The 72,089-nt window shown below is 44.3% G+C and overlaps 2 protein-coding genes across 4 annotated transcripts; one reads left to right on the top strand and one right to left on the bottom strand.

The window, feature by feature from the left end:
• The first annotated feature begins 36,665 nt into the window (after positions 1 to 36,665).
• On the top strand, positions 36,666 to 41,534 carry LOC123052544 (condensin-2 complex subunit H2). The gene is made up of 11 exons (XM_044475770.1): positions 36,666 to 37,088; positions 37,457 to 37,556; positions 37,988 to 38,091; positions 38,178 to 38,314; positions 38,399 to 38,849; positions 38,952 to 39,127; positions 39,219 to 39,383; positions 39,472 to 39,552; positions 40,436 to 40,537; positions 40,624 to 40,779; positions 40,852 to 41,534. Exons 1-11 carry the CDS (start codon positions 36,893 to 36,895, stop codon positions 41,179 to 41,181), a joined length of 1,998 nt encoding a protein of 665 aa, XP_044331705.1. The 5' UTR covers positions 36,666 to 36,892; the 3' UTR covers positions 41,182 to 41,534.
• Positions 41,535 to 42,174: 640 nt separating this feature from the next.
• LOC123052543 (abnormal spindle-like microcephaly-associated protein homolog) lies at positions 42,175 to 55,886 on the bottom strand. Of its 3 annotated transcripts, none has more exons than XM_044475768.1 (19): positions 55,046 to 55,886; positions 54,054 to 54,522; positions 53,870 to 53,952; positions 53,595 to 53,708; positions 53,329 to 53,517; positions 52,752 to 52,817; positions 52,198 to 52,254; positions 51,605 to 51,718; positions 51,378 to 51,494; positions 51,202 to 51,309; positions 50,981 to 51,128; positions 50,553 to 50,732; positions 49,655 to 50,467; positions 49,350 to 49,492; positions 49,144 to 49,272; positions 48,783 to 48,972; positions 48,367 to 48,592; positions 42,684 to 42,839; positions 42,175 to 42,561 (listed from the first exon to the last, which is right to left on the bottom strand). In XM_044475768.1, the coding sequence occupies exons 1-19, from the start codon at positions 55,742 to 55,744 to the stop codon at positions 42,474 to 42,476; spliced, it is 4,089 nt and encodes a 1,362-aa protein (XP_044331703.1). In that variant the 5' UTR covers positions 55,745 to 55,886; the 3' UTR covers positions 42,175 to 42,473. The 3 variants fall into 3 exon arrangements, with proteins under 3 accessions (XP_044331703.1, XP_044331702.1, XP_044331704.1); XM_044475767.1 differs by having other exon boundaries at positions 49,350 to 49,591; positions 55,046 to 55,884; XM_044475769.1 differs by lacking the exons at positions 42,175 to 42,561; positions 42,684 to 42,839 and having other exon boundaries at positions 48,363 to 48,592; positions 49,350 to 49,591.
• Between the last annotated feature and the right edge of the window lie 16,203 nt (positions 55,887 to 72,089).

The raw sequence follows: 72,089 nt of genomic DNA, 5'->3' as shown, positions 1-72,089 counted from the left end.
TGATGTGTGAGTAGTTTACCTCAAACCTTCGGGTCCATAGTTATTAGCTAGATGGCTTCTTCTCTCTTTTTGGATCTCAATACAATGTTCTCCCCCTCTCTTGTGGAGATCTATTCGATGTAATCTTCTTTTGCGGTGTGTTTTTTGAGACCGATGAATTGTGGGTTTATGATCAAGTTTATCTATGAACAATATTTGAATCTTCTCTGAATTCTTTTATGTATGATTGGTTATCTTTGCAAGTCTCTTCGAATTATCAGTTTGGTTTGGCCTACTAGATTGATCTTTCTTGCAATGGGAGAAGTGCTTAGCTTTGGGTTCAATCTTGCGGTGTCCTTTCCCAGTGACAGTAGGGGCAGCAAGGCACGTATTGTATTGTTGCCATCGAGGATAACAAGATGGGGTTTATATCATATTGCATGAGTTTATCCCTCTACATCATGTCATCTTACTTAAAGCGTTACTCTGTTCTTTTGAACTTAATACTCTAGATGCATGCTGGATAGCGGTCGATGTGTGGAGTAATAGTAGTAGATGCAGGCAGGAGTCGGTCTACTTGTCTCAGACGTGATGCCTATATACATGATCATACCTAGATATTCTCATAACTATGCTCAATTCTATCAATTGCTCAACAATAATTTGTTCACCCACCGTAATACTTATGCTCATGAGAGAAGCCACTAGTGAAACCTATGGCCCCCGGGTCTATTTTCCATCATATTAATCTTTCAGCACTTAGCTATTTCTGGCGCCGTCTTTATTTTGCTTTCTTTACTTTGCATCTTTATCATAAAAATTCCAAAAATATTATCTTATCATATCTATCAGATCTCACTCTCGTAAGTAACCGTGAAGGGATTGACAACCCCTTTATTGCGTTGGTTGCGAGGATTTATTTTTTTGTGTAGGTGCGAGGGACTTGTGCGTCGCATCCTACTGGATTGATACCTTGGTTCTCAAAAACTGAGGGAAATACTTACGCTACTTTGCTGCATCACCCTTTCCTCTTCAAGGGAAAACCAACGCAGTGCTCAAGAGGTAGCAAGAAGGATTTCTGGCGCCGTTGCTGGGGAGGCTTAAGCAAAGTCAAGTCAAGATTTGATGTCCCGTCAACAAGCCATTTCTGGCGCCATTGCCGGGGAGTCTACGCAAAAGTCAACATACCAAGTACCCATCACAAACCCTTATCTCCCGCATTACATTATTTGCCATTTGCCTCTCGTTTTCCTCTCCCTCACTTCACCCTTGCCGTTTTATTCGCCCTCTCTTTTCCGCTTGCTTCTTGTTTACTCGTGTGTTGGATCGCTTGCTTGTCACGATGACTCTACCTAGATTTGGTGATCTTCACCTTAAAAGGTTAGAAGAGATCGAAAGCAACGTCAGGAGTTTTATGGTCTTACAATTTGAGCATAATAATTTCTTTAGAAACGAGCTTAAGGAACAAAAAAGCTTTATGGGTTATATGAATAAAGAGCTCGATGATATGTCTAAAGAATTTGATGGTTTTAAATCTCAGATTGCTCATCTTGAGAAGTTAATAGCTGAAGTTTCGGATAAGCAGGCCACCTTAGTTAATAAGATGGCAGCTAAGCCGGAATTTTTTTGGGAAAATAAAGATGAAGATCTAAAAGTTATTGATGTGTCCCCTATTAAATCTTTGTTTAGCAATATGAATCTTGATAATGATGGGACAGAATATGATTCACCTCTACCTAGAAGGCGTTCCAAAAATTCGGAGTTTTTAGATCTTAATGCAAAAAGTGGGATTGAAGAGATCAAAACTCTAGATATTAATGAACTCACTATTTTGGATTTCAAGGAATTTAATTATGATAATTGCTCTTTGATAGATTGTATTTCCTTGTTGTAATCCGTGCTAAATTCTCCACATGCTTATAGTCAACATAAAGCTTTTACTAAACATATCGTTGATGCTTTGATGCAATCTTATGAAGAAAAACTTGAGTCGGAAGTTTCTATCCCTAGAAAACTTTATGATGAGTGGGAACCTACTATTAAAATTAAAATTAAAGATCATGAATGCTATGCTTTGTGTGATTTGGGTGCTAGTGTTTCCACGATCCCGAAAACTTTGTGCAATTTGCTAGGATTCCGTGAATTTGATGATTGTTCTTTAAACTTACACCTTGCGGATTCCACCATTAAGAAACCTATGGGAAGAATTAATGATGTTCTTATTGTTGCAAATAGGAACAATGTGCCCGTAGATTTTATTCTTCTTGATATAGATTGCAATCCTTCATGTCCTATTATTCTTGGTAGACCTTTCCTTAGAACGATTGGTGCAATTATTGATATGAAGGAAGGGAATATTAGATTCCAATTTCCGTGAAGGAAAGGAATGGAACACTTCCCTTGAAAGAAAATAAAATTACCTTATGAATCTATTATGAGAGCCACTTATGGATTGCCTACCAAAGATGGCAATACCTAGATCTATCCTTGCTATTATGCCTAGCTAGGGGCGTTAAACGATAGCGCTTGTTGGGAGGCAACCCAATTTTATTTTAGTTTTTTACTTTTTGCTTCTGTTTAGGAATAAATATTTGATCTAGCCTCTGGTTAGATGTGTTTTTAAGTTTTAATTAGTGTTTGTGCCAAGTTTAACCTATAGGATCTTCTTGGATGATAGTTATTCGATCTTCCTGGAAATTCCAGAAACTTTCTGTTCACGAAAACAATTGTTAAAAATCACCAGAACGTGATAAAATATTGATTCCAATTCCTGCTGATCAATAAACAAATTATCTAGGTCGTCCTTTTTTCTGAATTTTTGGAGTTCCAGAAGTTTGCGTTAGTTACATATTACTACAGACTGTTCTGTTTTTGACAGATTCTGTTTTTCGTGTGTTGTTTGCTTATTTTGATGAACCTATGGCTAATAAAATAGTTTATAAACCATAGAGAAGTTGGAATACAGTAGGTTTAACACCAATATAAATAAAGAATGAGTTCATTACAGTACCTTGAAGTGGTGTTTTGTTTTCTTTCGCTAACGGAGCTCACGAGATTTTTTGTTAAGTTTTGTGTTGTGAAGTTTTCAAGTTTTGGGTAAAAGATTTGATGGATTATGGAACAAGGAGTGGCAAGAGCCTAAGCTTGGGGATGCCCATGGCACCCCAAGATAATCTAAGGACACCTAAAAGCCAAAGCTTGGGGATGCCCCGGAAGGCATCCCCTCTTTCGTCTACTTCCATCGGTAACTTTACTTGGAGCTATATTTTTATTCACCACATGATATGTGTTTTGCTTGGAGCATCTTGTATTATTCGAGTATTTATTTGTTAGTTTGCCACAATCATCATTGCTGTACACACCTTTTGAGAGAGACACACATGATTCGGAATTTATTAGAATACTCTATGTGCTTCACTTATATCTTTTGAGCTATATAGTTTTTGCTCTAGTGCTTCACTTATATCTTTTAGAGCATGGTGGTGGATTTGTTTTATAGAAACTAATGTTCTCTCGTGCTTCACTTATATTATTTTGAGAGTTCTACAAAACAGCGTGATAATTTGCTTTAAATATAATAGGCATCCAATTAAAAAATAATAATTTTATGACTGTGTTGAATACTATGAGAAGTTTGATGCTTGATAATTGTTTTGAGATATGAAGATGGTGATATTAGAGTCATGCTAGTTGAGTAGTTGTGAATTTGAGGAATACTTGTGTTAAAGTTTGTGATTCCCGTAGCATGCACCTATGGTGAGCCGTTATGTGATGAAGTCAGAGCATAATTTATTTATTGATTGTCTTCCTTATGAGTGGTGGTCTGGGACGAGCGATGGTCTTTTCCTACCAATTTATCCCCCTAGGAGCATGCGCGTAATACTTTGCTTTGATAACTTTTAGATGTTTGCAATAAGTATATGAGTTCTTTATGACTAATGTTGAGTCCATGGATTATACGCACTCTCTTCCTTCCACCATTGCTAGCCTCTCTAATACCGCACACTTTTTGCCGGTATCATACACCCACCATATACTTTCCTCAAAACAGCCACCATACCTACCTATCATGGCATTTCCATAGCCATTCCGAGATATATTGCCATGCAACTTAGCACCGTTCCGTTTACTATGACACGCTCCATCATTGTCATATTGCTTTGCATGATCATGTAGTTGACATCATATTTGTGGCAAAGCCACCGTTCATAATTCTTCATACATATCACTCTTGATTCATTGCATATCCCGGTACACCGCCAGAGGCATTCACATAGAGTCATATTTTGTTCTAAGTATTGAATTGTAATTGTCGAGTTGTAAGTAAATAAAAGTGTGATGATCATCATTTTTAGAGCATTGTCCCAAGTGAGGAAAGGATGATGGAGACTATGATTCCCCCACAAGTCGGGATGAGACTCAAGATGAAAAAAAAGAGAAAGAAAGAGGCCATAAAAATAAAAATAAAAAGAGAAAAGGCCCAAATAAAAAAATGAGAGAAAAAGAGAGAAGGGACAATGTTACTATCCTTTTACCACACTTGTGCTTCAAAGTATCCCCATGATCTTCATGATAGAGAGTCTCCTATGATATCACTTTCATATACTAGTGGGAATTTTTCATTATAGAACTTGGCTTGTATATTCCAATGATGGGCTTCCTCAAAATGCCCTAGGTCTTCGTGAGCAAGCGAGTTGGATGCACACCCACTTAGTTTCTTTTGTTGAGCTTTCATATACCTATAGCTCTAGTGCATCCGTTGCATGGCAATCCCTACTCACTCACATTGATATCTATTGATGGGCATCTCCATAGCCCGTTGATACGGCTAGTTGATGTGAGACTATCTTCTCCCTTTTTGTCTTCTCCACAACCACCATTCTATTCCTCATATAGTGCTATATCCATGGCTCACGCTCATGTATTGCGTGAAGATTGAAAAAGTTTGAGAACACCAAAAGTATGAAACAATTGCTTGGCTTGTCATCGGGGTTGTGCATGATTTAAATATTTTATGTGGTGAAGATAGAGCATAGCCAGACTATATGATTTTGTAGGGATAACTTTCTTTGGCCATGTTATTTTGAGAAGACATAATTGCTTAGTTAGTATGCTTGAAGTATTATTACTTTTATGTCAATATTAAACCTTTATCTTGAATCTTTCAGATCTGAATATTCATACCACAATTAAGAGAATTACATTGAAATTATGCCAAGTAGCATTCCACATCAAAAATTCTGTTTTTATCATTTACCTACTTGAGGACGAGCAGGAATTAAGCTTGGGGATGCTTGATACGTCTCCAACGTATCTATAATTTTTGATTGCTCCATGCTATATTATATTCTGTTTTGGACATTATTGGGCTTTATTATACACTTCTATATTATTTTTGGGACTAACCTATTAACCGGAGGCCCAGCCCAGAATTGTTGTTTTTTGCCTATTTCGGAGTTTCGTAGAAAAAGAATATCAAACGAAGTCCAAACGGAATGAAACCTTCGGGAACGTGATTTTCGGAGCGAACGTGATCCAGAGGACTTGGACCCTACGTCAAGACATCAACCAGGAAGGCACGAGGCAGGGGGCGCGCCCTCCACCCTCGTGGGGCCCATGTTGCTCCACCGGCGTACTTCTTCCTCCTATATATACCTACGTACCCCCAAACTACCAGATACGGAGCCAAAAACCTAATTCCACCGCCGCAACCTTCTGTACCCGTGAGATCCCATCTTGGGGCCTTTTCCGGAGCTCCGCCGGAGAGGCATCGATCACGGAGGGCTTCTACATCAACACCATAGCCTCTCCAATGATGTGTGAGTAGTTTACCTCAGACCTTCGGGTCCATAGTTATTAGCTAGATGGCTTCTTCTCTCTTTTTGGATCTCAATACAATGTTCTCCCCCTCTCTTGTGGAGATCTATTCGATGTAATCTTCTTTTGCGGTGTGTTTGTTGAGACCGATGAATTGTGGGTTTATGATCAAGTTTATCTATGAACAATATTTGAATCTTCTCTGAATTCTTTTATGTATGATTGGTTATCTTTGCAAGTCTCTTCGAATTCTCAGTTTGGTTTGGCCTACTAGATTGATCTTTCTTGCAATGGGAGAAGTGCTTAGCTTTGGGTTCAATCTTGCGGTGTCCTTTCCCAGTGACAGTAGGGGCAGCAAGGCACGTATTGTATTGTTGCCATCGAGGATAACAAGATGGGGTTTATATCATATTGCATGAGTTTATCCCTCTACATCATGTCATCTTACTTAAAGCGTTACTCTGTTCTTTTGAACGTAATACTCTAGATGCATGCTGGATAGCGGTCGATGTGTGGAGTAATAGTAGTAGATCCAAGAAGGAGTCGGTCTACTTGTCTCGGACGTGATGCCTATATACATGATCATACCTAGATATTCTCATAACTATGCTCAATTCTATCAATTGCTCAACAGTAATTTGTTCACCCACCGTAATACTTATGCTCGTGAGAGAAGCCACTAGTGAAACCTATGGCCCCCGGGTCTATTTTCCATCATATTAATCTTTCAGCACTTAGCTATTTCTGGCGCCGTCTTTATTTTGCTTTCTTTACTTTGCATCTTTATCATAAAAATACCAAAAATATTATCTTATCATATCTATCAGATCTCACTCTCGTAAGTGACCATGAAGGGATTGACAACCCCTTTATTGTGTTGGTTGCGAGTATTTATTTGTTTGTGTAGGTGTGAGGGACTTGTGCGTGGCCTCCTACTGGATTGATACCTTGGTTCTCAAAAACTGAGGGAAATACTTACGCTACTTTGCTGCATCACCCTTTCCTCTTCAAGGGAAAACCAACGCAGTGCTCAAGAGGTAGCTGTTGTACATGCACGAGAACTAGCCCTACCACACATAACCCAGATTCTCGCAGATTGTACCCCTACTATGATGGACAGAGAACTAGCTTCACCCAATCTAACCCCAACCCCAGCAGATAGTAACCCAGTCCCTGTTGACATAGCACCATCTCCACCCACAAGCTCCCAAACAAGAGCAGTTAGTAAGGCAGCTTCAGTGCCCAAAGCACCAGTACTACCACGGCGAACCCCAACTCCACCAGTTAGTACACCTATTCCTATGGAGGAAGCACAACCAGCCATTCGTAGTTTAGCATCTATCGCATTTGATGTTGTTAAATCCTATGTGCGTATCTTCCCATCATCGAAATATTATACTGAAGATGAAGGAAAATGCCAGTTGCAGGTGTTTGTCCAGGAGTTATGTGTAAGTAATGTTATTCATGGCAATTACTTTGCTTTGTCCCATACATTCTACCTCCATGATGGTTATAATACAGCAAATTTTCCCATTTTCTCTATAGAGAAGGACCGATTTGGAAACTCGGGATGAGGTAACCTGTGCTAATACCTCTGCTATCTTCAAGAATGCTTGGTGGCAGTATCGAAATTACCTGAAGAAAACGTACTTCACTGGCAAAGAAACTCGTCAAATTCCCTTACATTCTCCTGAGACACATTTACTGGACGATGACTGGAAATGCCTTGTTCTGTACTGGTCCCGAACCAAGAATGTGGTAAGGTCTATGAGCTCATTTTTTATTTTTAAGTACTATATACTTGCGTCTTATTGTACTCTGTTCATGTAGAACATGTGCTTAAACCTGAAGAACAACTGTTCTCATTTAAGATTCCATTGCTATCGTGCATACTGCTTTGCTCTTGTATCACTGTATTTACTCATACAAACTTATTTATAAATTGAAGGGTCTAATCGAAAATCCAATGGCACAACATGTATGTTTACGCATGTTTCTTTAACAGGTTTGCTCTTACAAATAGCTCTGTTGATTTCAATTTCAATTGTATATACAATTGACTTCTCATATCATGCACATTACTAGCATCACAACAGAGCCAATAGTGTTGTTGTTGTGACGCCCCCGATTTGACCGTACACTAATCATGCACGCAAATGTGTACAATCAAGATCAGGGACTCACGGGAAGATATCACAACACAACTCTACAACATAAATAATTCATACAAGCATCATAATACAAGCCAGGGGCCTCGAGGGCTCGAATACAAGTGCTCGATCATAGACGAGTCAGCGGAAGCAACAATATCTGAGTATAGACATAAGTTAAACAAGTTTGCCTTAAGCAGGCTAGCACAAAAGTAGCAACGATCGAAAAGGCAAGGCCTCCTGCCTGGGACCTCCTAACTACTCCTCGAAGCCGAACTCCATGTAGAATCATCCTCGGGATCTCTAGCTCCTGGACTCCAGCATCTGGTTGCGACAATCAGGTATAGGAAGGGGAAAAGAGGGAGAAAAGCAACCGTGAGTACTCATCCAAAGTACTCGCAAGCAAGGAGCTACACTACATATGCATGGGTATATGTGTAAAGGGTCATATCGGTGGACTGAACTGCAGAATGCCAGAATAAGGGGGGATAGCTAGTCCTGTCGAAGACTACGCTTCTGGCAGCCTCCATCTTGCAGCATGTAGAAGAGAGTAGATTGAAGTCCTCCAAGTAGCATCGTATAGCATAATCCTACCCGGCGATCCCCTCCTCGTCGCCCTGTTAGAGAGCGATCACCGGGTTGTATCTGGCACTTGGAAGGGTGTGTTTTATTAAGTATCCAGTTCTAGTTGTCATAAGGTCAAGGTACAACTCCGGGTCGTCCTTTTACCGAGGGACACGGCTATTCGAATAGATAAACTTCCCTGCAGGGGTGCACCACATAACCCAACATGCTTGATCCCATTTGGCCGGACACACTTTTCTGGGTCATGCCCGGCCGCGGAAGATCAACACGTCGCAGCCCCACTTAGGCTCAACAGAGAGGTCAGCACGCCGGTCTAAACCCTATGCGCGCAGGGGTCTGGGCCCATCGCCCTATGCACACCTGCACGTTGCGTACGCGGCCGGAAGCAGACCTAGCCCCCTTAATACAAGCGCGAGCTTACGGTCCAATGCGGCGTGCGCCACTCAGTCGCTGACGTCAAGAAGAGCTTCGGCTGATACCACGACGTCGGGATACCCATAACTACTCCCGCGTAGATGGTTAGTGCGTATAGACCAAATGGCCAGACTCAGATCAAATACCAAGATCTCGTTAAGCGTGTTAAGTATCCGCGAACGCCGACCAGGGCCAGGCCCACCTCTCTCCTAGGTGGTCTCAACCTGCCCTGTCGCTCCGCCACAAAGTAACAGTCGGGGGCCGTCAGGAACCCAGGCCCACCTCTACCGGGATGGAGCCACCTGTCCTTTCAGCCCCCTCATCAGAATCACTTGCGGGTACTCCTCGAGCCGACCTGACTTTAGTCACCACATGTGTCATGTATATAATGTATATAGTATATACCCGTGATCACCTCCCAAATGATCACGGCCCAGTAGTATAGCATGGCAGACGGACAAGAGTGTAGGGCCACTGATGGAACACTAGCATCCTATACTAAGCAGTAGGATAGCAGGTAAGGGTAACAACTGTAGCAACAATGACAGGCTATGCATCAGGACAGGATTAACGGAAAGCAGCAACATGCTACACTACTCTAATGCAAGCAGTATAGAGAAGAATAGGCGATATCTGGTGATCAAGGGGGGGGCTTGCCTGGTTGCTCTGGCAAGAAGGAGGGGTCGTCAACTCCGTAGTCGAACTGGGTAGCAGCAGCGTCGGTCTCGTAGTCTACCGGAGAAGGAGAGGGGGAAGAAACAGTAAATACGGAGCAAACAAAGCATCACAAAACATAAGGAGGCAAAACGCGGTGCTAGGTATGCCCTAACGCGGTAGTAAGTGATACCGGCGAAGGGGGGGAAACATCCGGGAAAATATCCCCGGTGTTTCACGTTTTCGGACAGATGAACCGGAGGTGAAATGTTGCAGGTTCACTATGCTAGGGATGTGTGGCGGACGAACGGACTGCGTATTCGGATTCGTCTCGTCGTTCTGAGCAACTTTCATGTAGAAAGTATTTTCATCCAAGCTACGGTTTATTTTATATGAATTTTAAAAGATTTAAATTAATTTCTAGAATTTATTTAATTATTTAATATATACATTATCCGAAACAGTGTTGAGATGACATCAGCATGACATCATGCTGACGTCAGCAGTCATCTGACACGTGGGTCCCACATGTCATAGACTGATCAGGGTAATTAGGGTTAACTAATTAATTAACTATTAATTAAATTAACTAATTAATTAGATTAATCTAAACAGGGTTAATTAACTTAATTAATTAACTTAATTAATTAATTATTTTTATTTTTATTTTTATTTTTATTTTCTTTATTTATTTATTAATTTTTATTAATTAATTAATTATTTTTATTTTTATTATTTTTTTAATTCTTTTTTTATTAAATGTTCTGGGGCTGGGCCCCGTTGTCCAGTGGCCTAGGGCCTTAACGGGCACAGGGGAAGCGGGCGCTGCGGGCGCGGGCACCCGAACTGGACGTGGCCAGTCGGGGTCACGGCGAGGGGGAAAACGTCGGCGCGGCGCCGTCCTGGCAGCGGCGACGCCACGTCGGGGCAAAAGGGAGGGGCACGACGGGCGGAGGCGGGGCGAGCGGCGAGCCGTGGTGCAGGGTGGGCACGGTGGCAAGGCCGGGCGAGGACGGCGCCGGAGCAGGGGGCAGCCGCGCGGGGAGGCCGGAGCAGCGCAGTGGACGGAGAGGGGGGAGGTCGCCCATGGAGAGCGGGGCTTGAGGCGACGGCGGCCTCGCTTGGCAGCGAGAGGGGGCCGAGCCGTGGAAGTGCTGGGCGGAGCCGGTGCGGCTCGGCAGCAGGTCAAGGCGGAGGGGGCATCAGGGTGGCGATGCGGGCGGTGGCCGGAGCTACGGGTGGTGGGGGAGGACATGCAGGAGCTCGTATCCGAGCTCGGGAAGGCACAGGGGGGTGGCGGAGCTCACAGCGATGCTGTAGGGACAGGCAGCGGGCTCGGGTGGTCCGACGAGGTAGATCGACGACGGGGGCGAGGTGGCAGCGATGGCGAACGGCGTCGGGTCGACGACGAGGCGAGGCCGCGGCTTCAGCCGGGCGTCGCGCGAGGGAAAGGAGGGGCGAGGAGGAGTCCGGGAAGGGCGGCGCCGACGCCGGCTGGCAAGGGGATTGGGTGCGGGGAGCTCCTCTCCCCGGCACGATGTGTGCGTGTGTGTGCGTGCGGCGCGAGGTGGGGAATGAGGGAGAGATGGGGGATCGATCTAGGGTTTGCCACGGTGGGGGGTTAAGCAGGGGTGAGGGGCCGGTTGGGCCAGTGGGCTGGCCGGCTAGGCCGTTGGCCAGTTGGCCAGGGGGCTTTTGTCTTTTTTTGTATTTTAGTTTCCTTTTGTTTTTTGTATCTTATTTCTTTTCTGTTTTATTTTAGTTTTGTAAAGTACAAAATGACCCCTAAATTAGTACTACCACTAAACCCACTACCATAAAATGTTTAGTCCCTAAATAGAATAGTTTAACATTTTATTAATTATAAAAGGCATTTCATTAATTGTCTTGCTACTGTTTTATTCATTTTAGAGTATTTAAAGCTTTTATAAAAGTGGGGTTTATTCACCACAATTACCTTTGCATTATTTGGCACAACTCGAACATTTTAGTTTTAAAGTTTGAAAACTTTTGTTGTTTGTCTTTATTTTAAATTTGAATTTGAATCTTTTTTTTAACCATCGCGAGATTAACTACAGTGACAGCGGTGACATGGCATCATTAGGAGAGGGTTACGGTAGCTTAATTATCCGGGCGTCACAATTCTCCTCCACTACAAGAAATCTCGTCCCGAGATTTAAGAGTGTAGTAAGGGGGAAAGTTCTGGTTACGATATTCTAACGGATCTTCTCGAAGAAGTTAATCCTTTGGTTGATGTCTTCAATTCTTTATTCCAATGCATCATGATGAAGTCGTCGTCCTTTCTTCGGGAACTCCATCGTACTTACGAAGGACAAGGGGTAACTTCGGAATAACAGACCTCTGAACGGTTGACTATCTAGTTGATAACATCGGGGAAGGTGGCGGAAAGTAACTCTCGAATGGAAATTTAAGACAATATCGAGAGCAAAGTAAGGAGGTATCGTGGGGAAGTTTCGAGCGGGCAGGCAATCGTTCGATGCCTGAAGGGTTCAGAGCAACGGGAATAAGTATTGTGTCTGATACCAAAATTGATGATCTCACGAAAGGTGGCACGTGAATTACTTACGAAGCCAAACGTGAGAAATAACCTTGGGAACAGGGGGTGTACAAGAGAGTCAGGTTTCGATCCTGTGGAACTGTGGGTTATGGGCCCACCATGTGGTTTTTTTTATAGGAGCAGTGACATCTTGCACGGTCATGATAGCAAGGCATGTCAGAGAGTACCCTGTCAGTTATGTCGGCAACACGTTGGTACCAAGGGCGAGGGACGAAGAGAACCATTTTCCTGCTCGTTGAACGAGGCGGACCAATAGGCAAAGTTCTTGTCCATCGGTGGTTACCGGAATATCATCGACAATAGTAACAAGGTCTTACTGACAGAATTGTACACCGAGGTGTTTACCTAAGCAGGAGAATACTACTGCTTAGATCATATAGATCACCAGAAAGGTTAAACCAGCCAATGGAAAGGAAAATATGATTATCAGATTAAACAGAACAATGGAAAGGAAAATGTGTTAAAACACATATTTCAAGGGTATATCCTTCCCAAGGACAAGCAGAGCATGATATTTGTGACAATATATAATGTAGAGAACCCTTTAGGTAAGGGGAGAGAAACTTCATGACATTACCCATACAGCGGTGTTTGGATAATTGAGCAAGAAACATTTAGCATTGGGCTTCAAATGTTCTTCTTGAAAATCGGAGTACCACAGACATGCTTCGAGATAGCATTGACATGGTCTTCAAGCAAAGGTTGGACTTGGATATACAGAGGATTCATCAGGAACCACTTATAGAATAAGTCTTACAATTTCCTCATGGAAGAATGGTTAACCTTGCTAAGATGGAAACTATAACAATAGGTCCTCCGGCCAGGTGTGCTAGGCATGTCATCACCTTACCGGGCCATATAAAGACCAATGTTGTGACTCTTGGAAAATGTTCCAACCATCATATCTGACCGAGATTCAGATCTGATTGGTGTCAGGATACCTCAGACTTAGGATGCCTGAGAAGAAAAGGTGCAACACCAATTGACGAGATGACATTGTAAGATTCTCGGGAAACGAACTATGGAAGCGAGTTCCGAAACAAGAGTCCATCAGTATACCAACGAGAGGATGAGGAGGTGGCTGATTGACTCAGCGACAATCCATTGAGATTTCCAAAAGATGGATTTCCACAACTATGTGACCAAGGAGATAACATTAGCTAGATCGAATGATATAATGAGGTATGCTCGAGGAAAACATACCCAATTAAACATTGGTTGAAAGGTGCACCCGAAATATGGGATGGGTTGCACGACCAATGTCGGAATGGAAATTTAGCAACCAGCACACTACATTGGAATTATTGTCCATTAACTCTGAAGTAACAAGGTTGCTAGAGATATTAAATTCTCATAACAGAGTTCACTCAACACGGGGACCAAGAGAAGAATGATGATGGTGAGAAGCATCACTGTATCAAGAATTTCTTAAGAGGTGGTGAAACTCTCACGACATTCTTGACATAAAAGATGGTAATACTCCAAGGTAGAACATAACATAAGCTGGTTAGCAAGGAGCTCCATAACATGATCAAGTTTGTGATGAAAGGAATGTAAGGATGTTGTCGATGGTAACTCAAATTACCAAGGAACGAGGATGGCACTTATCATCAAGAATTCCATTGATATCCTGGAAGGAGTCAAAATGTTGATGAAAATCACGACATTTTGTTGTCGAGGGGATCCATGAAGAAGCAATTGATCAGTGACTGCATCAAGCAAAAGGACTGATGCAACAAAAGATTATTGGAGCCACAGATACTACACAAACTCGGGGTCAAGTTTGTTGTTCGAGGTGAAATGATATGACGAGGAAAATCGAGGTAAGCTTAGCTCATCGTCGAAAGTGGTGCTCCGGGAATAAGGACCAGGTAGCACAGTTAAAATCATCAAGATAATGATATAGCCAAACATGCTAGGAATGGCGTGATCGGGTACAAACTCGTACTTAAGGAAGATTACTAAGAGTTGTTGAACCGTAGTGCGGACTCGGTTCAGTTATCGGTGTCTTTGCGTGATTAATAACTCAGAGCCCGTGAAAAATTGGAATCAGTGAGAATGTAGCACTTGATGAAGAACTCATAAGAAGTTATGCAGTTCCATGATAATCTCGAGATACCAGGGGGTAATACTCGACGACAGTTCAAGGTAAAGGTTGGACTAGGGTATTGCCCTGCAGAAGACAAGTGCTCAAACTTGCACGAGAAACGGAATCAAGGAGAAACATGGTCGGAACCACGCCCACGGATACCAGATGAACTTATTACAAGGGGATAATTATTTTAAGAGAAGCTTCCATGATAAGGTATACATCGTGTCCATGGGCATGAACACAGGGTTCAAGGTCGACTCCCAGTTGTTCAACGCATAACCTTTCATTCACCTCTCGTATTTCGAAAATGACATTAGTTGTCGAAAGTTTTTACCTGATGCAATACCAGATAAGTATGACCCGTGAAATCTTTCAGGTTCACACGGATTAGGGAAGGCGTAGGTTCAACCCATCAGGGCATCTTCCGAACATATACCACAAACTTCGAAGTAAATAATACAAGCTCGAAAGTAGAGCATGGTTCACAAAGCAGAGGATACAATTTACCAAAGGCATTATGTATCCGAGGAAAAGCTCACAAGCTTATTTAATATGAAGGACATTGCCGGATAAAATCCGACAAAAGGGTCTGGTGGTCCACAAGGGATCTGATGTGAGCATCAGTACTCAGCCAGAGGAAAAGAGAATGCAAGGAGATCAGATTATAGAAACAACTGACTAACTCAAAGCTCAATGCAAAGGAATTATAATTTCAAATTCAAGGGATCAGAAGCAAACGTTCTGATTGAGGATGGATAAGTCGAGTAAACTTACGGGTACAATCGATGGCAATTTGATTGGTCGAGATCCAGCTCACGTTTAAAGTGACGTCTGAGCCGGAAGGATGAATACTAGGATCTGATTGAGGATTGCGAGCCTTCGCAACAAATTGAATCAACGGACTCAAAATGATAATGACAAGAGATACCAATAAGATTATAGACTTATGGGATTAACCATAATGCAAGAAAGTAAGAATTTCAAGAGCAATAGGCTACTCAGGATTTCGGAAGTTCAAATAGTATTTTGAAGACTTTCGTGAAATACATGAATCAACTGGGGATGAGCAAATATCCGGTGAGTGCTAGAAATTATCCATAGTGGTATTCATGTGGCAAAGAACAGCAAGGCAGTAAGCTCAAAGGATTCTCAGAGCAGCAAAGAGAATTTCGGGGTATCTTGTAAAAACAAGATCAACTTGGAAGCATTGTATGAATGGCGAGTATACGTGGTTATCCACAGGGTTTATCGATGGAAGGGAATTGCAAAAGCGACACCATAAAGTCTCAAGAGAACATCGGAGAGTATCTTCGGATCCTTCTCGTGCAGCAGACGATCATCTGTAATAAGGGGCTCTCCGGATGAAAGTGATAACGAGATCCTAATGTTAGATTTAGCAAAATTCATTTAACCCGAATAGAAGAGATGTCAGAGTCCCAGAGTATAGGTTGAGGAATAAAAGATCCTACTACCACCCAATGGCGACGTGGGCCCGTAAGCCTCACAGCCATGTTAGTAAAACAGTTTTCACTGGCTAGACTCAACTTCGGCCAAGGAGTTGGAAAGGGGGATTCCTATAGGCAGTGGGCTCTGATACCAACTTGTGACGCCCCCGATTTGACCGTACACTAATCATGCACGCAAATGCGTACGATCAAGATCAGGGACTCACGGGAAGATATCACAACACAACTCTACAACATAAATAAGTCATACAAGCATCATAATACAAGCCAGGGGCCTCGACGGCTCGAATACAAGTGCTCGATCATAGACGAGTCAGCGGAAGAAAAAATATCTGAGTACAGACATAAGTTAAACAAGTTTGCCTTAAGCAGGCTAGCACAAAAGTAGCAACGATCGAAAAGGCAAGGCCTCCTGCCCGGGACCTCCTAACTACTCCTCGAAGCCGAACTCCATGTAGAATCATCCTCGGGATCTCTAGCTCCTGGACTCCAGCATCTGGTTGCGACAATCAGGTATAGGAAGGGGAAAAGAGGGAGAAAAGCAACCGTGAGTACTCATCCAAAGTACTCGCAAGCAAGGAGCTGCACTACATATGCATGGGTATATGTGTAAAGGGTCATATCGGTGGACTGAACTGCAGAATGCCAGAATAAGGGGGGATAGCTAGTCCTGTCGAAGACTACGCTTCTGGCAGCCTCCATCTTGCAGCATGTAGAAGAGAGTAGATTGAAGTCCTCCAAGTAGCATCGTATAGCATAATCCTACCCGGCGATCCCCTCCTCGTCGCCCTGTTAGAGAGCGATCACCGGGTTATATCTGGCACTTGGAAGGGTGTGTTTTATTAAGTATCCAGTTCTAGTTATCATAAGGTCAAGGTACAACTCCGGGTCGTCCTTTTACCGAGGGACACGGCTATTCGAATAGATAAACTTCCCTGCAGGGGTGCACCACATAACCCAACACGCTTGATCCCATTTGGCCGGACACACTTTTCTGGGTCATGCCCGGCCGCGGAAGATCAACACGTCGCAGCCCCACTTAGGCTCAACAGAGAGGTCAGCACGCCGGTCTAAACCCTATGCGCGCAGGGGTCTGGGCCCATCGCCCTATGCACACCTGCACGTTGTGTACGCGGCCGGAAGCAGACCTAGCCCCCTTAATACAAGCGCGAGCTTACGGTCCAATGCGGCGCGCGCCACTCAGTCGCTGACGTCAAGAAGAGCTTCGGCTGATACCACGACGCCGGGATACCCATAACTACTCCCGCGTAGATGGTTAGTGCGTATAGACCAAATGGCCAGACTCAGATCAAATACCAAGATCTCGTTAAGCGTGTTAAGTATCCGCGAACGCCGACCAGGGCCAGGCCCACCTCTCTCCTAGGTGGTCTCAACCTGCCCTGTCGCTCCGCCACAAAGTAACAGTCGGGGGCCGTCAGGAACCCAGGCCCACCTCTACCGGGATGGAGCCACCTGTCCTTTCAGCCCCCTCATCAGAATCACTTGCGGGTACTCCTCGAGCCGACCTGACTTTAGTCACCACATGTGTCATGTATATAATGTATATAGTATATACCCGTGATCACCTCCCAAAATGATCACGGCCCAGTAGTATAGCATGGCAGACGGACAAGAGTGTAGGGCCACTGATGGAACACTAGCATCCTATACTAAGCAGTAGGATAGCAGGTAAGGGTAACAACTGTAGCAACAATGACAGGCTATGCATCAGGACAGGATTAACGGAAAGCAGCAACATGCTACACTACTCTAATGCAAGCAGTATAGAGAAGAATAGGCGATATCTGGTGATCAAGGGGGGGGGCTTGCCTGGTTGCTCTGGCAAGAAGGAGGGGTCGTCAACTCCGTAGTCGAACTGGGTAGCAGCAGCGTCGGTCTCGTAGTCTACCGGAGAAGGAGAGGGGGAAGAAACAGTAAATACGGAGCAAACAAAGCATCACAAAACATAAGGAGGCAAAACGCGGTGCTAGGTATGCCCTAACGCGGTAGTAAGTGATACCGGCGAAGGGGGGAAACATCCGGGAAAATATCCCCGGTGTTTCACGTTTTTGGACAGATGAACCGGAGGTGAAATGTTGCAGGTTCACTATGCTAGGGACGCGTGGCGGACGAACGCACTGCGTATTCGGATTCGTCTCGTCGTTCTAAGCAACTTTCATGTAGAAAGTATTTTCATCCGAGCTACGGTTTATTTTATATGAATTTTAAAAGATTTAAATTAATTTTTGGAATTTATTTAATTATTTAATATATACATTATCCGAAACAGTGTTGTGATGACATCAGCATGACATCATGCTGACGTCAGCAGTCATCTGACACGTGGGTCCCACATGTCATAGACTGATCAGGGTAATTAGGGTTAACTAATTAATTAACTATTAATTAAATTAACTAATTAATTAGATTAATCTAAACAGGGTTAATTAACTTAATTAATTAACTAATTAGCTAATTATTTTTATTTTTATTTTCTTTATTTCTTTATTTATTAATTTTTATTAATTTATTTATTTTTTTATTTTTTTTATTTTTTAATTCTTTTTTTTATTAAACGTTCTGGGGCTGGGCCCCGTTGTCCAGTGGCCCAGGGCCTTAACGGGCACAGGGGAAGCGGGCGCTGCGGGTGCGGGCACCCGAACTGGACGTGGCCAGTCGGGGTCACGGCGGCGGCGACGCCACGGCGGGGCAAAAGGGAGGGGCACGACGGGCGGAGGCGGGGCGAGCGGCGAGCCGTGGTGCACGGTGGGCACGGTGGCAAGGCCGGGCGAGGACGGCGCCGGAGCAGGGGGCAGCCGCGCGGGGAGGCCGGAGTAGCGCAGTGGACGGAGAGGGGGGAGGTCGCCCATGGAGAGCAGGGCTTGAGGCGACGGCGGCCTCGCTTGGCAGCAAGAGGGGGCCGAGCCATGGAAGTGTTGGGCGGAGCCGGTGCGGCTCGGCAGCAGGTCAAGGCGGAGGGGGGCATCAGGGTGGCGATGCGGGCGGTGGCCGGAGCTACGGGTGGTGGGGGGGACATGCAGGAGCTCCTATCCAAGCTCGGGAAGGCACAGGGGGGTGGCGGAGCTCACAGCGATGCTGTAGGGACAGGCAGCGGGCTCAGGTTGGTCCGACGAGGTAGATCGACGACGGGGGCGAGGTGGCAGCGATGGCGAACGGCGTCGGGTCGACGACGAGGCGAGGCCGCGGCTTCAGCCGGGCGTCGCGCGAGGGAAAGGAGGGGCGGGGAGGAGTCCGGGAAGGGCGGCGCCGACGCCGGCTGGCAAGGGGATTGGGTGCGGGGAGCTCCTCTCCCCGGCACGATGTGTGCGTGTGTGTGCGTGCGGCGTGAGGTGGGGAATGAGGGAGAGATGGGGGATCGATCTAGGGTTTGCCACGGTGGGGGGTTAAGCAGGGGTGAGGGGCCGGATGGGCCAGTGGGCTGGCCGGCTGGGCCGTTGGCCCAGTTGGCCAGGGGGGCCTTTTGTCTTTTTTTGTATTTTAGTTTCCTTTTGTTTTTTGTATCTTATTTCTTTTCTGTTTTATTTTGTTCCTCATTTTATTTTAGTTTTGTAAAGTACAAAATGACCCCTAAATTAGTACTACCACTAAACCCACTACCATAAAATGTTTAGTCCCTAAATAGAATAGTTTAACATTTTATTAATTATAAAAGGCATTTCATTAATTGTCTTGCTACTATTTTATTCATTTTAGAGTATTTAAAGCTTTTATAAAAGTGGGGTTTATTCACCACAATTACCTTTGCATTATTTGGCACAACTCGAACATTTTAGTTTTAAGGTTTGAAAACTTTTGTTGTTTGTCTTTATTTTAAATTTGAGTTTGAATTGTTTTTTTAACCATCGCGAGATTAACTACAGTGACAGCGGTGACATGGCATCATTAGGAGAGGGTTAATGTAGACCTATGGTACCCATCTGAAATCTTGTTGTGCCGTGCAGTTTCCCACGCTTTGTATTCTTTAAGTACTGCTTTGTCTTGAACTGATATGATTTGAACCGTGTCTCTATTTTGATTTGGCAAGAGAATGCAGTGACCATAGGACATAGATATATGTTTGTTTGATGCTTTTATTATGTACTACTTGGCAATAGAATACTTGGTAGTTTAATCCTGTCCACCTTACTAATGAACTGGTTCACCTAAATGAGTTTCATACACTAGTACATGTTAAACATGTTATGTGTCTGCTTGTTTCTTCTTTTAGAATGCTGACATAATATTGGGGAAGAGTGCCTTATTAAGCAATGGTAAAGGAAGTAATGCAAATAAGGTTCAAGATAGTGAGACATCCTTGTTGGTCTCCAACAAAGCTGATAAAACAGCTAAGAAAAACTATCTTGAAGACAGTGAGACAACCCCAAAGTACTGTCTTGGTTTAGTGTTTGAGTTACTGGCCACTACCAGTGGCACAAGCTATTCAAACTCACTGTCTGAATCAGTTCGGTTTCTTAAGTCTCAACTACGAGCTGAAAGACATCGATCAGCTGTGATGCGACAAGAAGCCGAAGGACTGTGGAAGTCCCTGGAGCATTCAGATGCATACTTTCTGGTGCAACAGCAAGCGTTGGAGGATTCTAGCGCCCAACGGTGAGCCGACACGTGGTTCCTCTGGCCATTGAGAATTTTACACGTGGAAATTCCCCATTGGTCTAGGCTGTTAACGGGTTATCGGATCCAAACCGGAACCCAATAGCTTAACGGCGACCCGTTATGATGGATGCCACGTGTCGGTCACCCTTGACGAAAGCACTTCTATGACGCGCGATTTATCGTCATGGAAGTGGACACTTCCGTGATGATAATTTTGGTAATGTCATGGAACACTTCTACGACAACACGGGTATGACTATCTTGATTCTGTCATAAAATCGTCATGGATGTACATGCGTGACAGAAAACGTGACCTACTGCGACAAACACGTATCATCACGGAAGTGTATTTTTTTGTAGTGATGAGATGGTCATGCAATTCTACTCCACTGCACATTTCTATCCAGATGGGAGGATTGTGTGGATGACCGAGGGTTCCAAGTACCAGTCATCAATCTCTGAGTGGACTATTCTCATCAATGCCCGTGAAGAAGATGAAGACGATGCTGATGTCTATGGGAAGCCCAGGATGGATCACAAGTCAATGGCTAACATGCACAAGACCGTTCCTGATGATGATTTGGAAACTCATAAGCTTGGTTCAGTCAAGCATTTGTTAGCAGGATTGGCCACCACAAACACCATTTTGAGGCACACTCTTTTGCCCAAATCTGGATATGAGAGGATGATCCGTGGCTACTCCATCAATATGCTTCATTTGTTTGACTCCCCACCTCAGAAATTCAAAGTCACGAGCCTAATTGTTGAAACAGTCAAGAGGACAACTGCGATATGTGATACGTCACCAACGTATCTATAATTTTTGATTGTTCCATGCTATTATATTATCTGTTTTGGATGTTTAATGGGATTTATTATACACTTTTATATTATTTTTGGGACTAACCTATTAACCGAAGGCCCAGTGCAAATTGTTGTTTTTTTTCCTATTTCCATGTTTCGCAGAAAAGGAATATCAAACGGAATCCAAACGGAATGAAACCTTCGAGAGAGTTATTTTTGGAATAAACGTGATCCACGGGACTTGGAGTGGACGTCCAAAAAGAAGCGAGGAGGCCACGAGGCAGGGAGGCGCGCCTGCCCCCCTGGGCGCGCCCCCCACCCTCGTGGGCCCCTTGCAGCTCCACTGACCTACTTCTTCCTCCTATATATACCCATATACCCCGAAAACATCAAGGAGCACCACGAAACCCTATTTCCACCGCCGCAACCTTCTGTACCCATGAGATCCCATCTTGGGGCGTTTTCCGGCGCTCCGCCGGAGTAGGAATCGATCACGGAGGGCTTCTACATCAACACCATAGCCTCTCCGATGATGTGTGAGTAGTTTACCACAAACCTTCGGGTCCATAGTTATTAGCTAGATGGCTTCTTCTCTCTCTTTGGATCTCAATACAAAGTTCTCCTCGATCTTCTTGGAGATCTATTCGATGTAACTCTTTTTGCGGTGTGTTTGTCGAGATCCGATGAATTGTGGGTTTATGATCAAGATTATCTATGAACAATATTTGAATCTCCTCTGAATTCTTTTATGTATGATTTGTTATCTTTGCAAGTCTCTTCGAATTATCAGTTTGGTTTGGCCTACTAGATTGACCTTTCTTGCAATGGGAGAAGTGCTTAGCTTTGGGTTCAATCTTGCGTTGCTCGATCCCAGTGACAGAAAGGGAAACGACACGTATTGTATTGTTGCCATCGAGGATAAAAAGATGGGGTTTATATCATATTGCTTGAGTTTATCCCTCTACATCATGTCATCTTGCCTAATGCGTTACTGTGTTCTTATGAACTTAATACTCTAGATGCATGTTGGATAGCGGTTGATGTGTGGAGTAATAGTAGTAGATGTAGAATCGTTTCGGTCTACTTGTCGCGGACGTGATGCCTATATACATGATCATGCCTAGATATTCTCATAACTATGCACTTTTCTATCAATTGCTCGACAGTAATTTGTTCACCCACCGTAATACTTATGCTATCTTGAGAGAAGCCACTAGTGAAACCTATGGCCCCCGGGTCTATTCTCCATCATATAAGTTTCCAATCTATTTTTACTTTGCAATCTTTACTTTCAATCTTTATCATAAAAATACCAAAAATATTTATCTTATCATCTCTATCAGATCTCACTTTTGCAAGTGGTCGTGAAGGGATTGACAACCCCTTTATCGCGTTGGTTGCAAGGTTCTTATTTGTTTGTGTAGGTACGAGGCGACTTGCGTGTAGTCTCCTACTGGATTGATACCTTGGTTCTCAAAAACTGAGGGAAATACTTACGCTACTTTGCTGCATCACCCTTTCCTCTTCAAGGGAAAAACCAACGCAGTGCTCAAGAGGTAGCAATATGCACCACACATTCAGATGCTTATCAACTCCAAGGTTGGTACAAGCACATATCTACTAGACTGTGAGCACCTCCCTCTTCAGCCAGAATTTGAAGACAATTAAGTGGTGATGGATCCTTCACATCCTACTTCAGTTGAGGAACAAGAGAAAGCTCAGGCAGCAGCAACAGCAAGGGCAGCAAAGGAAGCTATTGCACCAAATGCTCCAACAGCAAATCTCAAGTCCAAGCAAGACCAAATGACATATGTGCTGGAAGCAACACTGAGAATTGAGTGAAGTCTGGCCAACTTAGCCAAGAATCAGGAGAGCCTAGAACGGATTATGGAAGATAAGATGTACAACTTAGATGTCAAGTTCACAGAGATCCAGTCTATTGTGGAGAAGCTTCGAGTTGATGCTGAGGATGGAGTTGAGCACCTTACTACCGACAGGTTTCAGACTGTGCCCAGAGCAGCCGGGTCTTCAGTTGTGCCAGTTGCAGACATGAGTACCACTCACTCTGCACCTCCCGCCACTGCTATAGTGCTACCCCCAATATCTACACCACCAGCTCAATAGACTTCAGCCAAAGCATTTCAGAAGTAGTTCTCTCAACACCATCTACGCACACCAGAGCCACAAGCTAGAATACCCCTTCAGGAGCTCCAGGAGATCGTGCCTAGAGAGACGTATAGCTTTGTACGCTTTCAAGCTTTTTGGTAACTTGTTGCCAAAGGGGGGGAAATTGTATAGATCATACTATGCTTTGTACGCTTTCAAGCTTTCTGGTAACTTCGAGAGAGAGAGAGTGTGTGTGTGTGTCTTGCCTTTTGCTCTTGGTTTTTCTCGAGTTATTTCCACTATGTACTTTTGATGTGTGCTACTTGTTTGTTTTTATGCTCGTGAGATACTACGTTTGGTTATGTGGTTGATCATACTATGCTTGATGTGTGCTTAATGCTTATCTCTATGATTACTTGTGTATGATCATTCACTTATGTATTTGGTGATGAGTGCATGTTAATTCACTCTTATCATTTTGTGCGATCCACCAAGATGTATGTGACATGGAAGAGCGACCCATGATCCTAATCGATTGTGCATTTGCATTCAAAAGCAAATTTTAAATAATGCACAAATTTAGGGGGAGCTCTTGTTTATCACATACTTCTCAAAGCGATGATGTATTTCATTCATTTTACCATTTGTCGAAGCTTTGAGCTATATGTTGTCGTCAATTACCAAAAAGGGGGAGATTGAATGTGCAACTAATCCCTGGGTGGTTTTGGTAATTCATAACAACATATACCCATTGAACCAATATCCATTCAAGATAAATATTTCAGGATATTCAATGATTGGCATGGCATGGACAAGAGATGTGGACCCCTAAAAATGCTACGGACAAAAGATTGGCAAAAGCTCAAGACTCTTCATTTATATTTTAGTGATCCAAGATCACATTGAGTCCATAGGAAAGCCAATACTATAAAAGGGGATGCGGTGTTGCTTAATGGTCTACTTGCTCAAGTGCTTAATGATATTGCTCCAAAACCCTCAGCCACTTTCTCCATCCAAATATGTCCAAACCATATGTTGGGGAACGCAGTAATTTCAAAAATTTCCTACGCACACGCAAGATCGATCTAGGTGATGGATAGCAACGAGAGGGGAGAGTGTTGTCCATGTACCCTCATAGACCGAAAGCGGAAGCGTTATGACAACGCGATTGATGTAGGTGTACGTCTTCACAATCCGACCGATCCTAGCACCGAAGGTACGGTACCTCCACGATCTGCACACGTTCAGCTCGGTGACGTCCCGTGAACTCTAGATCCAGCTGAGGTAGAGGGAGAGTTTCATCAGCACGACAGAGTGGTGACGGTGATAATGAAGTTACCGGCGCAGGGCTTCGCCTAAGCACTGCAACGATATGACCGAGGTGGAAATCTGTGGAGGGGGGCACCGCACACGGCTAAGACAACTGTCAACTTGTGTGTCTATTTGGTGCCCCCTCCCCCGTATATAAAGGAGTGGAGGAGGGGAGGGCCGGCTCTCTCATGGCGCGCCCAAGGGGGGAGTCCTACTCCCAGTAGGAGTAGGTTTCCCCCCTTCCCTAGTTGGAGTAGGAGAAGAAGGAAGAGGGAAGGAGAGAAGGAAAGGGGGGCCCACCCAATTCGGATTGGGCTTGGGGGGCGCCCTCCACCTAGTCGCCTCCTCCTCTCTCCCACTAAGGCCCATTAAGGCCCAATGACTCCCCGGGGGGTTCCGGTAACCCCCCGGTACTCCGGTAAATGCCGGAACTCACCCGGAGCCATTCCGATGTCCAAACATAGCCTTCCAATATATTGATCTTTATGTCTCGAGCATTTCGAGGCTCCTCGTCATGTCTGTGATCACATCCGGGACTCCGAACAACCTTCCGTACATCAAAACACATAAACTCATAATACTGATCCTCATCGAACGTTAAGCGTGCGGACCCTACAGGTCGAGAACTATGTAGACATGACCGAGACTCATCTCCGGCCAATAACCAATAACGGAACCTGGATGCTCATATTGGTTCCTACATATTCTATGAAGATGTTTATCGGTCAAACTGCATAACAACATACGTTGTTCCCTTTGTCATCGGTGTGTTACTTGCCCGAGATTCGATCGTCGGTATCTCAATACCTAGTTCAATCTCGTTACTAGCAAGTCTCTTTACTCGTTCCGTAATGCATCATCCCGTAACTAACTCATTAGTCACATTGCTTGCAAGGCTTATAGTTATGTGCATTACCGAGAGGGCCCAGAGATACCTCTCCGACAATCGGAGTGAGAAATCCTAATCTCGATCTATGCCAACTCAACAAACACCATCGGAGACACCTGTAGAGCATCTTTATAATCACCCAGTTATGTTGTGACGTTTGATAGCACACTAAGTGTTCCTCTGGTATTCGGGAGTTGCATAATCTCATAGTCATAGGAACATGTATAAGTCATGAAGAAAGCAATAGCAACAAACTAAACGGTCATCGTGCTAAGCTAACGAATGGGTCAAGTCAATCACATCATTCTCTAATGATGTGATCCCGTTCATAAAATGACAACACATGTCTATGGTTAGGAAACTTAACCATCTTTGATTAACGAGCTAGTCAAGTAGAGGCATACTAGTGACACTCTGTTTTGTCTATGTATTCACACATGTACTAAGTTTCCGGTTAATACACTTCTAGCATCAATAATAAACATTTATCATGATATAAGGAAATATAAATAACAACTTTATTATTGCCTCTAGGGCATATTTCCTTCAGTCTCCCACTTGCACGAGAGTCAATAATCTAGATTACACAGTAATGATCTAACACCCGTGGAGCCTTGGTGTTGATCATGTTTTGCTCGTGAGAGAGGCTTAGTCAACGGGTCTGCAACATTCAGATCCGTATGTATCTTGTAAATCTCTATGTCTCCCTCCTTGACTTGATCGCGGATGGAATTGAAGCGTCTCTTGATGTGCTTGGTTCTCTTGTGAAATCTGGATTCCTTTGCCAAGGCAATTGCACCAGTATTGTCACAAAAGATTTTCATTGGATCCGATGCACTAGGTATGGCACCTAGATCGGATATGAACTCCTTCATCTAGACTCCTTCGTTTGCTGCTTCCGAAGCAGCTATGTACTCCGCTTCGCATGTAGATCCCGCCACGACGCTCTGTTTGGAACTGCACCAACTGACATCTCCACCATTCAATAAAAATATGTATCCGGTTTGTGACTTAGAGTCATCCGGATAAGTGTCAAAGCTTGCATTGACGTAACCATTTACGACGAGCTCTTTGTCACCTCCATATACGAGAAACATATCCTTAGTCCTTTTCAGGTATTTCAGGATGTTCTTGACCGCTGTCCAGTGATCCACTCCTGGATTACTTTGGTACCTCCCTGCTAAACTAATAGCAAGGCACACATCAGGTCTGGTACACAGCATTGCATACATGATAGAACCTATGGCTGAAGCATAGGGAATGGCTTTCATTTTCTCTCTATCTTATGCGGTGGTCGGGCATTGAGTCTAACTTAACTTCACACCTTGTAACACAGGCAATAACCCTTTCTTTGCTTGATCCATTTTGAACTTCTTCAAAACTTTATCAAGGTATGTGCTTTGTGAAAGTCCAATTAAGCGTCTTGATCTATCTCTATAGATCTTGATGCCTAATATATAAGCAGCTTCACCGAGGTCTTTCATTGAAAAATTCTTATTCAAGTATCCTTTTATGCTATTCAGAAATTTAGTATCATTTTCGATCAACAATATGTCATCCACATATAATATCAGAAATGCTACAGAGCTCCCACTCACTTTCTTGTAAATACAGGCTTCTCCAAAAGTCTGTATAAAACCATATGCTTTGATCACACTATCAAAGCGTATATTCCAACTCCGAGATGCTTGCACCAGTCCATAAATGGATCGCTGGAGCTTACACACTTTGTTAGCACCTTTTGGATCGACAAAACCTTCTGGTTGCATCATATACAACTCTTCTTTAAGATATCCATTAAGGAATGCAGTTTTGACATCCATTTGCCAAATTTCATAATTATAAAATGCAGCAATTGCTAACATGATTCGGACGGACTTAAGCATCGCTACGGGTGAGAAGGTCTCATCGTAGTCAACTCCTTGAACTTGTCGAAAACCTTTCGCAACAAGTCGAGCTTTGTAGACAGTAACATTATCGTCAGCGTTAGTCTTCTTCTTGAAGATCCATTTATTCTCTATGGCTTGCCGATCATCGGGCAAGTCAACCAAAGTCCACACTTTGTTCTCATACATGGATCCCATCTCAGATTTCATGGCCTCAAGCCATTTTGCGGAATCTGGGCTCATCATCGCTTCCTCATAGTTCGTAGGTTCGTCATGGTCAAGTAACATGACCTCCAGGACAGGATTACCGTACCACTCTGGTGCGGATCTTACTCTCGTTGACCTGCGAGGTTCGGTAGTAACTTGATCAGAAGTTTCATGATCATCATCATTAGCTTCCTCACTAGTTGGTGTAGGAATCACTAGAACTGACTTATGTGATGTACTACTTTTCAACTCGGGAGAAGGTACAATTACCCCATCAAGTTCTACTTTCCTCCCACTCACTTCTTTCGAGAGAAACTCCTTTAGAAAGGATCCATTCTTAGCAACGAATATATTGCCTTCGGATCTATGATAGAAGGTGTACCCAACAGTCTCCTTTGGGTATCCTATGAAGACCCATTTCTCTGATTTGGGTTCGAGCTTATCAGGTTGAAGCTTTTTTACATAAGCATCACAGCCCCAAACTTTAAGAAACGACAACTTGGGTTTCTTGCCAAACCATAGTTCATAAGGTGTATTCTCAACGGATTTAGATGGTGCCCTATTTAATGTGAATGTAGCCGTCTCTAAAGCATACTGAGGGAGTCCTGGACTAAGGGGTCCTCGGGTGTCTGACCTGTTAACCATGGGCCGGACTGATGGGCTGCGAAGATATGAAGACCGAAGACTGCACCCGTGTCCGGATAAGACTCTCCTTGGCGTGGAAGGCAAGCTTGGCGACCGATTATGAAGATTCCTCCCTCTGTAACCGACCTCATGTAACCCTAGATCTCTCCTGTGTCTATATAAAGTTATAAACCGGAGAGCTTAGTCCGGATAGGCAGATACTCATTACCATAGTCATACAGGCTAGAATTCTAGGGTTTAGCCATTACGATCTCGTGGTAGATCAACTCTTGTAATACTCATATTCATCAAGATCAATCAAGCAGGAAGTAGGGTATTACCTCCGTAGAGAGGGCCCGAACCTGGGTAAACATCATGTCCCCTGACTCCTGTTACCATCGACCTTAGACGCACAGTTCGGGACCCCCTACCCGAGATCCTCCAGTTTTGACACCGACACATATCCCCAAAATGATAGCGGTAAATCAATAAGAGACATCATAGATCGCACCATATCTAATAAAGTACGATTACGATGTTCGGACACACTGTTACGCTGTGGTGTTCCGGGTGGCGTGAGTTGCGAAACTATTCCGCATTGTTACAAATGAAGACCAAACTCGTAACTCAAATATTCTCCTCCACAATCAGATCGTAGAAACTTTATTTTCTTGTTACGATGATATTCCACTTCACTATGAAATTCTTTGAACTTTTCAAATGTTTCAGATTTATGTTTCATCAAGTAGATATACCCATATCTGCTCAAATCATCTGTGAAGGTCAGAAAATAACGATACCCGCCGCGAGCATCAACACTCATCGGACCGCATACATCAGTATGTATTATTTCCAACAAGTCTGTTGCTCGCTCCATTGTTCCGGAGATCGGAGTCTTAGTCATCTTGCCCATGAGGCATGGTTCACAAGCATCAAGTGATTCCAAAAGCCCGTTAGCATGGAGTTTCTTCATGCGCTTTACACCAATATGACCTAAACGGCAGTGCCACAAATAAGTTGCACTATCATTATTAAACTTATATCTTTTGGCTTCAATACTATGAACATGTGTATCACTACTATCAAGATTTAGTAAAAATAGACCACTCATCAAGGGTGCATGACCATAAAAGATATTACTCATATAAATAGAACAACCATTATTCTCTGATTTAAATGAATAGCCGTCTCACATCAAACAAGATCCAGATATAATGTTCATGCTCAACGCTGGCACCAAATAACAATTATTTAGGTCTAAAACTAATCCCGAAGGTAGATGTAGAGGTAGCGTGCCGACGGCGATCACATAGACTTTGGAACCATTTCCCACGCGCATCGTCACCTCGTCCTTAGACAATCTTCGCTTAATCCGTAGCCCCTATTTCGAGTTGCAAATATTAGCAATAGAACCAGTATCAAATACCCAGGCGCTACTGCGAGCATTAGTAAGGTACACATCAATAACATGTATATCAAATATACCTTTCACTTTGCCATCCTTCTTCTCCGCCAAATACTTGGGGCAGTTCCGCTTCCAGTGATCAGTCCCTTTGCAGTAGAAGCACTCAGTCTCTGGCTTAGGTCCAGACTTGGGCTTCTTCACTTGAGCAGCAACTTGTTTGTCGTTCTTATTGAAGTTCCCCTTCTTCCCTTTGCCCTTTTTCTTGAAACTGGTGGTCTTGTTAACCATCAACACTTGATGCTCCTTCTTGATTTCTACCTCTGCAGCCTTTAGCATCGTGAAGAGCTCGGGAATTGTCTTATCCATCCCTTGCATATTATAGTTCATCACGAAGTTTTTTGTAGCTTGGTGGGTTGGTGAGTGACTGAAACACAAACCCGAGTAAGGGGGTTGTTGCGTATGGGAATAAAGAGGACTTGATGCTTTAATGCTATGGTTGGGTTTTACCTTAATGATCTTTAGTAGTTGCGGATGCTTGCTAGAGTTCCAATCATAAGTGCATATGATCCAAGTAGAGAAAGTATGTTAGCTTATGCCTCTCCCTCATATGAAATTGCAATGACGACTATCGGTCTTGTTAACGATTGCCTAGGACAATTCCGCACACCGATCCACCATTATTCCACACTTGCTATTTATAATACTTAGTAATATATTCTAACTTTAGGATAACAACACCTACTTTTATGTTTTAGCTCTCCGATACCATACAAAGTTATTCTCTTCATACCCACAACGTAGTTTCATTTCTCGTTTCTAGTTGGAAGCAAACGTTCGGTGCACGTAGAGTCGTATCAGTGGCAGATAGGGCTTGAGAGAATATTGATCTTACCTTTAGCTCCTTGTGGGTTCGACACTCCATACTTATGACTTTCACCTTTGGAAATTGCTAATGATTCCCTGCACTTGGGGATTATCACTCCTCGTCATGTCCGTGATCACATCCGGGACTCCGAACAACCTTCCGTACATCAAAACACATAAACTCATAATACCGATCGTCATCGAACGTTAAGAGTGCGGACCCTACGAGTTTGAGAACTATGTAGACATGACCGAGACTCATCTCCGGTCAATAACCAATAGCGGAACCTGGATGCTCATATTGGTTCCTACATAACAACATACGTTGTTCCCTTTGTCATCGGTATGTTACTTGTCCGAGATTCGATCGTCGGTATCTCAATACCTAGTTCAATCTCGTTACCGGCAAGTCTTTTTACTCGTTCCGTAATGCATCATCCCGTAACTAACTCATTAGTCACATTGCTTGCAAGGCTTATAGTGATGTGCATTACCGAGAGGGCCTAGAGATACCTCTCCGACAATCGGAGTGACAAATCCTAATCTCGATCTATGCCAACTCAACAAACACCATCGGAGACACCTGTAGAGCATCTTTATAATCACCCAGTTACGTTGTGACGTTTGATAGCACACTAAGTGTTCCTCCGGTATTCGGGAGTTGCATAATCTCATAGTCATAGGAACATGTATAAGTCATGAAGAAAGCAATAGCAACAAACTAAACGATCATCGTGCTAAGCTAACGAATGTGTCAAGTCAATCACATCATTTTCTAATGATGTGATCCCGTTCATCAAATGACAACACATGTCTATGGTTAGGTAACTTAACCATCTTTGATTAATGAGCTAGTCAAGTAGAGGCATACTAGTGACACTCTGTTTTGTCTATGTATTCACACATGTACTAAGTTTCCGGTTAATACAATTCTAGCATGAATAATAAACATTTATCATGATATAAGGAAATATAAATAACAACTTTATTATTGCCTCTAGGGCATATTTCCTTCACCATAAACTCCAACTCGGCCCCACCGATTCTTTCTATCCGGAGCCGCCGAGTTCATTTGACATGGCCACTGACAGAAACCCTAACAGTTCGGTCTCACCGATACGGATCGCGGTCTCACCGAGATGGCCTTGCCAACTCTCTGTTATCAGTTGCAATTATTTCGTCTCACCAAAATTGCAATCGGTCTCACCGAGATGGCTCGACCAACTCTATGTTGCCTTATTGCTTTACTTCGGTCTCACCGAGTTGATGCAATCGGTGCCACCGAGATGCGGTTTGCCCTAAGCCCTAGCTCATGGTCCCATCGAGATTCCTAAGGTTCAAATGATCGGTGCCACCGCGTTTAACAAATCGGTGCCACCGAGTTTAACAAATCGGTGCCACCGAGATGAGTCAAGTGTGTGTAACGGTTGGATTTTGTGTGGAGGCTATATATACCCATCCACTCCCTTCTCTATTTGAGAGAGAGCCATCAGAACGTGCCTACACTTTCACCATACATTTTCTGAGAGAGAACCACCTACTCATGTGTTAAGATCAAGAGATTCCATTCCAACCATTTGAACCTTGATTACTAGCCTTCCCCAAGTTGCTTTCCACTCAAATCCCTCTTCCAGCATAGCCAAATCCGAGAGAGAGAGAGTTGAGTGTTGGGGAGACTATCATTTGAAGCACAAGAGCAAGGAGTTCATCATCAACACACCGTCTATTACCTTTTGGAGAACGGTGTCTCCTAGATTGGTTAGGTGTCGCTTGGGAGCCTCCGACATGATGTGGAGTTGAACCAAAAAGTTTGTAAGGACAAGGAGATCGCCTACTTCGTGAAGATCTACCCGAGTGACAAAGTCCTTCGTGAGCGATCGTCATGGTGGGATAGACAGGGTTGCTTCTTTTCTGGACCCTTCGTGGGTGGAGCCCTCCGTGGACTCGCGCATCCGTTACCCTTCGTGGGTTGAAGTCTCCATCAACATGAACGTACAATAGCACCACCCATCGGCCACGTCAAAAATCTCCGTGTCTCCATTGCGTTTGTTTTCTTCAAACCCTTCCCTTTACCTTCATATGCAATATTTTTATTTTCCGCTGCTATACTCTTAGAATTGCATGTGTATGTTGATTGCTTGATTTGTGCTAATTGCTAAAATCTTCCCGCAACTAAATTTGGAAAAATGATAGATTTTTATTTGGTCAAGTAGTCTAATCACCCCCCTCTAGCCATACTTCCGATCCTACAGTATTCAAGATGGGATGGGATTCATCATCAAATGGATCTATAAATGCATCACGATAACCAACCTCGCTTTTCTTGTTTCATGAAACGGAAGTTCGAATTCTGAACCTGCATGGGCACTTGTCCAGTTTAGTGCAAGATAAAAGTCAGAATCCATTCAGGAAAAGCCAATCAGAGGTAGTACGCATTATCTTTCTATCTATCCTAGTTTTAATCACACACTAAGTCAATCTATCCCCTTTTTCTTTTGAGTGAATTCCACTTCCGCCTCATCGATCGACACAACACCGCCATCGATACCTGGGTCTACACGTACCGCCTCGGCCTCAACCACTTCCCCGATCTCACCAGGGAGATGGCTGCAAGCGTCAGCTATATCTGTTATTTTACATTGATCTAGAAGCCATCTTGGTTGAAGGTTGCACCTTCCATTCGCTGTGTGGGCATAATTTCCGTTGGTTCTTTTCTGCAACTAATTCTGAACCCACCTGATTGTTGCTAGGTGTTAGTAGTTAGTACATGATTTCAGGTAGTTCTCCTTTCTTGCATCTGTTTGAGGTTCGTGCGGCTTAGGAAAAGAAATAAGCTTAGATGACCACATGTAAAGAATTTCGCAGGTAATTGATATCGGGTAGATATTTGGAACTCTCTCCAAAATATTGGAAATGGTCAGTTTTATACCGTTCTCTCTTATAATGCAAAAAAGCACTACTATAGATTTCGTAAAGCATTTTGGTTCGAGAGTAGCACATTGTATTTGTAAAAATACAAAGGTGCATATGTTGTATTTATGCAAGGCCTAGCTGTTATGCTGAAGCATAGTAGTCAGCAGGTAAAGTACGACAAGCTACCATTTTAATATAGTTCTGTAGCTAATGTTCCTGTCCCCAAACCTGCTTAAAAGAATCAACCATTCGTGGCATGGAGAGTAAATGTCGCTCTCACAAATCATCCTAGGCTTGTGGCCCTCCTGACAGACAATGGAGCAAATATTAGCATGTTTTCTACGAGGGCATTCATAGGTAAGATAAGCTTGACAAAAAATCTTTAATTGTAGAACATGCCATATGTATCTTTTTTAACACTTTAGCATAGCTCTACAAATGGGGTTAAGAATATATAAACGTCTCGGCATGTTTGATTCCATCCAAATCAACACCATTTTTGTTGATAGCAGGCTGTATAAGTTCTATAATACCTTGTCGCTTTTACCAAGGGCCTCTGCCTAAACAAGTTTGGCAATAAAACAAAATTAATAGGGAAGTCAAATATTTATTGTAAGAAATAGATCACTACTCAATATTTTTCCATCAATGAAAAACATGCTTCACCAAATATTATATCCCCTCCGATCTGTATTATTGACGCTCGAGCGTCAATAATACAGATCGGAGGGAGTACTTAATCTTTAATAATTGCTTATTACCCTTGGTTCAGAAAAAGTATTTTAGCACACATGAAATAACGGTAATGAAATAGGTAACTTTGTAGGTATGCCTACCCTTCTCTCAGTAGTCGTGTACCTATAAGTACTTATCCCTTGTTCCTACAAATATTGCAAAAATCTCATAATATTGTTGTCAGAAACATCAGTTCTGATGTACATTGGGCTCCTTGCCCTGTTTGACTATGGATATGGATGTAAGATCACACTAGACAATGACACATTGAGAAATTTTGAGTATTCAAATGAACTTGTAAGTACCACATCTGAAGTCCATAACACATAATATCCATTCTCATAGATGTAGTACTGACCATCTATGTTGCTGTAGTACCAGCCAGCGACAGGGTCATGGTAACTCAGTACTGAAAATGAGAATGCACTCCACTAATCCCCTTCTCTTTATCTGCCTTTAGCATAATTGCTAGCTCTGAAATCTGTAAACCATGATAAGAGAAGTGTGAAGCACAGTGACAATATAACACCCTTCATACTGATGTAGAGCAGAGTAATTATGATCTCTGGTCAGTGTTGTAGTAAGCTGATCTTCTTTAATTCCAAAGGCAAGTGCACCATCAGTGCAGAAATCATCATTGAAGCGATCATATCAGAAATTCGTGAAACTGATCTATAGTGTGTACAACAAGAACAAGGAAAAAAGGACCATAAATGGGCGCCCATCACGAAAATATCAGTAATGTATCCAACAGTTATTTGTAAGATGGCTTGACTAATCTGGATAGCAATTACATGTTCATTCATTTTCTCATGTAACAGTCAAAGAAAAAATATCTTTATAATCAATTTATCATTTAATTAGACCACCGGTTTACTCCACAGAGGCAGTGTGTCAGTTTCTAAAAAAGATAATAAAATAAAATGCAGCTGCTGGTCTAGATGACTATCATGATCCGGTTGCACAACAGAAGCTCAAATTACCGAGCCAAAACTGTATATTGGAAGGTTGAACCCTAAATTAAAAAATAACACAGTCTTTTGAATGAACATGCAAACTTAGATATACGGTTGTGCATGGATTGATGGATGTACAACTTTGAGTGGAGGCACCAGCAAGAGGAATAATAGCCCGTGATAGTAATCCCCAGTCCTTAGTGATCAAACTTTCCAACCTATCACCATATTACCAGATAACAACTTAAAAGGCTTATTCGTGTTAAACAAACACTCCTGCATGAGAAAATATAGTAACAGTACTGACCACAATAAGGGAACAATCCAAGCAGCACAGTAAGAACTATTGCATCTTGAGGTAGAGAAACAAAAGTAAAGTGCTCACCATTGGGATTGAAACGAGGGTGGCGAATCTTAAGCTCCACAATTTTGTGCATCCAATGGTTGAGGCCTTCATCAAGTTGTAATGACCAATCTATAGCAGCACATGCAGAATGTTAATGGAAAAACATTCAGCCCTTCAGCTTTCCGTTTCCAAAAAATTCTTCAATAACATGAATGCCCACATCAATCTCCAAGTAAAATCAGAACATGTTCAGTATCTTGGTTAAAAAAATATTGCAGACCATAATTGTCTACCTTTCACGATCATAATCCAAAACATGCCTATACGTCCTTGGTATGGGATAGTGGCTTTTGCGCCTGCAACTGCAATTGTGGTGAGCATTTTCGTCGAGCGGATTAGAGCGCTCTCGGGTGGGGATGTATGTGATGGTACCCTGCGTCGGTAGAGGAGATGGACGCCTACAGTGGGACCTCCGCCAAGATGCGGTCCGGCGGCGAGGTCGGGCGTGGGCAGTGGACTCGCTCCTAGCAAACGCAGACAGGGGGAGGTGGAGTGGGGGCACACCTTCACGATCTCCATGGCGTCCCGAGAAGAAGCTCCACCTCGAGCACCTACATCGCCGATATGTGACGGCATCCTTGTCAACGCCACCACTTCGCATCCAACTCGCGCAGGTCGCGCCCACCCATATCAGGCACCACCGCCCTCGAGTCTCCAGATTGCCCAGCCGCCGCGCTGACTTCGCCTTGCCCTGCCCGTGACGGCCGCCGTGTCCGCTCCCGTGACGCTCCGATCTCATCCACCGCCGGCCGCCGCCGCTCCTCCAATGCTAGTTCAGCGCCAACGAGGAGAAATGGGCAGAGTGCAGGCAGGGCCTGGAGGAGATGGAGCCGGGGACGCAGAAGGAGAGGCCATGAGCGCTGGGGAGGGCGGCGGCGGTAACCCTAGCTAGGAAGAAAATCTGTGCGAGGGGAGAAGCACTCGTCTCTTTTTATGTCTTCGCCCGTTTGATACAATAAACTTCGACATAGTAAAAATAGACGCGTGGATCAGGCGAGCGGGCGCTCCTTGCCCGACGCTTATTGTGTTTGATGGATGTTTGAACTATATACTCCCTCTGTAAAGTAATATAAGAGCGTAACACTCTAAACGACAGTGAATAGGGTTGCCATCACGATAGTGCAAAAACCAGGGGGTTTTGTCGCAAAACATCGGCTGTTCACTTTATCCCCACACTACTGGATTGTTTCCAAAACTGCGAAACGGCCCTTCACCGAAACTCAGATCCCGCCGTCACAAATTCCATCGAGCGGGAGGCCTCCGAAATCCGAAAATTCCCCAATCCTCTTCCAACCCTAGCCCCTTGCTTCCTCCCCCCTTTCCCTTCCCGCTTCCAAGCACCCTCACCGCCCGCGGTCCACGCCCATTGGATCCCGAGCAACCATCCCGCAAGAATACCTCTTCGCGCCCAGTAGCTTCGTTGTCTGAGGGAGAGTCATGGAGGACGGCAGCGGCGGCGCCGGCGGTGAGGGGAGCACGAGCGGGGGGAGGTTCCCGATACTCCAGGCGAACCGGGACCCGGAGTCGAACTGGGAGGTGGACGTCGCCAAGAGCCTCGAGGAGTACCTCCTCAAGATCTGCTCAGGCGAGATCTCCGCCGAAGACGGGGCCCACAGCTTCAACTTCGCCGAAGGTACGGCTGTGTGGATGGTAACCGTGTTTCTTGCGGCGAAGGCGTGGGCTTTCTTTTACGGGTGGCGCAGTGTTTGAAAATTGGGACGGTAGAAAGACTAATAGTTGGAATTTGTGTGCTTTTTGGGTGGTTTTATTATTTTGCTCGAATAAGCTTTAACGAAGTACGTAGCTTCTTTTCGGTGGATTTTGTGGTTCTTCCCCAGGTGCTTACAAAACCTGGAACTCCTTTTCTTCTTCTTCTTCTTCTTTGCGAAGGCTTCTTGAGACCCATGCTAATTAAATCAGAGATTTTGCACTGAAAGAAAGTTCCTTTCTTCTTGTAAACCCTTCTACTGCGCTGGTAATATGTGGCCACTTCATGTGCAGCTGCGCTATTGCTCCAAGGTTCAGTTCAAGTTTACAGCCGCAAGGTGGAGTACCTGTACTCATTGGTGCTACATGCGCTGGAATTTCTCTCGCAAAATAAGTAAGGATATATCAGCTTTGTCTTAGCATTATCTGTATGCTACCTTGTTGAGACTTGGACGTTGCACATCTTAAATGAAATGGGCCTCAAACTGCCAGACAGTGACATATCTGCTGGCAACTATAGCTTTCTTGCACATCTTATTTCGGAGCATGACATGTCAGGTTAACAATAAGGGCCCTGATTTAGGGAGCTATAGAATTTCTAAACTAATTAACTATGTCGAAATTAACAGTGCAGAAGCAACTATTGGTGTCTGCTAGATATAAACCCTAGTAGAGTTTGTGCTTTCAGATTATCTCTTATATATCTGGTTTGTGTCTGAAACATCGACCCTTGTTTGGACGATTGCCAAATTATGGGCCTGCAAATTCCTCTTTGACCACCCTAGTGCATTTTTTGCGAATAGTCTAACATTTGAACTATACCAGGCAAGATCAACAAGAAAAGGGATCTACTGAAGCTAACGAAAATGGTCCTAGCACTACTGCCAACAAAGAAGATGATATGTTTATGGGTTTAGATGATGTCCCAGGTAAGTGGACATTCTGCGGTTCTACCAGTCATATGTTTACTTTAAATGACATGAAACTAAGCATATCGCCCCTTCTAAATTGCCAGCGGAAACAAGGACCACTTTGGATAACAACCTTGACCATGATGATATGCGAAGAAAAATTGTGAGGCCACCAGCAAATCTTCTAGTGTTCGAAGGAGACTGTGTCGATAGCGAAGCAAGCGAGCTGGATTCATATTTGGTAATCCTGCATTTCTTTAATTGCAACTGAGACTGGTAGCATGTACTGCCGTACTAAACTAGTCTAGTTGTTTCTTTATTGCAGTTAGCAACATGTGGTTTCTACGGAGATTTCCTCCTGCTGGATCCATGTGACGCACCAGCTGTTTTTGAATTTTTGCAAGGAAAAAAATCCTGCAAAGAAGATATTTTGGCTCATAGACGAACTCCTGGGAAAGCCCGAAACAATGTCTTCACTTCCCCAAATGTAAGATCAGGGGGTACTGCTCGTAGACGAACTCCAGGGAAAGCCCGAGATGAAAATATAGATCCAACTCAGGACAGCGAGCAATCTCGTGAAATGATAGCAGATCAAAGTCAAGAAGATAGCTGGCCTCATCATCCTGTTGACCACAATTCTCCTATCATCATGCCCCCACCAGATGATGAAGACCCTGGGTGCCCAGATCTCGGGGATGATTCTGATGATGAGGATCCATATAAATCTTTGGATCCGCATGAACCTAGCAACCTAAAGATCAAGCCTTACAAGAGAGGTATTCGAAACTGTCGTTTCCCCTACAAGGATGTTTTATTTCCTTGTATATTATCTCCACTAACTATATATTGAACCTTCTTTCTTGATCTGTTTGGAACAGTAAAAGCTTTTTCAAGGCAAGTTATTGGCGCTCCAAAGAAGAAAAACCTTGCATCTATATTTCCTGTGGCAAAAATGGATGGTGTTGTTAGTCCTGAACTAACAAAATATTTTGAAGTACAAATGTCTCAGCAGGAAAAACCTGATGTCTCCCAGTCAGTTCCTCTTTATGAAAAGGTGCTCAGCATTGTTACAAAAATGTGCTATTTTGATTAGGTATGTCAGATATGTTCATGTAGTAACTTGTTGCAACCCATTCATGCTGCAGCTTAGAGAGTCATTTGAAACTGGTGAAGTAAATTGCCATACATCTGGAGATTTGAAGGATGACAAACAGACCAATAATTTTGATGATATTGATGGGCCAGACACCCCGAATGATCCATATGTTGACATGGATATTGATGATGACATGCCAAGTTACTCGGATAAGGTTGATTTTCTTTAGCTTTCTATTAGTTAATCGCTGTCTTCACTGACCTAACAATTGGCTGACATCTGCTTACTATACGTCTGTTTAGATCGATGATGAAGTGGTTCGAGTTACACAGGACAGCATGGATGGACATAAAAGCCTTGATGATTTGTGTCGATCACATCTGGTAAGTCATACGGACCACTAATAGCTCCATTCCCTTTCAAATTTTGCGTAGATGCATGAACTTTCCTCTATTTTTATTTGCAAGCAACTTGCGCCATGTAAGTTGCCAAAATATATGAGATGTCCAGGTTCACTAGTGTCAAGCTGTTCGGAATAGCATGTTATAGGGGTTAGCTAACATATCATCTAACCATTTTGTTCTTTTCTTTGTAACTTTATCTTGTTTGATGATAATTGGAGTTTATAGCTAATATTCTTGAATGATGTGTCTGAAAGAATAACATGATTAACACAAATTCCATTCAGAAATTTGCTGCTATGCTGGTGCTAAACTTGTTCAACGAAAATGCTACATTGCTGTCTTGCATTTACTTCATGTGTCTTCGCTTCTCATATATTCGGGTGTTAAGGCATGCCATTTTTGTCTTCTCAAATAGATGTGGTATGCTTGAAGCCAGCTACATGTTGATCCGTCACAGATTCAATGAATTGCTAAATTTAGCTGTTGTGATGACTGTTTTGTTCTGATACATCAGTATTTCATCACTCTGACATGACTTAAGTGCTTGTTGTATCCGATGAGACCAAATGGCATTTAGATATTCCTATTATCTCAGATGTTTCTTTTATACTATACCACATGGCATTTAGGGCACTGTTTGTTCAGCCAGGGCATTGTGTCCTATGGGTTGTCTGGTTTCTGGTTTCTGATACCACATGGCATTTCCACACTTTTCTTGGCAGATGTCGTCAAAGCACAATACTTTTCAAAATATTGGTTTTGAGAAACAGAATTCCGATTGATCGCTAACTACTTTTGGATTGTGTTTTGAATTTTATGTTAGCTGTTCAACTTCCAATACTAACATGGATAACTCTCACAGGATGCTCTCCTTGCTAGCATAGCTGAGGCTGAACAACAAACCGAGCTGGATGCACGAGTTTCAACATGGAAAGAGCGAATAGAGCTTGCCTTGGAAGAGCAGGTCTGGTTGCATGATTGATCTGCTAACTGTTCTGCACATATGAACTTGCTTCACACTCACGAGTGCTACAATTCATGCCTTTTCAGGATAGAAATCCACCCTTTGATATCGGTTTATATGGAGAACAGATCCTTGACACACTCTCGTCAAGAACTGATACAGGGATTGCATCATTCAGTGAGATTGTTAGCAGCAAACCAAAGTATGAGGTTGCAAGAACATTCTGTGCCCTTCTCCAGCTGGTAACTCCCTTTATCTTTGCGGTTGCTTTTTGACGCGGCACCAGACGACCCTGAGCTTCACTCTTATTTTAGGTGAACGGAAGAAGTGTTGATCTGGACAAAGGACAAGCTACAAATGACTTGGTTTGCTACACAGCTGTCAATCCATTCCATGTAAAGCTGATTGGTCCCAACCGTAGACCAGAGATGGAGGCACGTTTTGCACGCAAGAGAGTCAAGTCCCCTCAAAGAAGTTGTGGTGAAGAGGGCGAGCCCTCTCGGGTACAACCAAATTCGTCTAAGAAGCAGCCACCTAAAAATGGCAAGGTTTCAGTTAAGGCAGCAGTCAGATTGACTCCTGAAGGAAAGCGAAGGCGAAAGTCTGCTCAACTGCTGCAGCCATTCAATCTGGAATCCAGCTGATGCAAATGAATGGCAGACTGACCTTACCAGTCTAATTTTTCTCTTGTATTGTTGAAAGCCTCCACACCCCCCCCCCCCCCCCCCCCCCCCCCCCCCGAGGAACGTTGTTGATTGTCTAGCTGATGGCAGTGGTTGATAAGAAGGGTGAAGTATTAGGTTATGAAGTAGGGCCTAGCTAGAGCGCTAGATGGTGTATATGTACAATTGATCATTGTGCTGTTATGTATGTATATTATTGATATCGACCCAAAATGTAATGTTTACTGGCAACGTTTTTGGGCCAGAATTGCCCCTGTATCGGGCAGATACAATTGTTTGATATTCTAATTCAGTAGTTGGCATTTGATGACTGAGCTCATAAGGTCTATTCTTATTTGTTAATGAAATGATTGAAATTTGCTGAAACAGGTGCAAGTAAGGTAAAACGATATAGATTGATCAAACTAGGCCGTGCTTCACTGAGAAATACCATGGGTGCCAGCAAATCCTATATGCAAAAAATAATTTAGTAATTGTAAAATATCCATATTTTTTTTGGAATCTAATATGGTATTGTACTTGTATAAAAAGATTCGTCAAGGAATGACTTCCATGGTATTCCAGGCGAAAATAAATAAATCAAAACACTATACTCTCTCCATTCCAATAAGGCATGCATGTTTCCCAAAATCCAGCTTTATATAAGGCATGCATGTTTCCCAAAATCCAGCTTCGACCATAAACTAAATCTATAATATATATTTTTATGGCTTAAAAACTATACCACTGAAAACTTCTATTAAATACAAATTCAACGGCATAATTTTTATCACATATAATTTATGGTCAAAGTTAATTTTTCAGGTGCATACATGTCTTATTCATTGGAATGGAGGGAGTAAAAGTATAATACTTATCATATTTGATTTCAAAAAAGTTTCAGATTTTTTTGACTTTTATGCAAGTACTAAATTATTTTGCGCATATAGGGTGTGCTAGCACCCAAGAGCCATAAGATCTTGTCAAGCTTTCATGCCAGAATAGCATACATTGAAATCGCAAGTCGGTTTCTCACTTCTGCCTCGGATCAATGGTCGTAACAGGATAAACGCAACACAACGAAGAAAATGTCAAGAAAATAGAACCATTGTCACATACATCAAGCTGATGCTCCGTTCCACAACCCCGACTGTTTACTACCACGACTGACGCGCACACAGTAAGTTCCATCACGTCTGTCCACAGGATCTACCTTTGGACTACAATCACCTCCGGTTCCAGAAACCAAGGGCTACAAACCACATCGTATGCCATTATTTATTGGTGAGAAGATGGTAGAGGGCCGCCGCCTCCCCGAGCCGCCGCAAATTGTCCTCCTTACGAGCTTCGGTGTGACCATTTCTTGCAGAGACAAGACAAGCCAAGCCGTTAGTCAAGCCAGTGAATCAAAAAACAGTCTGGTCCAGTTAGCTATACTCTGTTTCACTAGTACTTTTCCAAGAATGTTACTGTTCTCTCTTTACCTCTTGTCGAGCTCCACCTTCTTCTCAAGGCCTTGCACCATACTGGCCAGCCTTCTTATGTGGTGCCCCAGGGCCCCGGCGAATCCGCGCCCTTCTTCCGACTCGCACAGCTTCTTCAAAATTTCACATGCGATGAAAAACATGTCTGTTTTGTTCCTGAGGGCAACGACAGAGAACATATCATCTCAGGAATTACAGGCTCACGAATCAGAACAAAAGGACGACTCAAGTTCAAATTTCAAAACTGTACGAGTTCTCAATCCCGCAGGTTGAAGGTGTTAGGAATAAGCAACTTGTATTCCCATGAGGCCATAGGCCGATATATATACATGTACAGGTGTGGAACATTTGCAGGAAACCCCTTATACAACGGGATAAATACAAAGGGGTACATGACTTATATTATAACTCTAACACTCCCCCTCAAACTCATGGTGGATGAACAACACTGAGTTTGGAGAGATAAAAGCCATGTTGTGCTCGAGTCTGGGCCTTCGTCAGGAAATCTGCCGACTGTAACTCGGAAGGCACATACTGAAGAGCAATAACCTGATCCTGCACAGCAGCGCGCACATAGAAAGCATCAACACCAATATGCTTGGTGAGCTCATGCTTCACAGGATCGCGCGCAATGCTAATAGCACCTGTACTGTCAGATAAGAGCAGAGTCGGTGTAGTGACAGAAACACCAAAATCCTGAAGTAACCACCGTAACCAAGTCACCTCTGCCGTCAAAAGAGCCATGGCTCGCAACTCAGCCTCAGCACTCGAACGGGAAACTGCAATCTGTTTCTTCGTCTTCCAGGCAATGAGAGAACCACCAAGAAAAACACAGTAAGCAGAAAGTGAACGGCGATCAGAAGGATCACTAGCCCACGTAGCATCCGAATAGGCCTGAAGCTGTAAAGAACTGGAGCTAGGAAAGAATAGACGGTGAGAGATCGTGCCCCGAAGATATTGGAGAACACGAAGGAGATGACTATAGTGAACCGATGTGGGAGCAGAGGCAAACTGACTCAGAATATGAACCGGATAAGAGATGTCCGGACGAGTGACAGCTAGATAGACAAGACTGCCAACAAGATGACGATAACGCGTCGGGTCAGGGAGAGGATCACCATCAGTAGCACGGAGGTGAACATTGAGCTCCATAGGAGTCTCAACAATGCGCTCGTCAGTAAGAGCAGCACGAGCAAGAAGATCCTGGATATACTTTTCCTGGGATAAGAAAAAGCCATCAGAAGTAGAAGAGACTTCAATCCCAAGAAAGTAGCGAAGAGGTCCAAGATCAGATATAAGAAACTGCTCATTAAGACGGGGCTTTACAAAGGCAATATACTCGGGGTCATCCCCAGTGATGACCATGTCATCAACATAGAGAAGAAGAAGAGTCCGACCACGAGGAGAAAGGTGAATAAACAAGGCTGGATCATGAGCACTTGCTGAAAAACCAGCAGTAGTGACCACAGAGGCAAAACGCTCAAACCAGGCGCGAGGGGCTTGCTTAAGGCCATAGAGAGAGCGACGAAGACGACATAGCATGCCATCAGGAACAGAATACCCAGGGGGTGGCTGCATGTACACCTCACGCAGCTCACCATTAAGAAAGGCATTCTTAACATCAAGCTGAGATATAGACCAGTGGCGTGCAGAGGCAACGGCAAGAAGTGTACGAATAGTGGTCATATGGGCCACAGGAGCAAAAGTCTCGTCATAATCACAACCATGCTCCTGCTGAAAACCACGAGCCACAAGACGAGCTTTGTGACGCTCAAGAGAACCATCGGAGCGAGTCTTAACCTTATAGACCCACTTAGAAGTGATGGGACGGACTCCGGGAGGAAGAGAAACAAGATCCCAGGTACCAGTGCGTTCAAGAGCAGCAATCTCCTCTGCCATCGCAAACTGCCATTCAGGATGAACAACAGCCTGACGGTCAGAAGTCGGCTCAAGAACAGCAGCACCAGCGGTGGGAAATCCAAAGCGATCAACAGGCGGACGAGGACGAGAACGCAAGCCATAAGTAGGCTGAGAGGAAGAGGACGACTCATCCAAGGAAGCATCCACAGGTCGTGAACGACGAGTGTAATGCTGAGGAAAAGAGGGAACAATAGAAGGAGGAATCGCCAAGGTAGAATCGGGGGGTGGCGACGAAGAAGTCACCGGAGATGAAGGTGTAGAATCCGGTGACATGCTAGGTGAGGAGACCGGGGAAGATGGTGGCTGTAAATCGACGAGGGGTGGAGAAGCAGAGGGAGTGGAACGAATAGGCAGAGGCGCGACGGGGGTGATAGGTGAGTCAGGAAAAGTGAGGAAAGAGATATCCTCCACGGAAAAAATCGAGGAAGATGGGCGTGGGTAGAAAGGACGAGACTCATCAAAAGTCACGTCTCGAGAGATACGCATCCGACGACCGATAAGATCCCAACAACGATAGCCCTTATGTTCAGCACTGTAGCCTAAGAAGACACTCAACAGACTGAGCGGTCAGTTTGGTGCGTTCGCGAGGGGCAAGAAGAACATAGCAAACACAACCAAACAGGCGAAGCATCGAATAATCGGGAGAACGATCAAAAAGACGCTCAAAAGGAACACCACCCTGCAAAGCAGCGGACGGCTGAAGGTTGATGAGATAGGCGGAAGTGGAGATAGCCTCGGCCCAAAAATGAGGGGGAAGAGAGGCGGCGATCATCATCGCACGAGCCGTCTCAAGAAGGTGACGATGCTTGCGCTCAGACACGCCATTCTGAGCATGAGCACCAGGACAAGAGAACTGGGCAAGAGTACCCTGCTCAGCAAGGACACCACGCAACATCTTAGAGATATACTCGCCAGCGGAGTCAGCACGAAAAACACGAATGGGTGAAGAGAACTGAGTATGAACCATGGCAGCAAAACGCTTATAAATAGACAATACCTCACTACGAGAAGTCATGAAATAAAGCCATGTGTAACGAGAAAAATCATCGATGAAAATAATATAGTATTTATGACCACCTTTCGAAGCGAAAGGAGCCGGACCCCATACATCAGAATGGACTAAATCAAAAGGACGCTTAGACACTGACTCACTATGTGAATATGGTAACTGAATCTGTTTGCCAAGACGACAACCCTGACACTCTAAAGAGACATCTCCTGAGACAGACCCCAGAAGACCTCGACGAACTAAAGACGATAACCGAGAACCACACAGATGACCAAGTCGATGATGCCACTGCTTGAAGGAACCAGTAACAAAGGCGACAGCAGCGGAGGGACTCGCGATGGTGGTGGCAGCGGAAGGAACATGAAGCCAGTCCAACTCCCAAAGACCCTGAGAATCACGGCGGCGAGGGCCAGCCCCAACCAGAGTGTGCGTGCGACGATCCTGGACAGAACAAGAGTCAACATCAAGGATGACACGACAACCAGAATCAGTAAGTTGACCGGCAGAAAACAGATTCATGGTAAGTCGAGGAACATGAGCAACATCAGGAACAGAATAAGGAGTGGAAAGATGGCCTCTACTAGCAACAGAAAGTGGAGTACCATCAGCAGTGAAGACATGAACAGGAGAATCCAGCGATCGAAGAGAGGACAAAGCGGAAGAATGAGAAGACATATGAAAAGAAGCTCCAGAGTCCAGAACCCATGGGGATGTACCTGACTGTGTAGAGGGCAGGTGCTCAGTGCGGGAAGCATCAGTCACAGAACCAGCAGTACCCGTCGAGGAAGAACCTGAAGCCGCGAGCAGACGCTTAAGTCTCAGAATATCCTGCTCAGTCAAAGCAATGGCGGAAGCTGTCGAGGGAGATGACGAAGTCCCTGAGGAGGATGATCGCGCCTTGCGCAGGTGTTTCCGCTTCGTGTAGCACTGGGACTCAATATGACCATCATTGTTGCAGTAGTCACAATGTGAACGGGAGCGACCTGAGCCTCCAGAAGGAGTGGGCAAGAGCGGCGGAGCACTCGAGCGAGAATGGGGCGGTGCAGCAGGTGGAGTGGAAGAAGCCCGAGTAGCGAGCACAGAGGGAACCTCCAGCAAACCAGCACCACGTAAGCGAGTCTCCTCAGCACGAATCTCTAAAAGCGCCTCCATGAGAGAAATACGGCCACGAGCAAACAACTGAGCACGCCGGGGCTCAAACTCCTTACGGAGCCGAGACAGGAACTCGTAGACGCGATGAAACTCCAAGTTGGCCTGGACAGCCTGGCAGCAGGGGCAAGTACGACAACCAGCACTGCGGAGAGAATCAAGCTGGCGCCAGATAGCAAAACTCTGTGCATAAAAGTCATCAACAGTAGAGTCGCCCTGCTGAAGAGCATGCTCCTGACGAACCACAGAAAGGTATAAGGCATCACCAGAGGGCTCATAGCGCTGACGAAGGCAGGTCCACATCTGAAAGACAGTAGGAAGACCCAGAAACTCAGAAGCAAACTGAGGCAGAACACTAGCAGTGAGAACAGCTGCAACACGAGCATCATCATCAAGCCACAGGGTGTAAACAGACAAAGCACCATGATACGTCTGAAGAGCCTCCTCATAAGCCAAAACCCTCTCATCATAAGCACGATCAGCAGTCTCATCAGCAAGCTTAGCCGCATCCTTGGCGGCCTGAGTAGCGTCCGTAGGAAGAACCAGTGGAGTCGGCGAAGTAGGGGCCACCGGAGGGACCGGACGTGGCGGACAGCAGACCTCGCCAGAAAGAACACCCCAGAGACGAATGCCACGCATGTGAATGCGCATGAAGCCAGCGAACTCGGTGTAGTTGGTACCATCGAAGATCACCGGACAGCGAGGGACAGCAACATAGCCCGATGCAGCAGACATTTTTTTTTAGCAAAGATCCGAAATCAGCAGAAAGCCGGACGAGGACGGCGGCTGGGAGCGGGATCTGGCACGGGAAGCCGGCGAAACCCAGCGAGAAGGCAGCTGGGGGCGGGAACCTCAGATCGCGAAGCGGACGAGATGGGTGGGCAGCTTCGTCCAGGCACTGGAGATGGCGGAATCCAGCGGTCGGCGGCAGAGATCGGCTGCTGGCCTGCAGTGGCGGATGCAGACAACCCCCTGGCCAGGGCGTGCACCTGCTGCGGGAGAAAAAGACGCACGGTGCGAGGCCTCCAAATCGAGACACCCGCGAACACGAGGTTGACAAGGACACCGCCGGGATTGGACGAGACGGGGTGGGTGGGAGAAGAGGCGCCTGTGGTAGGAGTAGCAGACGACATGGAGCAGCACAGCCGGGAAAAGGAAAACACGGCGGCGCGATTGGATCTGAGCACGAGTTGCGACGTGCGAAAGAAAAACCTAGAGCTCTAATACCATGTTAGGAATAAACAACTTGTATTCCCATGAGGCCATAGGCCGATATATATACATGTACAGGTGTGGAACATATGCAGGAAACCCCTTATACAACGGGATAAATACAAAGGGGTACATGACTTATATTATAACTCTAACAGAAGGTTCAGAAAACAGAGGCTGCAGGGACAAACTACTTAAACATAGGGAACATTTATAATGGAACACTAGCTTCAGTGGAGCCTCTGTTTTGAGTATGTAAAAAATGCGCTGGCACGGTCCTTATTGTGTAATCATGTCATGTGAATGAGCAAGCAATTAACTACCAGGAAGACCAAAATGATACTTAGGAGTTAAGAGTAGTCAAAAAATGAACTCAATACTGAGAGAAATTACCGCAGCAGCTCCTGGAAAATAGTGTTAACCAATTGTGGATTGTTAGCTAACACCGGTCGAACATTTGGGAATCGTGCAATGTTCCGCAGTGTATAGAGTACTTGCTTCAAGACTTCCTGGTCAGGGATCCCACGGTTAAGTTGAGGGATTTGCTTCAGCAGAATGTCTACAGCACCGGCATCAACAAGTGTCGCACAACACTTCTCAGAAAGCTCTGTAGCAATACCTGGAGGAGAAACGGTACAGATATAGTAAACCGCAGGACTCCAGAAGCAAGTGCCCAGTAAAGGATCAGAAAACAGTACAGTCCTAAGGATGTCAAGGAAGTCAATATGAAACAAAGAACACAACAACACTGACATGAAACCAGGCTAGAGAAATACTCCAAAAGGTAGTCTTAAAGAATATATATTTACTTAGTGTCGTGCAAGTTTGTCGAATGCTGCTGATGCTTCTACATCCAGTGATTTGTGACAGCGCAGCAATTAGTCTATTGATCAGGCGCATGTCATCATCAACTTGTGCAGAAGCCTTCTGAATTCTAGACCTTATGTCAACAATTTCTTGCTTTGAAGCTTTCCTCACATGGTGTGCTTTGACAAATGACTGCAAAATTCAAGTGGTAGAATGTTATATGAAAGAAAATGCACCATTGCACACTGACACAAGTTCTTGAAGAAACTGGAATATCATATGAAGAAAAAACTTGAATCGTTTTTGCAAAGAAAAGGAAGTGTACTCATGTAAGAAATCATATGGTTGGATGTTGGTCATGACCTGAATAATAGTTATAGACTTCCTTTTTCTAATAGCAAACTGTCGTGCTATCCAACCACGAACATGGGATTGAATAGTAGTCACAGCTCTTTTCCTTGATTCAAGAAACATAACATTTCTCCACCATGTCTGCAAATAGACTGATCATATATACCTTCCCTCCAGTTACAATCCAACTAGAAAGTAGCAAAAAATAGCACACATACTTGAATGACATGGATGCAGCAGGTAATTCGTTTGGCTTGTTTCCGAGCCAACCAACCACGAACTGAGGATTGAATTGAGATAGCTGATAGTCTGATAGACTGGTGCAATAGGACCTTCCTCCACCATCTTTGTAGCCTTAAGGCTGAGTACAACACAATTTTGAGTTCAGTACTCTGGTGAGATTTTTTATGCTGACTTTGGTCAAGGCTAACAAGGCTAGTGTAGGTTTGCAGTGAAGAACCTGCATGAGTAATGTGGGTTAGTAGCCAACAAGAATGCACCAAAAGCAGGAATAAATACTAACCTAATAGTCGCTTTCTAGCGAAACATCCTCTGGCAATACGCTGAATGTCTAGTGCAGCATTGTGATACCGCCGAAAGGCCCAGCTGCACAAGTTGTGTCTGGCTACAGATTGGATTACAATGATAGCTTCAACTTGCTTTGTGAAACACATCCGCATGGTGAAACCACGCCAGTGGCTCTGGATTTTGGTTGCAGCAGATATTCTTTCAGATCTGTTGTGTACAAATCTTCTATATGCAAACTGTATCTTTTGAACAGCCACTATGTCTTTGCGAAGTGAGAAATCGAGCTGGGCAGATACAGGCTGTTCATGCTCGAATGAAGCTCCACAAGATATATTGCTTCTACTATCCACATCATCCTCGCACGCAAGTTTAGTGGCTGATGCTATGCTGGCAGTCTCAATCTCACATGGGTGATGGCTGACGGAATTTACAGAGCCACTCTTAATGATACTCCGATGAGGACTAGGAGAAGTTACATAGTTGCTGTTTTTGACATGAAGCTGCAGAATAGTGACTGTATCTATATGGTTACTCTCATCAAGGCATTGAGGGGCAGCAGAAGCTATCGATGTACCCAAATCCTTGCAAGGTGTTGTTTCATGCTCACCATCGCACATTTCTATGCAATCAGTTTTCGGCGAAGCTGTAGTTTCCAAGAACCCATGGCTTTCAAAAGGCTCGATGTTCTCAGATCTCTTTCTTTCCCCAATCCAAATCCTTACAGCTTGCTGAATCACAATGGCAGATCTTCTCATTCGCACAAATCTATGCCTTTCTAATATGGAAATTAACCATCTGTTATAGCTGCCTGGAAAGAAATGGACAGCTGGATATTAACAAGTATGGTGCGATTTCAGTGCATGAATAAGGAGCAATTAGTAAGGGAAATGTACCATGTGCTCGCACGTGGGTAGAGAAGGCGGCAGTTAGACAGCATGATTTCCTTATCATGATAACAGATGACCAAGCTCTTATAGCACCTTGCAGGATAGATATTGACTTCCTAAGCTCATGATATCTGTTCTTTGCAATTATCCGTCTGATTTGAGCTTGTATAATTGTAGCAGCCTTCTCTGGAGAAATAGTAACATGACATTCAGTCATTCACTAGTTTGCAGAGAATCTTATGTTGCCAACAAAGCTAGAAACCATCAAACTATGGAAACCTCACAGGTATTTTTTAGCAGCAGAAAATAATTGCTAATGCATATTAAAGTATTTGTGAACAGCACTAGATAGGCATCAGAGCCTTCAAAAGTGGCAGTTTTCATCTTGTTCAATGTAAAAACAGGACAACCAGATGAAGCGATAAAGGACAAACCCTGGCTAGTGCATGAATCATCTGTGTTATCTGTCCGAGGGGATTGATACTTCACATCATTCTTTCCCGGAGATTTAAGCCTAGCAGAAACTCTATTCTCCAGGCTTTGGCAGTCCAATCTCGTACTGATCAAATTCCGTAGTTGTTCCTATACAAATCAAGTAAGGTATTTTATGCATGCTGAACAGAAATGAAAGGGGAGAAATGTGAAAGAAAGATACCAATCTTTTATCATTAGTCAGATGTGAACAAAGGAATGCAATCAAAATTATTGCACCCTTTTCATCGAATAATACATCATTGGCTAAGATGCCACTAGCTGGAAAATCCTGCACATTGCAGAAAAAGCATGAGAAACATATACCTCCTAAAATCCAAATAAATAAGATACTACCACCTGAAGAAAGTCTCCAAGAACTTCTCCTAGTTTGCTTGATGGACAGCTGGTGATAACAGTGGAAGTCTCTTGTTCATGGCAACTGAACAATTCCTTTCGACAATCAGAAAATGTCTCCTGACAATCAACACAAAGGAAAATTAGCGCGTAAGATAAAAAAAATGAACAAAAAAGATGGAAGAAACTAACAATGAAGAGGAAAAACTTTGATGGAAGTTAAAGACAACCTTTAGGGGACACCTATGAATGCTAATGTTCAGATAGTGATTTATGAAGTATTTCAGTGCTTTCCTGTCAATCTGAGAACTTTCCACACTTAAGCCATATTTTGCACACACCGCCTGTAAAAAAAACCAAGGAAAATATGTGTAGAAATTACACAAACAAATACTCCCTCCGTTCCTAAATATTTGTCTTTTTAGAGATTTCAAATGGACTACCACATACGGATGTATATAGACATATTTTAGAGTGTAGGTTCACTCATTTTGCTCCGTATGTAGTCACTTGTTGAAATCTCTAGAAAGACAAATATTTAGGAACGGAGGGAGTACCTTACAGCCAAACATGTTGTAAGGTTAAAACTTAACACCGTACAGGTTGAAGAAATAATAAGCTCAAGAGGACACATAATTTGGTGGTAATGAAAGTACAAAACTCTAAAACGTTCAAAAAAATAGTACAAAACTCTAAAATGAAATGTGCACAAACCATTACAAATGCCACACTCTGATCTCTATATCTCTTGATCATGGTGATTTGCCAGACTTATACATTTGAACAAGTAGAAAACATAAAGAAGTGAAAAATCAACACCTACCTGAATCCAATCGTAAAGCAAGGCCATGTGCGACTTGGTCACAGAGATTGGTTGTTCCTGACATTAAAGAAGTAGAGCCCCTTACAAAAACAATAAACTAATAGTATTCCCTATTAAAATCACAAAAACAGAAGCAGACTTATACGGCTGCTTGATCATGGAATTCTGATCTTTTACTTGAGAAATAACACATAGTTACTGCAAAGCACATATGTCTTGTCCCATATTTGCCAGCAACGCAGGCTGTTTAGTGTTGAAACTTCAATGTGAAGTGCAGTGGAACAGAGTAAAGAATAATTTTGTTACTGCAGGCAATAGTTTAGTGAGAGACAGAGACCTTTTTTTAGAACGATTACACAAGTAGCCATATGATTCAGTGGTAGTTTAATGGAAGCAAGAACCAGAATAAAACACTGTCCAGTGATGATAAATTTACTTCAGGAATGCGCCTTGCAATCTTGTGTAACAGGGTGCTACTTAATACTTATGTCTAAGTGGAGTACAAAAGATTAGGGGGGTGGCTAAATTTGATCTTCTGGGTACAAGAAACTTACCACCGCCGATGCATTTAACCTGGATAGTTCACGAGCTAGTGAAGTTTTATTTACTAGCAAGGGTAACTGCACAAGAGCACAAGGTTATATATTTGAAGAACGACATGCTAGAGATAATTTATGCACTATTTGCAACATAACTATTTCTTACGAGTTATATTGTGCAACAAGTTAGTCTACACAGTGCAGGACATCATATGGAAAAAATTATACCCTGTTTGTGCCATAATTTATTAACTTGGACAAGAATTGATAGTAAGACAGAAGGACCAAAAACCTAAAGAATACAGTTTCTCACTAAGTAGAAATTCGCTGCTGCAACCCTTCTGACTTAGGCAAGTAGAGGAACAGTCATCAGATACTATTTAGACTGGGGGTAGAATTTAGTGCTGAGAAGTACAACATATCCCCACTGTAAGCCAGCCTATGAAGTATAAGCCAGCCTATGAAGTGAGTGAGAAAACAAAACTGAACATTGAATAAATCCATTATCTTTATTCTTTATACAAATGAAAGGTGTGTTATAACATTATAAAACTTTGACTGGGGTAACGTGATACTGAATATTTAGATTAACCTGCATATGAATGAACATATTCCATAGCAATGAAAGAATTAGTTCCTTGTCGCCATTAGCAATATCTTCTGCTGAAATTGTGACTCCATCTGCATCAGATATTGGAACCCCAGCTTGCTTGATATACTGGATAGCCGTGGTGCAATTGTGCAATTTCTTTTTATGTGTATCTGATGGAGCAATCACTTTCTGAAATAAAACATGATGTCTCTGTAAATCCAATGACAATAATCATCCGGCTAGTGTGGGGCAAGTAAAGTACATACCAAAATAATCGATGCATCAGAAAGCAGGAGCTGAACAACTCTACAAAGAATTATGCCATCATGGAGATCTTCAAATAAGTTTCCTATAGTGAAATCATACTCCGACAGCGCAGGCTGGTAAGGAAACATAATTAGAGAAATTCACCAAATATTCAAAGGAAACTTATAGCCAAAATATAAAATGTCAAAATACAGCAATATGTTGCATGGTTATTGTTCTTTTGGGATCATTTATTGCATAATTTTAGAGCACGGTCGCCTAGCTATCACCATACCTGTTGATAATTCAGTTTATAGCCCATGGTTGACAGATGCATCAGGAGATCACCTTCTCCACGCATGGCCTCAGCCAAAGACTCTACAATTCAGGAACAAGTAAAAGAAGACACGGTCTGTTGAATAAAATACATGCAAGTTCACAAATAAAATAAACCAGAATTAGATGGATTTGCTACTTACGATGAATAATTTGCTGGCTAGATTTTATGTTGGCTCGGTGACAAAACAATGGAGGGGATCCACCGTCAAGGCTATCGATTCCAAATTTGAGAGGTAGGGCTCTTTCCATTTTCGCCCTATCTAGAGCAGCGACGAGCAGAAACATTCTTTTCAGTATAATGTCGCCCAATGCTTCAGTATAATCTGTTCTGTGGAGCCCTTCTACAACCTTATTGTGAGCAAAAGTTGTTGGGGCCACGTTTTGACCAAACAACTGCTTCTCCAGAAGAAGTTTCAGAAAGGAAACCTCCTTTTCCCGTTTCCACGATCCACTCTGTAGCAAGCAATCACCCCCAAGGACCATATGCAAGCCTATCCTGAGCCACTCTGGATTGTAACACAAGAAAACTCTAGTCGCGTTCTCTTTCAGCCTAAGATCGGTAACAATTGGGCAATTGGCTCTCATCTTCAGCCTTCTCTCATCAATGTTCTGCAAAAGAAGAAACATTACTGCTTAGAGTATCTTATTAATGGTGCTGCCGACTGAAGTCAGCTGAAAAATTCTCTGTTTAAGATATTCTAGCTGTAGTAAATTTTAGAGATACAAAATCACAGTGTCAGATTACCAACAATAAAGAGATGTGCAACATCCCAAGTCCCAACATACAGCATGACATGTCCAACCCACGCGAATATTTTTCTGTTACCTGTATGTTGTTTTCAAAGAGGATTCCACATTGTCCACTATCACCTATGTGCTGCAAATGGCAACTCTTACCATGCCACTAAATTAAGATCAACCCCAACAGGCCAACTGTACAGCCTAACCGTGTATGAACTGGGGGCGAGGGGCACGCCAGGTAATTCAGCTAACTTTATTTGCCTAGCAATACGCCTGAAACGCCGATGGTTGAACGAATGTTGAAATTGGGGTGGAGGGACCATTTAGTCTAAAAGATCCAATCCCTTAACTCGTACGTACAGTAGAATAAAAGCCCTGGAAAAATCCTCACCTTACAAATTTGGCACATCATGACGAGCACCTCCTCGCACGCCTCCGTGCTCATGTACTTGCCCATCCTCTGCTTCACATCCTCCAAGCTGCACACCTCCCTCAGGGACTCCCTTAACACGGCCACCATGGCAGGTGTCATCGCCTTCCTCTTCTCCCCGTAGCGGTCCCTGCCGAGGTGCCGCTTCGGGCTGCTGCCCCGCGCGCGCTCCCCGTCGAGCCTGTCGCGCTTGCCGGCAGCAGAGACGTGTGTGGCCGTGGCGGTTGCAGCGGGGGAGCAGCCGCAGGCGGAGGGGTCGCGGAGTAGGAGGGAGAGCCATGACGAGGCGGAGGCGGCGAAGGCGCGGAGTGCGCGCTCGCGGCCGGACTCGGCGCGGCGGGCGGAGCGCGACTGGTCGAGTTCGAGGGCGCGGAGGCGGCGGGCGAGGGGCGTCGGGGTCGCCGCGCCGGCGAGGGCCTTCCTGAGGCCGATGGGCGTCGGGGTCGCCGCGCCGGCGAGGGCCTTCCTGCGGCCGATGGGCGTCGGGGGCGCAGCGCCGGCGAGGGGCCTCCTGCGGACCAGGGGTGTCGGGGTGGGGACAGGGAGTGGTGTTTTGGAGGCGGTGAAGAAGAGCGGGGAGGGAGAGTTGGGGTTAGGTTTTGGGGTGCCGAGGTTGGAGACGTCGCGGAAGGGGGGGTCGGTGAGCTCGCAGCGGTTCATGGCGACGGAGGAAGGAAGACGTTCTAGAAGATTCTGGAGCAGGTGGGTAGCGCTTCCATGGGATCTGGGAGGAGCGGGGATTGTGGTAGGAGTTGGGGTATTTGGGGTTTTTGAGCGGGAAGTTATTGGTGGACCACGAACGGTCGCATTTCGAAATGAACGCTCATCTGCTCAATCTGTACGGAGACCCGGCCTGGATGTTCAAAGTTACAACAACTCTAGCGCTTTGTTTGGAGAACGCTGCTACACACACGGTAGAATCTGAACGATTTGTGCACGATACAGCGCATCAAGCCGTCCATGCATAGGTTAAAAAAAAAACGTCTATGCATAGAGGAAAACAGACTATCACCATTCAATCCTCTATCGTCCCTGTTCGGCTATCCGCCAGCTCCGTGGAATTATAGGATCTGCGAAGCACCTATTTTCCAGCTTCACTATTTTAGCCTGCAGCTCCGCCAACTCCACGAGCTGAGTCTGGAGCAGAGGGACTCCAAACACGGCTAAAGTCGTCCACATAATAGTTTCGTTGTTTGGATGTTCGTACTAGGGATTGGGCTGGAGCTCCAATCCAATGAGAAAACTGAAAATGGCACAAATACAAATTCGTCGGTTTGCTTGTTCACTAAATTGAACCTTCAAATATCTTTAAGGTTACAATGCCAAATTTTGTTTGGACGACAAACTTTGGAATTGCAATAGCTATATTACAAAGAAGATTATACCTTGTTCTACATGACTAAAAAATGAAATCGCCTCACATGTGACTGTAAAATGGAGTGAATATATAGTAGTACAAAGAATAAATATTCTAGAAATGAATCACAACAGCACTAATGGTCACATAAGAACAATATTCTCTTATAATAACATTAACACAAATTGTAGACAATAACGAACAATACATACACTCAAATATGATACTAGTTCCAAACTGTGCACACCACTAGTTCATAGGTACATAGACTCAAAAAATGACAGTTCCAAACAATATTTCAGCATCAAATATTCATCGATACAACAAATATGATAGACTCAACACATGTACTTATGATAGTTCATAGATATTCCAAACAATATGACAATTCCAAACAGTACATGGACTTGAATATGATAGTTTCAAATAGTACATAGACATAAATATGATACATCCAAACAATAAGATAGTTCCAAACACTAGCTCATACATAGTTCCAAGTTTAACAAGACATACAAGAACACACACATATCGCAAAGCTTCATTCTTCAAGGCAACATTAGCAACCATGTCTTCCTCATGGTGATGGGCAACTCCATCGAAGCTTGAAACAGGCGACCATTAAGTACCAACCTCCCATAACATTGCATCATATCTTGCTCGGCTAAATCAGGTATCAACTTAAGTGCATCAACAATTTTCATCTGGAGTGGTAACCTTTGGCCTTAATATGATGCAATGGTCTTATATTTTATTAACCATTCTCGAATCTTTTTACCTTGTCGATCTCACAACACACGATCTGTATAGCTAACTCGACAGCGATCTTCGACATTATTGCACACAGTTGGTTGCTTCAACCGTGTGCCCTGTAGAGTGCAGAATTAATTATCGCACTCGAGTGTCCATCATCACCCTTCTGTGTAACTTTGACCTCATCACCCACGGGTAAACTTATGACCGAAGTCATTCCACACACTTCGTTTTTACAAAGCTTTTTGCCAACAAACGCCCACGATTTGTCCCTCTTCTAGCCAACACGTGGCCAAACTAGCCGGGCGGGAAGCTTGCGCGGTAAACTGCGCGGTAGCGCGGGAACATGCTCACCGACGATACATTTGGTGCCTCTTCGAGCCCACACATGATCAAACGAAACGCGTGCGGTGCGGTGTTGTCAAGTGTGCACTGGAATCCTCCGCTATGAACGTCGTAACAAGACGTGACGGTTACAGGTCGGCCGGGCCCCATTTATTACAGTGGCCATTTAACCCTTGTGTCTCTTCAACCGTTCGATCGCGCCCCACCATTACAGGAGGTACACCCACCACGACAAATTCTTAGAGGGTATCCCGCGCGGCTCCAATGGCGCGCCGAGCGGCTGCCGACGACGAGCAGCAGTTCACCATGCATGCCGTGGTGGACACCCACAGAAGGTTCACGGACCTCTCGGTGGTGTACACCAACGACCCGGTCTGGGTGGAGCATTCCATCCACATCATGGAGCTGTTGCTTGCCGAGGAGAAGTACAAGGTGGTCGGGTTCGACCTCGAGTACACCCGCGCTCGTGCCGGGTCTTGTCCCAAGGCCGTCGTCGCCCAGATGTGCGTGCGCCACCACGTCCTTGTCTACCACTACTGCCTGGCCACAAGGCCTTGCGAGCGTTCCACCATGTTTGTCAACAACCCCCACTACATGTTCGCTACGGTGGACATCACCAACGATGTAAAGGCGCTCGAGAATTCGGGCATCGCCTGCCAGAATCTTGTCGACATCCATGGCCAATATAAGATCTGGGGCAGCAAGGAGCATGAGAAGGACTTACTGGTTCACCTCGCCGATGCCATCATTGACCCCTACTACAGAGACATGAAGGATTCCTGCAACAAGGACAAGCGTGCCTGGCACTCGGCCTGGATGGAGAAACTCGACAAAGCTCACGTCGTGTATGCGGCCAAGGAGGTGTACACGAGCTACGACATGTACAGGCGGATCGTTGACATGAGGAAGTGCCTCCTTCCCCAAAACGGCCAGGGATCCAGCTGGAAGCAGAGCAATGGCAAGCGACGTCACAACAAGAAGTAGATGATTAGATCCTCGTTTCTCCTAGTTTAGTATGCATGTAATTGCTTACTTTGGTGTGTGGAAATGTTATGTGTGTAGTCACTTGTGTAATTGTATGCTTAATTTGGTTATGCAATGCTGTCTTTTTAAGTATATATGTTGATGCTCTGTAGACAGAGCGTAGATGTTGTGCGGACAAAGAAAATCACATCGCACACGGACTAAACAATGGAACCCGTCGGTGATGTTTTCATCAATCACTCACAATTGTATACCAGCAATCGTTTGCTCACAACACACACGACTTGTTAACAGGAATCGTCTGTGTTGTTATCGGTCTTCCCACACATTTCCGATTACAGACCTGTTTGCCGCGTATCACACACATCTTGTTAAGTTGAACCATTTCTGTTCTCTTGGCTCAACGCAAACAGTTCATCCGAGTGAATTGTATGCCGTATATCACACACACCTTCATCTGGCTGCCCGTTTCTGTTGTTCCGCCTCATCACAAATAGTTTATCCAAGTAAATTGTATGCCGTATATCGCACATGCCTGCATCTGCCTGCCCGTTGAAGGAAATATGCCCTAGAGGCAATAATAAAGTTGTTATTTATATTTCCTTATATCATGATAAATGTTTATTATTCATGCTAGAATTGTATTAACCGGAAACTTAGTACATGTGTGAATACATAGACAAACAGAGTGTCCCTAGTATGCCTCTACTAGACTAGCTCGTTAATCAAAGATGGTTAAGTTTCCTAGCCATAGACATGTGTTGTCATTTGATGAACGGGATCACATTATTAGAGAATGATGTGATGGACAAGACCCATCCGTTAGCTTAGCACTATGATCGTTTAGTTTATTGCTATTGCTTTCTTCATGACTTATACATGTTCCTATGACTATGAGATTATGCAACTTCCGAATACCGGAGGAACATTTAGTCTGCTATCAAACGTCACAACGTAACTGGGTGATTATAAAGATGCTCTACATGTGTCTCCGATGGTGTTTGTTGAGTTGGCATAGATCGAGATTAGGATTTGTCACTCCGATTGTCGGAGAGGTATGTCTGGGCCCTCTCGGTAATGCACATCACTATAAGCCTTGCAAGCAATGTGACTAATGAGTTAGTTGCCGGATGATGCATTACAGAACGAGTAAAGAGACTTGCCGGTAACGAGATTGAACTAGGTATGATGATACCGACGATCGAATCTCGGGCAACTAACATACCGATGACAAAGGGAACAACGTATGTTGTTATGCGGTTTGACCGATAAAGATCTTCATAGAATATGTAGGAGCCAATATGAGCATCCAGGTTTCACTATTGGTTATTGACCGGAGATGTGTCTCAGTCATGTCTAGATAGTTCTCGAACCCGTAGGGTCCACACGCTTAACGTTCAATGACGATTGGTATTATGAGTTTATGTTATTTGATGTACCGAAGGTTGTTCGGAGTCCCGGATGAGATCACAGACATGACGAGGAGTCTCGAAATGGTCGAGACATAAAGATTCATATATTGGAAGGTTATATTCGGACACCGGAATGGTTCGGGTCGTATCGGATAAGTTTTGGAGTACCGGGGGTTACCAGACCCCCCTCCCCGGGAAGCTATTGGGCCTCATGGGCCTTAGTGGAGAAGAGAGAGGGCTGGCCAGGAGGTGGTGCCCCCCTTGCCCCAGTCCGAATTGGACAAGGGGAGGGGGCGGCGCCCCCCTCCTTCCTTCTCTCCTCCTCCTCCTTCCCCCTTTCTCCTACTTGCACTAGGAAAGGAGGAAACCTACTCCTACTAGGAGTAGGATTCCTCCCCCCTTGGCGCACCCCTTATGGACGGCCGGCCTCCTCCTCCCCTCCTTTATATACGGGGGAGGGGGCACCCCATAGACACACAAGTTGATCTTTAGCCGTGTGCGGTGCCCCCTCCACAGTTTTCCACCTCGGTCATATTTGTCGTAGTGCTTAGGCGAAGCCCTGCGTCGGTAACTTCATCATCACCGTCACCACGCCATCGTGCTGACGAAACTCTCCCTCGGCCTCCGCTGGATCTAGAGTTCGAGGCGTGTCACCGAGCTGAACGTGTGCAGATCACGGAGGTGCCGTGCATTCGGTACTTGATCGGTTGGATCGTGAAGACGTTCGACTACATCAACCGCGTTACTAAACGCTTCCGCTTTCGGTCTACGAGGGTACGTGGACACACTCTCCCCGCTCATTGCTATGCTTCTCCTAGATAGATCTTGCATGATTGTAGGAATTTTTTTGAAATACTACATTCCCCAACAGTGGCATCCGAGCCAGGTCTATGCGTAGATGTTATATGCACGAGTAGAACACAAAGAGTTGTGGGCGATAATAGTCATACTGCTTACCAGCATGTCATACTTTGATTTGGCGGTATTGTTGGATGAAGCGACCCAGACCGACATTACATGACCGCGCTCATGAGACTGGTTCTACAGCCGTGCTTCGCACACAGGTGGCTAGTGGGTGTCTGTTTCTCCAGCTTTAGTTGAATCGAGTGTGACTACGCCTGGTCCTTGTTGAAGGTTAAAACAACACACTTGACGAAAAATCGTTGTGGTTTTTGATGCGTAGGTAAGAACGGTTCTTGCTAAGCCCGTAGCAGCCACGTAAAATTTGCAACAACAAAGTAGAGGACGTCTAACTTGTTTTTGCAGGGCTTGGTGTGATGTGATATGGTCAAGACGTGATGATATATAAATTGTTGTATGAGATCATCATGTTTTGTAACAGTTATCGGCAACTGGAAGGAGCCATATGGTTGTCGCTTTATTGTATGAAATGCAATCACCATGCAATTGCTTTACTTTATCACTAAGCGGTAGCGATAGTCATAGAAGCAATAGTTGGCGAGACGACAAAGATGCTTCGATGGAGATCAAGGTGTCAAGCTGGTGACGATGGTGATCATGATGGTGCTTTGGAGATGGAGATCAAAGTCACAAGATGATGATGGACATATCATATCACTTATATTGACTGCATGTGATGTTTATCCTTTATGCATCTTATTTTGCTTAGTACAGCGGTAGCATTATAAGATGATCTCTCACTAAATTTCAAGGTACAAGTGTTCTCCCTGAGTATGCACCATTGCGACAGTTCGTCGTGCCGAGACACCAAGTGATGATCGGGTGTGATAAGCTCTACGTTCACATACAACGGGTGCAAGCCAGTTTTGCACACACATAATACTCGGGTTAAACTTGACGAGCCTAGCATATGCAGATATGGCCTCGGAACACTGAGACCGAAAGGTCGAGCGTGAATCATATAGTAGATATGATCAACATAGTGATGTTCACCATTGGAAACTACTCCATCTCACATGATGATCGGACATGGTTTAGTTGATATGGATCACGTGATCACTTAGATGATTAGAGGGATGTCTATCTAAGTGGGAGTTCTTAAGTAATATGATTAATTGAACTTTAATTTATCATGAACTTAGTACCTGATAGTATTTTGCATGTCTATGTTGTTGTAGATAAATGGCCCGTGCTACTGTTCCGTTGAATTTTAATGCGTTCCTAGAGAAAGCTAAGTTGAAAGATGATGGTAGCAACTACACGGACTGGGTCCGTAACTTGAGGATCACTGGTACGCATCAATCCTAAATAAACGGGTTTTAACCCCTTTCCGCGACGGTATTTGGAACCGTCGCCAAGGGAGTGTGTGCAATAGGGTGTCCTTCCCACCCGACCCAGAAATCGTCGGGGATAGGCCCTCCTGGGACCCAGGCTGGGGCCGTGTGAGATCGGGCGAGGCATCGAAACCCAATCATTTCCGTAGGTATGTACATCCCACACGGTAATCCGAGAAAATCATTTTCGTAGGTATGTACATCCCACATGGTGAATCCCAGAAAAACATTTCCATTTGTATGTATATCACACACAGTCAATCCAAGGAATACGTTTCCGTTCTTATGTACATCCCACACATTCAATCCAGGGAAAACATTTATGTTCAGATGTACATCCCACACAGTTTTATGTATACGCTCGTGTGTGAAAGGTGTAACTATCACACACGCTCTGTGTAACGCCCACGATGCGGCTATATCTCCCACGTGTCGAGGCACAACTTGGAGGCATAACCGCATGGTGGTTTTGTCGCAAGAAGGGTCATCTTCACACAATCCCATGTAATGAACAAGAATGGGATAAAGAGTTGGCTTACAATCGCCACTTCACACAATACATAAATTAAACATACATCAATCAGAGTACAATCAAAGTCCGAGTATGGAACCGAAATAAAAGAAGACAACCCCAAATGCTAGATCCCCGATCGTCCCAACTGGGCTCCACTACTGATCATCAGGAAACGAAACATAGTAACGACCAAGTTCCTCGTCGAACTCCCACTTGAGCTCGGTTGCGTCACCTGCACTGGTATCGTCGGCACCTGCAACTGTTTTGGTAGAATCTGTGAGTCACGAGGACTCAGCAATCTCATACCCGCGAGATCAAGACTATTTAAGCTTATAGGAAGGATGAGGTAATGAGGTGGAGCTGCAGCAAGCACTAAGCATATATGGTGGCTAACATACGCAAATAAGAGCGAGAAGAGGAGCAACGCAACGGTCGCGAAGCTAGAAGTGATCAAGAAGTGATCCTGAAACTGCTTACGTTCATACATAACCCAAACCGTGTTCACTTCCCGGGCTCCGCCGAAAAGAGACCATCACGGCTACACACGCGGTTGATGTATTTTAATTAAGTCAAGTGTCAAGTTCTCTACAACCGGACATTAACAAATTCCCATCTGCCACATAACCGCGGGCACGGCTTTCGAAAGATAATACCCTGCAGGGGTGTCCAACCTTAGCCCATCATAAGCTCTCACGGTCAATGAAGGATATTCCTTCTCCCGGGAAGACCCGATCAGTCTCGGAATCCCGGTTAACAAGACATTTCGACAATGGTAAAACAAGACCAGCAAGACCACCCGCTGTGCCGACAAATCCTGATAGGAGCTGCACATATCTCGTTCTCAGGGCACACCGGATAAGCTAAGCGTACAGGTACCAACGTAACCCAAGTTGCCAAGGGACGGTCCCGCACGGTGCTCTAGTTTGGACCAACACTCGGAGGAGCAGTGGCCCGGGGGGTAAAAATAAGATGACCCTCGGGCTCGCGAAAATCCAAGGGAAAAGGCTTAGGTAGGCAAATGTAAAACCAAGGTTGGGCCTTGCTGGAGGAGTTTTATTCAAAGCGAACTGTCAAGGGGGTCCCATAAATCACCCAACCGCGTAAGGAACGCAAAATCAAGGAATATAACATGGGTATGACGGAAACTAGGGCGGCAAGAGTGGAACAAAACACCAGGCATAAGGCCGAGCCTTCCACCCTTTACCAAGTATATAGATGCATTAATTAAGTACGGGATATTGTGATATGCCAAAATATTCATGTTCCAACATGGAACCAACTTCAACTTCACCTGCAACTAGCAATGTTATAAGAAGGGCTGAGCAAAAGCGGTAACTTAGCCAAACAACGGTTTGCTAGGAAAGGTGGGTTAGAGGCTTGACATGGCAATATGGGAGGCATGATATAGCAAGTGGTAGGTAGCGCGGCATAGCAATAGAGCGAACAACTAGCAAGCAAAGATAGAAGTGATTTCGAGGGTATGGTCATCTTGCCTGAGATCCCGCAAGGAAGAAGAACGAGTCCATGAAGAAGACAAACGGACGTAGTTGAACGAATCCTCACAACTCCGGAACAAAACCGAAGCTAACGAGAGAAGTAAACCAGAAAGAAGCAAACAACATGGTAAACAACCAACACAAAAGCATGGCATGATGCACAATCAAGCATGATGCATGTCCAGTTTACTGAGGCATGGCATGGCAAGGTGCACAAACAATACTACAAATTAAGTGGAGCTCAATATGCAATGACTTGCATATTGACGAAACACCACATTCAAGTTATTTAGTTTGCTCTCGTTTAGGAACAAGACAAGATTAAATGTTGGTTAACATGGCAAGAGGTGAAGCATAATTAAACAACCCATCTAAGCAAATTTAAATGAGGCCGGAAATAACAAACAACAATTCCGGAAAATCCCCATATGCATCAATAGCAATTTAAAGGAAACAACAATTATAAACATTTTTAAATGTTGTTATCATGATGCGGATGACAATGCAAGTTTTATGCCTTTTTATGAAAATGTTGACATGAGCATGTTATGAAGCATTTGTCACCGTGGTGGAAGAAAGGGGTGCCACGGCAATGAATCCGAAAATGATGCCACAGCAACATATCGGTTCCGGTAGCTCATGGAGATACCGACGCAAAAGGAAGCGTGCGTGAGCGTGTCATGCAAGATGGTGGGGTGCTCCCGACTACCGGGTTCCCACGGGTTAGTGGCATGGAAACGAGTGACAATTCGGACACGGTGCAAACGATGCATCTCATACAACACATGCATTCGGTCCACGGTGATCGTCTCGTCATTATACCTTTGAAGCGTACGTTTCGGGGTGTACGGGTTCGAAGTGGAAGTAGTTGTTCACGGGTCATCGTGGGAAGTAGTGGCACACGTGGTGGCGTAGTGGAAGTAGTTGTACATGGTAGCAACGGTAGTCGAACTTGGCGAACCGGAGGGGTACACTTAAGTCGTCGTGGGAACTTGATGAATCCGAGGTCTTCGGGGTCGACGGTAGTTGTACGTTTCATAGCGGAACTTGACGGATCCGAGGACTCCGGCGTAGTGGTACACGCCCGTAGATGAACTTGACGGGTCATCGTCATCCTGGTACTTGGCGTCCTCTTGGTCTCGGCAGAGATGAAATGGAACGCAACGGTTGTGGTACATGGCGTCCAGGGCTTCGCAGGTCATCATCCTATACTTGGCGTTCGGTGCGGTGGTCGTTCAGGCGCCGTATGTCGTGGTACTTGGCGGTCTTGATGATTCCAAGGGTCTCGATGGAGGCCATGGCACTCCCTGGTGGCACTGAGGTGGAAGAAGGACGGAGGAAAAAAGGAGAAGGGCGACGAGGGCTGGCCTTGTCGCGGTGGTCTCCATGGCTGACGGCTCTCCGGCGAGTCGAGCGGGGTCGTGGGCGACGAGGTCGAGGTCCGGAGCAGGGCGCCGGGGTGCGCTGCTGATGGCCAGCGCGATGGGGCTACTGGTTGGTGGGGATGGATCGATGGAATTGGGGCGACGAGTGGTTGGCCCGATTGGAAAATCGAGGAAGGATTTGGATCGGGAGGGGATCCCGAGGTGGGAGAGGAGCGGCGACGGGGAGGGACAAACCTCCTAGGTTTTAGGGTTAGGCTAGATTAGGTATGGGGTTGGGTTATATATAGCAAAATGAGTCTAGGTTTGGACCCTCTGATTTGCATCGGACGGTCGAGATAAAAAGGTTAAGAAAGATCAAATAATAAACCGAAGATATTAGAGGGATGTTTGGAGATGATCCGAATCCAACGATGATGATATAGCTGGTCGGGTTCGGGGAAGTTTCGGACACGCGCGAGGGGTCTGAGAGAGGTTGACAAGGACAAAGAGGGAATCGAAAACACAGTTGGTCTCGGAACGGTCAAAGAAGGCAAGGGGAACGCGGCAACTACGAGGGGATGCAAGTTTGAAAACAATGACGGCAACAGAGTGCCGATGCAATGCGAATGATGCGATGATGAAATGCAACAAACAAATAAATAACACGGCTGACTCGCAAAACAAGGAAGGCATCTGAAGCGTCGGTCTCGGGGCGTTACAACACTCCACCACTACAAGAGGATCTTGTCCCGAGATCTAGGATGGCACCGGAGAGAAACGGAAGAGGAAGATAAAAGGTAAAACTAAGTTGCTTCTTCGACGAATGAGTGAAACCAAGGAACCTTCAAAGGTTAAACAATTTTGGAAAAGAATACAACGGAGATGAACGAAGTTGAAAACACTCTGTTAGATAAGAAGAACATGGGATACGATGACAACTAAGTGGTTAAGTGACAAGATAGATATTGAAACCACTCCAGTTAAAACAAGATAGAGAAGGAATAACAATGATATAATTTGGGCAGCACTCCGACTGTAAATGGAAGGAATTGAACATGATCTTGACAAGATGAGATTATACTTGGAAAGAGGACACGACACTGCGGTTGAATGGATAAGCACGAAAAGAACATGGTCCTCACAATCCGAGATGATGAGTGAAGAGAGCAACATCACAATGCCTCCAGAACGAAAGAATAGAAGTTGGATCGTTGGAAAGGAAAGAATTGAGAAGAAAATGATATCTTCTACCACAACTGAATTTGAAAAGCATCCTTAACAAAGAAGGATTGAACAGAGTTGTTGGAAAAATCAACAACGAAAAGAACAAGCTTGTTGTGGGCTTATGGAAAACATCTCAAAAACTTGAGGTGAAATTCTGCCACTAACGGAAAAACAATAGATTGGATTGATATGAACAAGGAGACGAGAAACTTATTTCACCGAGAAGATAAATGAAGAACTTGGGTCATTTATGAGCACCATAAATAGCAAAAATCCTTAGGGAAAGCTTTAGGTGAAATATAACCCAAGATAACTCCAATGAAGAGGTTGATTGGTTGAAAAGATGTCTTGAGCGAAGAGAAAATGATGGATTTAGATATGTCACTCTTGAAAACTTGTGAATCATGAAACACAAAGGGAAATTATCGACAATGACATAACACCACCTCAAAAGATAAGGTAGAAAGAATTGCACTTCGGAATGCAAGATGAAGAATGCTGGAACTCCTCAAGACAAAACATGTGTTGAGCACCATGTTTATCTTTGAATATAGCTTGGCGGATCTTAACTTCGAGAAAAATCTTGAAGAACAATTCAAGAATGAAAGGCATCCTTGATGAACCATCATGTAGAGCCTACATGAAGAACTACGGTAAAAAGGATGATAAAACGAAAGAGAAGTTGAGAACACAAGGTGACGCCTTGCGATGATTTAGATGGAGCTTCGTGACGAGATAATGCGGAAAACTTGGAACTCCGGAAAAGAAAAGATGAAGCATCTCGAACCGAGAAAAATGACATGATGAGCAACTCTGGAAAGAAGAAACTAGATCACTTGGATGAAACCATAATAAGAATTACGTTATGCGTATCCTTCACCAATTTAGATTGATGACAAGCAACGGATTTGGCATACTACTTATTCTCGTAGAAAGGATTAAGATAGATATAGCGCAAACTTGAGAAGGACTTCAACGAACCACCGGTAACAACGGAAGAGAATTTGGAAAGAACGAATGAATTGATACAATAACAACGGAAGAGAATTCTTGAATGAACCACCGTAAGAATTGAAAATGAACGAAGAAAAGATAAAGAAACACCGGGAAGAATTAGAAAACGAACGAATATACTTGAGAGATTAAGATACATGAGAACGAAGAGATCATGAACTGATTAGAGGATATCTGAAAGCTGAGAATGAATAATTCTGAGATGATGGGCTCCGGAGAATCAAAATGAAAAGACTCCGAATTGCTCTGGATGGGTGAAAAGAATTCTCACAATCGAAAACAATTATGAGAGGATGGCATCAAGCTAGAACCATGAATCTTCAAGAGAATGGACAAGATTTAAGGGAAACTCTTCTTCAGTCTTCAAAATCCGAGAATGACGACGAGAAACCACCATGAATTGTTGAGATACTCCGGGATGAAAATTAGAAAGGTTGAACCAACGATGAAAAGAATTTGAAAGCGATCTTGGAGAAGGAATATGACTGATGATACTTCATTCTTACGTCAAACTTCGAAAAGAATTTGGGAATAGCTCCGGGAAAATTAGAAGAGTCAGGTAAGATCCTGGGAAAAGACTTGTGGGTTAGGGCCCACTCAAAAGATACACCGTTGAACAATTTAAAAGATAGATTGTGTCGGTTAGATTAAATGGCTTGAATAAGGTAAGACCTTGAAATAGCTTGAAAGGATTTCGAATAGAAACTTGAATCTTCTGGGATATCTTCAACACTCCGGAATAATTGAATAGCACGCGAAGAATGATTAAGAGTTGCACCGGCATGAGAAAGCATTTGAAACGAGGAAAGGAATGTGGTCAACACTGAAGGCTTGAATTGAATCCACCGGAAAAGAAAACGAGTGAAGAGTGACGAACTTGATGAATCCTTTAGCATCTTCATAAGAAACACCGGGTAAAACATTGATTGAACAAAAAAAATGAAGAGACTTCACATCAATAAAAAGGATACTTGATTAAGAAATCCGCGTCCTTGAGGAAAAAGGGTTGGAGGGAGGGAAAACAAAGGCAACTTGTGACGGATGAAACAAACGCCGTTGAGAAAACATAGAATTGACCTTGCGGATGTGGAAAAATGACCGGATCCACTTGAAGAGAAGCACGCCGGTTGGAAAAGAATTGACATGACAATCTCGATAATCAAGAAGGATTATCATCCACATAGAAATATGAGAACACCGCTTAGGATAAGGTATGGAATCAACACTTGGCATTGAAGCAACTCGAATACCACAAAACAAAACAAAAACAAAGGATTTGGCTTGCAGAATAAGCCGGAACAAACATATGATAGAGATTTCGTCCGAAGTTTTTGTGGTGGGGCCCACACGGGCTCGATCGTACAGCACCATCATGTACAAGGCAGTGCACATGACATACGAAGTGTCCCCGAGTCGGCATAGCCAAGGACTCTTTAAGACACTACGAGACCACTGTAAAACCGACCGTGGATAGGCGGACCACTAGACGTCGAACCCCAATCTCATATCATGCATCTGTCGGAAAGATATCCTATGAGCTACTTGAATTCCCACTTATAAACTCCCGAAACTTTCTGGTTATGCAATCAGGTGTTGGGGATACAGGGGACGCAATATATCTCACCCAAACTAACAATACCTAGATCCAGCTGTATCCATCCTTCAACACATAACCAAGAAACCTTCGGAAATCATTTACCTCAACCTTCGAAAAGCATCCGTTATACGAGTTATGGCAATACTCCCGAACTCCCACCCCAGTACTGGGTGGCGTCGAGGTGATCTCACCAACAACTACATAAAAGAGATTTTCGATGTCGGCGAAACTCAGGTATTCCAGAACTGCAATGATAAAATTGTGACGACAACACCTCGGAGCTCAACTCCCCGGGACACTGCCACAACCCCTAAATGTCAGGAGGCACCAAGAACAATGTTCTCGTCACAAAACCATCGGAACGATTCCAAGATACCCGCGTGATCCTAAATTTTTTTAGTGAAATTTGAGGAGAGGAGAGTCAAAACTTCTACGTCAGGGGGCCTCACCAGAGCGACGAAGGGACTGAAGAGTAAAAAGAATCCTACTCTCCGATATATATAATCCTAAGACTCGAAACATTTTTTTTCTAGACTCAACAACGCCAGCGACTCGATCAAGCAGGGGGCTCCTAAGTCGGGGATGGCTCTGATACCAACTTGTAACACCCACGATGCGGCTATATCTCCCACGTGTTGAGGCACGACTTGGAGGCATAACCGCATGGTGGTTTTGTCGCAAGAAGGGTCATCTTCACACAATCCCATGTAATGAACAAGAATGGGATAAAGAGTTGGCTTACAATCGCCACTTCACACAATACATAAATTAAACATACATCAATCAGAGTACAATCGAAGTCCGAGTACGGAACCGAAATAAAAGAAGACAACCCCAAATGCTAGATCCCCGATCGTCCCAACTGGGCTCCACTACTGATCATCAGGAAACGAAACATAGTAACGACCAAGTTCCTCGTCGAACTCCCACTTGAGCTCGGTTGCGTCACCTGCACTGGTATCGTCGGCACCTGCAACTGTTTTGGTAGAATCTGTGAGTCACGAGGACTCAGCAATCTCATACCCGCGAGATCAAGACTATTTAAGCTTATAGGAAGGATGAGGTAATGAGGTGGAGCTGCAGCAAGCACTAAGCATATATGATGGCTAACATACGCACATAAGAGCGAGAAGAGGAGCAACGCAACGGTCGCGAAGCTAGAAGTGATCAAGAAGTGATCCTGAAACTGCTTACGTTCATACATAACCCAAACCGTGTTCACTTCCCGGGCTCCGCCGAAAAGAGACCATCACGGCTACACACGCGGTTGATGTATTTTAATTAAGTCAAGTGTCAAGTTCTCTACAACCGGACATTAACAAATTCCCATATGCCACATAACCGCGGGCACGGCTTTCGAAAGATAATACCCTGCAGGGGTGTCCCAACTTAGCCCATCATAAGCTCTCACGGTCAACGAAGGATATTCCTTCTCCCGGGAAGACCCGATCAGTCACGGAATCCCGGTTAACAAGACATTTCGACAATGATAAAACAAGACCAGCAAGACCACCCGCTGTGCCAACAAATCCCGATAGGAGCTGCACATATCTCGTTCTCAGGGCACACCGGATAAGCTAAGCGTACAGGTACCAATGTAACCCAAGTTGCCAAGGGACGGTCCCGCACGATGCTCTAGTTTGGACCAACACTCGGAGGAGCACTGGTCCGCGGGGTAAAAATAAGATGACCCTCGGGCTCGCGAAAACCCAAGGGAAAAGGCTTAGGTAGGCAAATGTAAAACCAAGGTTGGGCCTTGCTGGAGGAGTTTTATTCAAAGCGAACTGTCAAGGGGGTCCCATAAATCACCCAACCGCGTAAGGAACGCAAAATCAAGGAATATAACACGGGTATGACGGAAACTAGGGCGGCAAGAGTGGAACAAAACACCAGGCATAAGGCCGAGCCTTCCACCCTTTACCAAGTATATAGATGCATTAATTAAGTACGAGATATTGTGGTATGCCAAAATATTAATGTTCCAACATGGAACCAACTTCAACTTCACCTGCAACTAGCAACACTATAAGAAGGGCTGAGCAAAAGCGGTAACTTAGCCAAACAACGGTTTGCTAGGAAAGGTGGGTTAGATGCTTGACATGGCAATATGGGAGGCATGATATAGCAAGTGGTAGGTAGTGCAACATAGCAATAGAGCGAACAACTAGCAAGCAAAGATAGAAGTGATTTCGAGGGTATGGTCATCTTGCCTGAGATCCCGCAAGGAAGAAGAACGAGTCCATGAAGAAGACAAACGGACGTAGTCGAACGAATCCTCACAACTCCGGAACGAAACCGAAGCTAACGAGAGAAGTAAACCGGAAAGAAGCAAACAGCATGGTAAACAACCAACACAAAAGCATGGCATGATGCACAATCAAGTATGATGCATGTCTAGTTTAATGAGGCATGGCATGGCAAGGTGCACAAACAATACTACAAATTAAGTGGAGCTCAATATGCAACGACTTGCATATTGACGAAACACCACATTCAAGTTATTTAGTTTGCTCTCGTTTAGGAACAAGACAAGATTAAATGTTGGTTAACATGGCAAGACGTGAAGCATAATTAAACAACCTATCTAAGCAAATTTAAATGAGGCCGGAAATAACAAACAACAATTCCGGAAAATCCCCATATGCATCAATAGCAATTTAAAGGAAACAACAATTATAAACATTTTTAAA

The sequence above is a fragment of the Triticum aestivum genome, chromosome 2D (genome assembly GCF_018294505.1).
Source record: "Triticum aestivum cultivar Chinese Spring chromosome 2D, IWGSC CS RefSeq v2.1, whole genome shotgun sequence".
Classification (NCBI taxonomy): Eukaryota; Viridiplantae; Streptophyta; class Magnoliopsida; order Poales; family Poaceae; genus Triticum; species Triticum aestivum.
This window is presented reverse-complemented; position numbering and strand designations above follow the sequence as displayed.

Bases quoted from the DNA above. Each gene is read 5' to 3' on its own strand.
- LOC123052544 (XM_044475770.1), top strand. From the start codon at position 36,893: ATGGAGGACGGCAGCGGCGGCGCCGGCGGTGAGGGGAGCACGAGCGGG. The intron at 37,557-37,987 runs GTAAGGATATAT...GAACTATACCAG, and splicing joins GAATTTCTCTCGCAAAATAA to GCAAGATCAACAAGAAAAGG. The intron at 38,850-38,951 runs GTATTCGAAACT...TGTTTGGAACAG, and splicing joins GATCAAGCCTTACAAGAGAG to TAAAAGCTTTTTCAAGGCAA.
- LOC123052543 (XM_044475767.1), bottom strand. From the start codon at position 55,744: ATGAACCGCTGCGAGCTCACCGACCCCCCCTTCCGCGACGTCTCCAAC. The intron at 51,495-51,604 runs GTTGTCTTTAAC...GTTGATTGTCAG, and splicing joins TTCATAGGTGTCCCCTAAAG to GAGACATTTTCTGATTGTCG. The intron at 49,273-49,349 runs GTATGTGTGCTA...GTCTATTTGCAG, and splicing joins GCTGCATCCATGTCATTCAA to ACATGGTGGAGAAATGTTAT.